Genomic DNA, 71160 nt, shown 5'->3' on the forward strand with positions numbered 1-71160 from the left:
GAAATGACCCTTCAGTGAGAACAGAACCAGAGTGTAGAAAGGCCCCTGTGTTAAGTGGTTGTGGCTGAGGGCTTAGGGAGCTGGGCTGACACCATGGGGATCTTTCTGTGGAGGCTTGATTCTTGCCAGCTAGGCAAGGATGGTGTTTGGTGTTTTCATGGCTGTACTTTCAGTGATGCAGGTTTCTCTCTCCCATTGTTCCATGGGCATCCTACTAGATTGCAAGCTGCCTTCCAACTGCAGTGTGGAGACTGTTTGTGTGTGGGGAGAGACAGTGAGTGTGTTGAGGTAGGTAGGAGCGGATCATTATTATCCCTACTTGAAAGAGGGAGAAGCTAAGGCTGAGAAAGGAGAATTCCAGTCAGTGGCAGCATTGGGAATAGGACCCAAGAGCCCTGATTTTCAGACTATCAATTGGATCTTGAATTTCAGACACTGAATGACCTGAATAAAGTGCTCTCAGATGAGCTCCAGACCAACAACAGTGCACAGTAATTATTCAGCAAGTATTTGAGGAGAACTGCAATGTTAGAGAGAATCATGAACTGCTCAGAGACCATTAATGCAGAGAAGCAGCAAAATTCATCAAACATAGAACTGGTTCTGACTTATTTACTTGGTCTTAAAAGAGAACAACAAGGACCTGAGTCTCCTCCCTGTCGATAACCCCCTGCTCAGCCAATCAGGGTAGAGCCTGAGGACGGGAGGCTGAGGGTTCTCACCAGAGAGCCCAAAGGATGGCCCAGGTCACCGGTGGGGATTACTGCCCCAGCATTATTTCAGCCCCACATTTTTGGGTGGACCTCCCAGTGGGAGCTGCAGAGCACTCCTCCGCAACACACACACACACACACACACCCCTCGCTCCTGGTGTTGGGAAGGGAACAGGAGAAAGGACAAAAGAAGCAAGAGAAGAAGAGAAAGGAGGAAGGGATGGATGGAGGAAAAGGTGAAACAAAAAGGAGAAACCTTAATGTCCCCAGTGATTCTATGGGACAAAATCCCAGGTGCGGAATAAAATTCTGCCTCCTTAAACTCGTGTTTTCCATGCCTAGAATTCAACTGTCACCAGATGGATTAGACCGAACAGGTTTCAGACCTCGAGCAGGCTCTTACCTTCTAAACAGGGACGGCTGTTTTCTTGTAAAATCACAAAAAGGGAAGGAGAAAACTCGAAAGAGGTTCCTCCTGGTGCTCACGTACGTGAACCCGAATACTCTCTCAGTCCTCAAAGAGAGACCTGGAGAAGGAGACTTGCTGCATCTAACCAGCCTTGTAACAGCTCTGGTTTGCTCGCTGGAGACATAACAAACCAGGAAAGAAGGCAAATGTCAGAAAGGGACGCTCAGCTCACAAATAAACACCCTCAGGCTCCTTCTACACTGCGACTGGGCAGTTGACTGACTTTAAATCTAGCTAGCTCAGTTGGTAGAGCATGATGGTCTTTCAGGGTGTGAAAAACCCCAAAACCACTATAATTAAGCTGACCTAAGCCGTGGTTAGATAGTGCTAAATGAAAGGAAAGATTGTTCTGTCAATGTAGCTATTACAGGGATGGAAAACCCCTCCAGTTACTGTAGCAGCTGTCTACTCCACAGTGCTAGAGCAGTGTCACAGCAGCATTTTAAGTATAGCCAGCCTCACGGTGAGACCAGATCTGGCTCTGTGGACACTCAGGCACTAGCAACATACTAATGCCTCCATAGTTGGCAGGATTCAAACCTGTGTGGGGAGACCCCAATGGATTTCTGGTCTATCATCTTAGCCACTCAGCCACAAGTACTTAATGTACAGTTATTTTACTACACCATGATTCTGGTCTCACAGAATTGTTGCTTCAGATTGCTCAGACCAGCTCCCCCGGCACACTCCTGGCTGTGCATTAGTGTAAGTGTGTCCATGGCTGAACAGCAAGAGTTCCTGCCCATTTCCCTTCCAGCTGGAGCATGATGAGAGTGTGTTTGTGGTTAATGACATTGCTATAGGTTGTTGTTCATTCCCCACACTGACAATTCAGACAGTCCCTTTCCTATTCGAATCTCCACCATATCATTCCAACAGCCGGGGTCAGGATTTCTCTGGGGCACTGAAATGTTTCAGGGCGTTGAACTCAGCCTTGCATCCATCCCTGATGTTTCATGGACTAACAGCAGCAGCAGAAAGAAAGAGCTGAGCCAATATCTCACTGTCAGAGGTGAAGGTGGCCACGTCCCCTCTGTCTGACCATCTCCATTGCAGGAGAGAAGGTTTCAATGGAATCGAATGCGCTGGCTCAGACAAGAGACACAGGGAGGTTTTGCTGTTCATGGATCTGTGCAAAGGAAATTGTGTCTCTGTGTGAAATTGAGGAGGGAAATGAAATGTTCACATGCTGGCCCAATGCCCTAACGAATGTGGGTGAAGGAGTCGGGCTGGAAAATGATTTTACAGGAGTTCGTATCAATTTATTGCCCTGATTAAAATCTATGGCTAAAAGGCAGCCACTGTTGTTAGTACTTGAACCTGTGTAGGGACACCCCAGTGGGTATCAAGTCCATTGCCTTAACCAGGGATAGTCGATTATTTTATTAAGATCTAAATTTCTTGGTCAAGATATAGTCAATGTCTAGACAGCAGAGAAAATAATACACCAATGATAATAAGAAGAATTTAGAAATAATTTGCACTATGGGCATAACTATGATGATTGTCTCGTGTTTCACTCTTTATATCTGGCACGACTGCCTTTCCCTTTAGTTTTGTAGTTTACCAAAGATAAAACTAAACATCTCTTCAGATACGAGGGAGTGTTTGTGTTCATTCCTGTTAGCTACACAGGGGTTTCATGTAGCTGCTTTCAATCCTCTGGCTCTGCCCTGATAAGTAACATTTCAGGGTGTCACTGAACTGAAGGAGGGAGATCATTTTTTGACAGATGACGCCGCCTCTTAAAGGTGTTTGTCTGGCTGGCAGCCCTGGTTCCCAGGTCTCTCCTGAGAGAAGAAAGTTTCTGTGCAAAATACTAAAACTTTTAACAGAGAGGAGGGAAAGGCCATGGCCACATGATGGGGCCAGTATGTATGACAACATGGTTCTTTTATGTGGGATGACTCTGAACACTGACTGATCTCCACGACCTTGGATTTGAAGAGATGTTTAGTTGTGCACTTGGGAACCTATAAGGCTGAAGCAATTTTATGGATGGTGACACTACGATTGAAGGGTTATTTAATGTTGTAGAAATTGTTAAAAACACGTAGCTTAAACTGGAACTGCCTGTTATTAAAGGCTGGTTTCCCCACCTCAGTTCCATAAGCTCTGCTAAAAACACCCTGGGTTCTCTCCTGCCTCGGTGGGAACTGGAGGGAATCGTCCCCTGCTGCCCTTGGCTCCAGGCTGGTTTTTCTGGGGAGGGGACGTGGAATTGATTTGTTTGCTGTTGAGAAGGGAGCCAGGCCAGTTCTCAGGGAACGAGAACTCCCAGCATCTTCCCAGCCCAGCCCAGGCTGCTGCCCTGTCCCAGCCTCTGTTCCCCTGGGGGCCCTGCGTGTTTGACTCTAGAGCAGGTCGGGAGCAGCAGCTGAGGCAGAGGACAGCCTGGGCCGGGCAGATAAGAAGGAGTTTAGCAAGCAAAAAAGGTAAAATGGCAGTGGAGTATCACCTTGGACTCGACGGTATTTCTCCATTGGTCTGTCTGCTTTGGGGCAGGGACAATAACACGTCCTGCTGCATTCGTTATTTCAAAGGGCGGTTTAGGATTTTCATTCTCACACACGGTGCACAAAGCAGGACTCAACCTTTGGCTTAAACTAAACAAGCTGCTCACAGATTCTGGCAGCCACAATGAGCATTTGGGTGAGAGCTCAGACCTGCCCCTGTTCCATAGGGAGGGGGTCATCTGTGTGGGGACTGGACCATTGACCTACCCGCTCCTAACTCCTAACTTTCATTAACTCTATTATCACTGCCTGTGAGTGTTATTTAAACCATAAGAAAAACCACACTGGGCTAGACCAAAGGCCCATCTAGCTCTGAATCTTGTTTTCTGACAGTAGCCAATACCAGGTGCCCCAACAACCAGTCAACAAGGCACCACTGGGAGTTGAACCCAGGATCTCCTGTTTACAAAACAGATGCTTAGCCAGCTAAGACATGGTCCCTGTGGGTAGCTAGAACACACTGTCTGCCCACACCTGACTCCCTGCCATCGCCACCAGGGCCTGAGAAGCTTTGGCTTGTGTTTGGATTCTGCAAAGCAGAGGAGCAGTTGAGGTTTTCCTTGCAAGCTGTGTGTGAGGCCTTGTCTACACTACAAGACTATTTCGAATCTACTTAAGTCGAATTTGTGGATTCGACCTTATGAAGTCGAATTTGTGTATCCACACTAAATACACTAATTCGAACTTCTGAGTCCACATTAACGGGGCCGGCGTCAACTTTCGAAGCGGTGCACTGTGGGAAGCTATCCCACAGTTCCCGCAGTCCCCGCTGCCCATTGGAATGCTGCGTAGAGCTCGCAATGCCTGCTGGGGGAAAAAATGTGTCGAGGGCGGTTTTGGGATACTGTCGTCATTGAACCGTCAATCACGCCCTCCCTCCCTGAAAGCGCCGGCGGGAAATCTGATCGCGCCCTTCTCTGGTCGGTTACAGCGCGGACGCCACAGCACTGCGAGCATGGAGCCCGCTGCGATCATCGCTGCACTTATGGCCGTTGTCAACTCCTCGCACCTTATCGTCCACCTCTTCCACAGTCAGCTGCTGAGAAATCAGGCGAGGAGGCTCCGGCAGCGCGGTGAGGAGAGTGGCGCAGGCCTCTCACAAAGCAGGGTATGCCGCGCCGTGGAGATCATGGTGGCAATGGGTCAAGTTCATGGTGTGGAACGGCGATTCTGGGCCCGGGAAACCAGCACGGACTGGTGGGACCGCATAGTGCTGCAGGTCTGGGATGAATCACAGTGGCTGCGAAACTTCAGGATGCGTAAGGGCACTTTCCTTGAACTGTGTGACTTGCTGTCCTCTGCCCTGAAGTGCCAGGACACACGGATGCGAGCAGCCCTGAGTGTGCAGAAGCGAGTGGCCATAGCCCTCTGGAAACTTGCAACGCCAGACAGCTACTGGTCAGTAGCGAACCACTTTGGCGTGGGCAAATCTACCGTGGGGGTTGCTGTGATTCAAGTAGCCCACGCAATCGTTGATCAACTGCTCTCAAAGGTAGTGACTCTCGGAAACGTCCAGGACATCATAGATGGCTTCGCCGCGATGGGATTCCCAAACTGCGGTGGGGCTATAGATGGGACTCACATCCCTATCCTGGCACCAGCCCACCAGGCCAGCGAGTACATTAACCGAAAGGGCTACTTTTCAATGGTGCTGCAAGCACTGGTGGACCATAGGGGACGTTTTACCAACATCTTCGTCGGGTGGGCGGGCAAGGTTCATGACGCGTGTGTGTTCAGGAACTCTGGTCTCTTCAAACGCCTCCAGGCAGGTACTTTCTTCCCGGACCGCAAAATAACGGTTGGGGATGTGCAGATGCCTACAGTGATCCTCGGGGACCCGGCCTACCCGCTAATGCCCTGGCTTATGAAGCCCTATACAGGCGCCTTGGACAGTGAGAAGGAACTCTTCAACTACCGGCTGAGCAAGTGCAGAATGGTCGTGGAGTGTGCTTTCGGACGTCTCAAGGGGAGATGGCGGAGCTTACTGACTCGCTCGGACATCAGCGAAAAGAATATCCCCGTAGTTATTGCTGCTTGCTGTGTGCTCCACAATCTCTGTGAGAGCAAGGGCGAGACCTATTTTGCCGGATGGGAGGTTGAGGCAAATCGCCTGGCTGCTGTTTACGATCAGCCAGACACCCGTGCCGAGAGAATATCCCAGCGGGAAGCGCTGTGCATCCGGGAGGCTTTGAAAGCTAGTTTCCTCGCAGAGCAGGGTAACCTGTGACTGTCCACTTGATTTTAAGAGAGCCTGATCATGGGCCTGTGTCTGTATGTGTCGAGTTATGTAGGTACAGTGTAGGTACAAGTGCTGGCAAGCCACGCTGTCTCTGCATTGAACCATTCATTAGAACAGTACAGCATGCACATTCTGTTATGCTAGTTTTAGTCACTCAGGACAATGGCCCGGTGAGGCCGGTGAGGAGAACCAGCCTTAACCAATCAGAATGAAGTAAACAGGTGTATCAATCATATAGTAATAAGTAACCTGTGTGATGTCAATCATGTAATACTGAGTAACCAGTCTGTAAGAAAGAGAATAAAAGCAGCGGTCTGGGACTATCCTGAGACGCCTCACTGCAGCTTTGTCTCGTCTCTGTTTCCCGATACAACATCTGGTGACCCCGACGTGATCCAGACACAGGACCCCCGACTCATCGGCTGGCTTAGCCTTGGTGCACCACAGCGCAACGCGCTCCCTCGTGAGTATGGGGGGGGGATTTATCCATTGAGCAAAAAGATCATGCAAAAGAGTTATTGAAGCTTATCAAACAGGACGGGTGTACTGCAGTATCGTTACGGCACTTGGAGGAATTGCTCCGAGTGATTGAGTATAAGTGCCCATGGTACTCGAACCGAGGCTCCCTAGATCACTCCGATTAGATAAAGATCGGAGAGGCATTGTTTAGGGAACCTCGAGCCGAGATCCAACATATTCTGTTGTGGCAGCACTGTTCAGCTGCGGTGGGGAGATTACGAAAAGAGGCGTCCCCCTCTGCACCTCCCTTGCTCTCGGTAGAGGCACCTCCCGCCTATCCCCGAGTGCTCCCACCAGCCCCTTTTTTAGCACCAAAAACTTCTACACCAGTGGTGGACACCCTGGGGCAGAAGTCCCTTCATCAGGGTGCTGTCTGTGCCGCCCTTGCGGCGGCGCGGGCGAGCGGGCAGGACCCCTTATTGGAAGAATGGGAGGGAGAAATCCCTTTGATGTTTCCCCTGTCTTATGACCCTCCCAATGAGGCAGGTGAGGTGGTAGCTCGGCACTCCACCCTCCCGTATTCAATTCTTTGGGAGCTTAACAAAGCGGTACGTGAGTCAGGGCTGCGTTCCACTTATGTGCAGGGTATGATAGAAGGGATCGCTAATAGTTATACTATGATCCCGGAGGACTGGAAACATCTATTTCGTATGATCCTTTCCCCTGCACAGTACGTGGTACGGGATAATGAGTTTAGGTTGGCAGCCCTAGCACTCGGTAACGCGCAGAATACTGCTGAGCAAATATATGGGACAGGAGCTTTTGCCACCATGGAGCAACAATCTATATTGCCCATGGAATCTTTTCACCGCACGGCAATGTGCATTCAGAGAGCCTTTCGGCGCGTTCCAGCCTCTGGCAAGCCCCTTCGATCATTCACAAATGTTAAACAACAAGCTACTGAACCTTATCATCATTTCGTTGATCGCCTCAAGGAGGCTGTTCAACGCCAAATTGACAATCCGGACGCTCAGATGGAACTCCTTTTACGCTTAGCGTATGAGCAGTCCAATGCTGACTGTCGGAAAATTCTCCAAACTATCATTCACCGCCCTAATTACACACTCGCTGACATGTTGCAGGCATGTGCCGAAGTGGGCACTCAGACCCACGCTATGGCACTGTTGGCGGGAGCAATCCGTCAAGGTAACAAACCTACAGGTAATTGCTTTAACTGCCAGCGACCTGGACACTTCAAAAAGGAGTGCCGGGCCCCAGGAGGTGGTGCTCATAAGGGCGGAACTAACACCACCGGGGGCCGTCCTTCTAAAAAGTGCCCAAAATGTAATAAAGGATATCATTGGGCTAATCAATGTCGCTCCTCAACCCCAGATAATTCGGGAAACTTTCGACCGGGCCCCCCTTCATCCCCGGTTTAAAGGAGGGAGCTTTGCCTGCCACAGCTGCTCGACCAGCCACAAAAGGCAGTGCTGGTTTGGATCTTATTAATGCAGTAGATATGCAATCCCCTCTTCCTGGTGACTTACTCCTCATGCCTACGCAGCTTTCTGGTCCGCTTCCCCCAGACACATTTGGGTTAATTTTGCCTCGTTCTTCTGCCAGTAGTCAGTCTATTATGATTGTGCCCGGAGTTATCGATTCTGATTACACCGGAGTTATTTATGTTCAAATTTGGAGTCATCTTCCCCTTCAGCTAAAGGCGGGAGATTCTTGGGCTCAACTGCTAATCTTACCTTACACAGCGCCGGCCGGACTCGGCCAAGCGAGTCGTGCCGGCGGATTTGGTTCTACTCGCGTTAATCTGGAGCAAGGTCTCCTTTTTCATCCACAGATTGCTGCAGTATTACAACACATCCGAACCCACAAACCGACCCGTAAGTATATCATCAACGGTAAGGAGCTCTATGGGTTGCTAGACACTGGAGCGGATGTTTCAGTAGTTGCACAAAAGCATTGGGACCCTTCCTGGCCTTCCGAAGTTTCCCCCTCTGTTTGGGGAGTGGGAGGCCCGCAATCTTCCCGACAAAGCACCAATTGGCTCTCAGTATGGGATAGTGAGGAAGGGCGAGAGGTTGCAAAAATTCGTCCGTGCATTTTGCCAATTGACATTAATCTCTGGGGGCGAGACCTATTGTCTCAGCTGGGAGCCTCCCTAGTGGTGCCATGACACGTCAATGCTCCTCACACACTGCCCTCCCACTGGAATGGAAAATCCACGTCTCGCTTGTCTTCAAGGGGTGACCCAACCTTGTGCCGCCCTCTTTCAAGCACCCGAGGCTGGGACGGTACGAATCCTTGAATGGCTTTATCTCGCCCATACCCCGGCAAACACCCTTACTCCCCTTCCCTCCATGCTTGCCTCCCTTATCACCAAGGGACGCCAGCGAGCGTGGGTCCTTTTAGGCATTGATCCCGTTGAAATAGTACTTCCGATCCCCTTGCATTTATGGCAAACTCTTTGTGAAACTAACCCCGAGGTTCAGTGTGCATGCTCAGCCTTTACTGGGGTCTTCTCCTGTCACACTTTGAAGGACCCCCGTTTCAGCATGACGCAGCGATTACCCCTTAACTTTTGCTATTTATTCTCCCCAACCCCGCTGCCAGATGTGCTTACAGTATTTACGGACGGGAGTCCAAACCGTGGGGTTCTCTCTTGGCGTGACCCATCTACTACCCACTGGTGTTCTCTGTTTACCCTACCCCAAAGCTCCGCCCAGCGTGCTGAGCTGGCTGCAGTAATTTTAGCCTTTAATCGTTTTTCTATGCAACCGTTTAATATTATTACTGATAGTTTATATGTCGCCAATGTTGTTTCAAATATTAGTGGTAGCTATGTATCACCAGCGCTAGATAAAAATTTGCTAGCTTTGTTTTTAGCATTGCAACATCTCATTCATTCCCGTACCGATCAGTTTTTTATTGCTCATATTCGAAGCCACCAACCTTTCCCTGGCATGTTGACAGAAGGCAATGCCTAGGCGGATGCCCAACTCAGGGCATTCCCTTGTACTCCTATAGAAAGTCATGCCCTACATCATCAAAATGCCAAGGCATTGGCTAAACAATTTCAGATCCCTCTCTCTGATGCTCGAGGTATTGTTCAACAATGCCCTCAATGTACCCTTAACCCACAGGTTCCTCCCATAGGGGTAAATCCCCGTGGTCTCGGAGCCAATCAACTTTGGCAGATGGATGTCACCCTTTTTCCCCCCTTCTCCCCTTGGAAATACCTGCACGTTGTCATCGACACATTTTCTGGTTACACTTGGGTAACTGCCCAAAAAGGGGAGGCTACCAAACATGTTTGTAATCACTTGATTCGCAGTTTTGCGGTAATGGGCAGCCCCGCTGAGTTGAAAACCGACAATGGCCCTGCTTACTGTTCCTCTGCCATGGCCGCATTTTGTGCCCGGTGGGGCATTCTCCACAAATTCGGCATTCCTTATAATTCCCGGGGTCAGGCCATTGTTGAAAGGGCTAACCGCACCCTAAAGGAGGCCCTTACTAAACAAAAACAAAAAGGAGGAGTGCCCCTATCCTTGCCAGATAAGGAAGAATGGCTGGCTCGTGTCTTGTTTACTCTGAATCATTTGAATTTAACTTTGTTTAATAATCAGATTTTATCTAGAGCCCAGCGCCATTATAGACAGACCGAGCCCCTTCCGGCGCCGAAGGTGATATATCGCAAGTTGCCAGGACCAGAGTGGAGCCTGCCTGTGCCACTCATCACCTGGGGCCGGGGCTACGCAGCAGTGTCAACTGAAACCGGCCCTGTGTGGGTTCCCGCTCGATTTGTGAAGCCGTGGAGAGATGGCCTGGCATCAGGGGCTAAAGAATCCCATTCCGGACTTCAGTCTAACCCTGACGGATAGGGTGGACAAGATTGACAAGGCCCGAAAGCGTGGCACACCTAACACTGCCATAACTTGGGGGCAGGTCAAAGCTTTATCACGGCAGGCTGAACATGTATTAGAGCAAACTAAGGCGGATAAGACTACAGAAAGTTATTTTCTTGCGCTAATAGCCAGCTTAAATGCTATTTACTTATGCTGCATCATTATGGATGTGAAAAGGTTAATGATATGTGTTGCTTTAATATTTCTGATCATCATCATTCAGTTGAAAATCAACTCAAGATAATTAAAAATTTAACAGATCAAATCAGATACAATCCAGACCCCTTCTCGGGATGGTGGGATTGGCTCTCCTCATGGCTTCCTAACACTGGGTGGTTGCATCAGCTTGTCACCTTTGGGGGACTCACTGTACTATTACTCGTGCTGTTTTGCTGTGGCATTCAATGTGTCCCCTCATTTGTTTCTCTCTTCATTAAGGGCTGTCCATGGACTAGCCCGGAGCCCCCCCGAAAGTATTAGTCATTAGTTAACAAAACAAAAGAGAGGGAGATGTAGGTACAGTGTAGGTACAAGTGCTGGCAAGCCACGCTGTCTCTGCATTGAACCATTCATTAGAACAGTACAGCATGCACATTCTGTTATGCTAGTTTTAGTCACTCAGGACAATGGCCCGGTGAGGCCGGTGAGGAGAACCAGCCTTAACCAATCAGAATGAAGTAAACAGGTGTATCAATCATATAGTAATAAGTAACCTGTGTGATGTCAATCATGTAATACTGAGTAACCAGTCTGTAAGAAAGAGAATAAAAGCAGCGGTCTGGGACTATCCTGAGACGCCTCACTGCAGCTTTGTCTCGTCTCTGTTTCCCGATACAACAGAGTTAGATCTGAGCTCACAAACCCGGTTCTCCAACTTTCCCCCACTTCCAAAGCACGTTTTAAAACTACTGAAATGTAACAGTAATTAATAATAAATCTTTCGTTGACTTTGCATTTCTGTTCATGGGTTGAAACATGGAAGCATACTGTGCTGGGTTCGGTGTGCACTGATGTACAGACCGCTTGTCCAATACAGGACGGACAGCCTCCTGCTCCTACATAGGTCTGTGGGGTGGGGGACGGTTTACAGTGGTTGTGCATGTAGGGGTGGGTTTGCAGGAATGGGTGGGTTTGCAGGAAGGGGCGAGGGGTGCCATCTTTGGATAGGGGTTTGCATGACGGCTGTGGACTGTGGGTTTGGGCGTTGGAAGGGGTGAGGGGTGTGGGGGAAGGGTGAGTATCTGTCCCTGGATGAGGGCTCTTTTTGGGGCTCAGGGCAGCGGAGAGGCTCGTGGCTACGGTCGAAGTGCATCGTAAGGGAAGCCTGCCTTTACATTCGGGGATGGCAGGCGCCAGGACCCTGGACAAGCATACACATCAACGAATCACCCGGGGCAGCATACACCACACAGACTGACCCTGGTGACTAGTGACTGCAGTCTGTGTGTGCCCTGCAGTTGACCCTGCCCCCAAGTCTGTACCCTGGTAATGTGGGCTATGCACTGCAATTAAAAATCCCCCCACCCCCTACACACAAAGTCTTCTGACACGAGAAACGTGACGGAAACAGTGAGTAACAGCAAACCGCTTTTAATAATGTTATGCACAGTGGGGGGTTGAAACTTGGATTTGGGACTGGGTGATCCTGTAAGGGAAGAACTTCTACAAATTTAGAGCGCGAGAGGTGTCTTGTACATTAGCGCTCTGCTGCGGTGCAGTGACAGTTCTCACGGCCCCTACCGCCCCTCCTTCTTGTAACTTTGGGTGAGGGGGGGACAGGACTTCTTGGCGTTGGAGGGCGGTTGCAGATGCAGTGCAGGGGGGCTCTCTCCTCCTGCCTGCGGTCCTGCAGAACATCTACAAGGCGCCGGAGCGTGTCCGTTTGCTCCCTCATTAGACCAAGCAGCGTTTGAGTCGCCTGCTGGTCTTCCTGCCGCCACCTATCCTCCCGTTCGATGTGTGTGCGATGCTGCTGACACAGAGTATCCCTCCACTGTCTCTGCTCTGACGCCTCTGCTCTGGAGCAGGCCATCAGTTCCGCGAACATCTCGTCCCTAGTCTTTTTCTTTCGCCGCCTAATCTGAGCCAGCCTCTGCGAGGGGGAAGCCGGGGCAGTCCGGGAAAGAGCCGAAGCTGTGTGATGCGAAAAAGTAAGTGATTACCTTGAACAAATACAGGTTTGCGGACAGTGAACACAGTCAAGTCACTTTAAGAGAGCAAGACTATACAGGGCACCAAGTCTCACGAGATCTCAGAACTAGTTCGAGATTTCGGAGTACGCTCTCATTGGCGGCGCCATTGCACAGGAGAGCGGACAAGCGGGGAGAGACAGCTGAATCCGTCTTGCAGACAGTCCTGGTAAGCCTTACAGTAGATAATGCTTATCAGTTAGTGGATAGCTGTGCTCTCCTGCTAAAGGCAATGTGGAAAGCAGAAAGGATGATCCTTTTGCAGCCCCTCCCGCCAGTGCACGGGAAAGATCAATGTATGCTTGTTCTCTGTGGCCTCTAGCACGTGGCTGTTAGGCGAGGGTCATTGTTATGCAACCTAATTTTAAACCATTAACAATAGTAACAATACACTAATTGCCCTACTTAGATGCAGTATTTCCAGAACGAGATCACCCTGAGGCGGGTCACCCGTGCCCAGAAAGAGAGGATGCTAAGGGAAGCGCTGCACCGACCAGGACCATATGCAGCAATGCTCGTTGAGGCGATGATCCCTCTATATATTCGGATGTCCTGGCAAGGAAGAGTTTGCTTCAACGGAGCGCCCAACAAGGCACCTCTCCCAAGAAACCTCCTGCGGAGGCTTTTCGAGGAACTGTATGACACCTTCGTTGAATTGTCGCTAGAGGATTTTTCTTCAATCCCTCTTTGTGTGGACCTACTGTTCATATAGTTGAATATTTACATTTTTTTATATAGTGTTTCTATTTTTTCTATACATAGTTTATAGAAAATAAATGTTTACACGTCTATAGCACTTACCGCCTGATCCTTCCCCTGATTCTGAGTCCGGGTTAACGGCAGGGGAGGGTTGGCAGGGGATCTCTGTGAGGGTGATGAAGAGATCCTGGCTGTCAGGGAAAGCGGGAGTGGGTTCGCTGTCGCCTGCGCCGTCCTCCAAAGACCCTTCCTCATCTTCCCCATCGGCGAACATCGAGGAGGAACTGTCCCGGTACACTATTCCATCCTCGGAGTCCACCGTCACTGGTGGGGCAGTGGTGGCAGACCCACCTAGAATGGCATGCAGTGCCTCGTAGAAGCGGCATGTCTGGGGCTTGGCTCCGGAGCGTCCGTTTGCCGCTCTGACTTTTTGATACCCTTGTCTTAGGTCCTTGACTTTCACGCGGCACTGCATCGCATCCCGGCTGTATCCTTTGTCTTTCATGGCTTTCGAGACCTTCTCGAAGGTCTTTGCATTCCGCTTGCTGGAGCGCAGCTCCGAGAGCACAGACTCCTCGCCCCACACAGCGATCAGATCCATGACTTCCCGGTCAGTCCATGCTGGGGACCTCTTTCTATTCTGGGATTGCCCGGACTCCTCTGCTGGAGAGCTCTGCATCGTTGCAGGTGCTGCGGAGCTCGCCCTGATGTCCAGCCAGGACGTCAGATTCAAAGTGCCCAGACAGGAAAATGAATTCAAATTTTCCCGGGTCATTTCCTGTGTGGCTGGTCAGAGAATCCAAGCTCGGACTGCTGTCCAGAGCGTCAACAGAGTGGTGCAGTGTGGGATAGCTCCCGGAGCTACTAAGTTTGATTTGCATTCACACCTAGCCTAATTCGAGCTAGCCATGTCGAATTTAGCGTTACTCCACCTGTCGGGGTGGAGTACCAAATTCGAACTAAAGAGCCCTCTAGTTCGAATTAAATGGCTTCCTGGTGTGGACGGTTGAGCGGTTAGTTCGAATTAACGCTGCTAAATTCGAATTAAAGTCCTAGTGTAGACCAGGCCTGAGTGAATCTTTGGCCAGGTCTGCACTAAAAAGTTGTTTCAGCAGAATTATATTGCTCAGGTGTGTGAAAAACACACAACGCTCTCTCGGTCGGCAGCTTGTGGCTGGTGTACACACTGCAATGCCATGTCTGGCGACAAAACTGCCCTGTTTTGCTGACAAAATGAAACGACTTCAATAAGAGGGCTAGAGCTTTTTGCAGCAAACTTAAAGTAACAGAGTAAACGCTGCTGTTCATTATATCACCATAACTGGCCTTCCCCAGTATCCCAAAATGCCCGCCATGAACTCACCTGCCCTGCATTCCTGCTACAGAGCTATGGGCCCCTCCCTTTTCATCGCTCTGGGAAGTTCTGATGGCTGAGCCTGCTGCTCTGTTCCGGCAGCCAGGAGCAAATCATTGCCGTGGATGCTACTCTCTCCTGCCCTGCGAACACAGAGCAGGGTGGTGGGAACTTCCTTACATGGGGGGGGCACCGGCATCTGAATGTGACACCCCCATGACACCCCTTCCCTCGAGGAGGCTCTTACCTTCTAAACAGGGACTTCTGTTTTCTAGTAAAATCACTAAAAGGGAAGGAGAAAACTCAAAAGAGGCTCCTCCTGGCGCTCACGTCCGTGAACCCGAATACTCTCTCAGTCCTCAAAGAGAGACCTGGAGAAGGAGACTTGCTGAAGCAAAGCCACAGGGGTCTCTGAGGTTTCCCTGGCTCCTCGCCCCTGTCCTGCCTGGCTGATGTCATCATCTCTCTGTGAGGTCACCACCTCCCCACCACCTTTGACCAATAGTCTGAGGTCCTGCAAAAGGCCTTTGTGATGTCACTGCCACACCCCTCCCTTGCTGTGCTAATGTCCTGCCCCTGCCCAGGCACTGTGGAGGTTTGAGCTAGTCCCTGTGGATCACCCCACTCAAGGAGCATTCGTTCTAGGAAGCAAGCCGGCTAGACAGGAAAACATCAGACGCTGCTCCCAATGCTACACTTAGTTTTTCAGAAATTAGTTGACTTTATGGCCAGAAGAGACCATTAGAGCATCTAATCTGACCCCCTGCATATCACAGGCCTCCTGTATGACACAATAGCTACTTTTGGGACAAACACATTCCAGAAAGGCATCTAGTCTTCATTAAATGACATCAGGAGATGGAGAATCCACCACTTTCCCTAGAAGACATTTTTCTCCAGCCCTCAGAACATTTGGTGGCTCTTTGCTATTGAACGAGCTCAACCTGTTTAGCTTATCAAAAGAAGATTGAAAGGTGATTTCATTGAAGTGTTGAAGGGCCTTAATGGAGAGAAAAGATTGGGTATGAAAGGGCTCTTTAATCGAGCAGAGAAAGGCATAAGAAGACCCAATGGCTGGAACGTGAAAAGAGACAAATTCATATTACAACTAAGGCACAAATATTCAACAGCGAGGATGATTCACGACAGGAACAAGATCCCAAGGAAAGTGGTGGATTCTAGTTCTAATTCCTTATGAATATTCTGTGTGTGTGTGTGTGTGTGTGCAGGGGAGGAACATGCTCTATGCCCAGAGGACTTTATTCCTCCAGCCTGCAAGGACAGAGGGGATGTCAAGGAGTTGCTCCTTCAATCCCCCCCACAGAAAGGCCCTTCTTAGGAAAGGCAAAATCCTGGAGAGAAAGAGTAACACTGAACAAGACTCCAGAGAGACAGATTTTTATAATCACAGTGAGAAGTTTTTCACCTGACCAGGGACTTGAACCCTGGACCCTCAGATTAAAAGTCTGATGCTCTGCCAACTGAGCTAGCCAGGCTCACATGCAAAAAGCACAAGTTAGTGCAGAGGTGAAGCTAGTCAAGAAAAAGCGAGACAGCTACAATAGGGGAAACCTGCTGCTCTCTCTCTCTTCCCAGCCCTGGCCTGGCTGGGTATTAGTGCTGGTTAAAAAGACGGGAAAATATCGGCATCTACCAGCCTTTCATAGCTGTACAAGACTCAGGCACAATACAGAGGTGCCCATCTGTAAGTGCCAAATGCTTGGATTGGCTAATGCAGCCTGTAGACGTCCAGGGCACTCTGGGATATAGAGCCAAGTGTCCATCACCATCATTCTTTCAAAGGGATAATGATAATGGTAGCAAGGTTCACAACTGACTCAGCAGTTGCATACAAAGGTGCACGTTTGGCAGTTACATTGGCTCAGGTTGGCCACCCCGGTCTAGATGTAGAAGTTACAACATTTAAACTTGAAAGAGGGGCCAATTTCCCCATCATTTCCCACCTTTACATCCAAACACGATGAAGGTAGCAGATAGAGCCAGAGCAGGTTGTCTATGGGACCAAGTATATGCAGAGTATCCTCGACAGAGGTTTGTTCAACCTGTTCTTAAAAACCTCTGAGGACAGAGACACCACAGATGCCTTTGGGAGCCTATTCCAGAGCTTAACTGCACTCAGAGTCTGACATTGGTGAAGTAGGAGGCTGAGAAAAACAACTCTAGCTGTGAGAAAAAAACAGTCTTCCCTGGTGCTTTAAGCAGTGGGTTCTGGTGTTTTAACAACCATGGCCTGGGTTCAATTCCCCCTAAAAACCAGAAGTTTTTCAATGAAAGTCTCCATTCATTTTGCATGTGAAATGGAAAGGCAAAGAGGGCTTCTTGTCCTTATCAACAAGGCAAAGAATGGCTTTTTGCTCACAAAATATTTTTAAAAGGCGCTGACTCGACCTGAAGATCTCATTGCATTTGTATTTACAATGGAATGATTCTCTCTAGGATAGACAGAAATTCTTCAGCTAGACTCAGATTCCACGGGAATACGAGAAGCGATTGTGTCTAACACCTGCCTTTTTTCGGACAACAGTGATGTCCAAGTTTTCCATGGACATTTTCCTTCCAGCACCTCAGGCCCCAGCCAGCAATACAAGAAACTGAAATGCACAGAAAGTTTCTCACCATAGGATTCACTGACCAGGCCGGGGGAAAAGTTTTGCCAGAACACTTGGTTATAATATCCCTCCCTGACCTTAAATGGAAAGCAAGGGGATAACTCTCAGAGCACATAACCACAGCTTATGAGCCTCACATTCTACACTGTCAATGTACCCTTCTCCCTCCCCCTCTATATTGACCAGCCAAGCCTGCCCCCCTCAAGCCAGGCCAAGACTCTTCTGGGTAAGGAGCTTGGAATTTACCCAGCGAGGGGCTCTACATGCACCACTTTTGAAGATGTTTGAATTCCCTCCAACTTCTCTCATACAAATGCTAAATAGTTGGTGGTGTAATGTTACTGGAGAGGTTGAAATTAGGCTATTTTGTCAGATAGAAAACAGTGATTGTGTCAGGAGTGGGATGTGAATGTGCACGTACATATGGAGCCTAGAGCAACAAATGACAGTGTTAGAGGGCTTATTCCTTCACCCTCTCACTTCCCTGGTCCTTCTCGCATGAACAGAGAGCAACAGTACCAGAAGTCCAAAGGTGCAAACAATTCGATGTTTATTGGGGTGAACGTCCAGCAAGCATGATTCCAGTTTCCTTCCTTAGTGTCCCCCTTCCCAGCTCTGACACCACAGAGCCTTGCCTGTGTCCCTGTTTCTGTTCCCATCCCCTGTTCCCATTTCCCCCTGTAGCAAAACATGATCCCAATTCCCCCATCCCCAGTCCCTGTTCCCATTTCCCCCCCTCCCCCCGCCTTCCTGAGTGACTGCAGACTATATAGTAAAACCTGAGTTCTGCTTAGCTATTCCTTAACCAATCATTTTACTGAAATGTAACTAACCAATCCTAACATACTGTAAAATGATTATTTAACCAATTATATTCCACCATGCAAATAAACATACAAAACAATACAGAAGGGAGGATTTCACAACTACTAAGTGATAAAAATACACCTAAATTCTTAAAGTACAGGCCTTTGCAGACAGGCCTGAACATCTGTATCCTAACAGTCCTCGAGGTCAGGCAGCCTCTGGGTAAGGGAGTGGGGACTTAGATTCTTCCACTGGCCAATTCCACCAGGGTAGTTTGCTACAATAGCCAGACCAGATGCCCCCTTTACACTTGTGCTCTGTTGTCATTGCTTCTCTCTCTCCCCTCCCCCCATCTCTGCTGCTCTCCCTCTCAGCACCTGGGCCCACAGCACTTCCTGGCAGCCAGAGACTGCATGTTCTAGGCCTGATCCTGTGGATGTGGCCTCTCTCCTGATTGCTAAGGAAAGGAAACTTTCCAGGAAATGGCCACAGCTTCTGGGAATCCCTGTGTGACTGTGAACAGAATTTGGCTCCTGGCACACAAGGCAACTTAAAAAGCTGAGCACCCAAACAGGGGCTTGAACCCTGGCCCCTCAGATTAAGAGCCTGATGCTCTACCAACTGAGCTACCTGGGCTTGTTGAGAAACATCTTCACCGTTCACCACAAGAGTGAGCAGGCAGGCAAAAGAGGCAAAAAAAGTCCCAGGAACCCTTCCTCTTTTTCTGCACTGCCACTGCCTGTCAGCAGGATTCCTCCTTCTCCTCCCTCCTGTGCCTCAGTGCAACTGAATCTCCGCAACTAGACAGCCGGTCCGTCCGCTGCACCCCAATCCCCCAGCCTGAGCCTCCCTGTCAAAACCCTACACCTGGCTCCAGAGAATTAAGTCTCACGTGTCACTGGGAACTCAACTTCTTGTGCCCAGAGCGTCTCGGCCCCCTCAGCAGATGACCTGAGAAACACAATGTCCGCCTTTTCCAAAGAAGAGCTTAGACTCCCTCATCATGTGGCCTAAAGGATAAGGCATCTCCCTGTGGATCGGATGATTCAGGATTTGAGTCCCCTCGTGGTTGTGCTCACTTTGTGCTGCAAGTCCTGCTCCCTTCAGGGCTGGAACCTCTTCTTGGCTGCTCAGGCCAATGCTCTGGCTTCAGCTAGAGCCCCGGGAAGGAGTTGGGGGGTGGGTGTCACAAAGGCTGGGGCATGAGCCCCAGGTGCTTCCAGTCTCGCCTTTGCCCTTCCTGACTTGCCAAAGAAAATGGGCGGCTGCCCGGGCTAGCGTGTGGAGCAGTTTTCCTCTTCCAAATGTGCCCCTGTCCCTGTTCTAAGGGCTTGGCAACACTTGCAAGTTTGAGCGCATTAAAGCAGCCTTAACTCCTGAGGTGTCCACACTGGCAAGGCACATGGAGCGCCTGGGCTCTGCCGCTGGAGCTCTCCTGGTAATCCACCTCCATGAGAAGCATAAAGCTCACTGCGCCTCGGCTGAAACGCCTGGGCATCACTGCACTGTGATTGGCCTCAGGAAATGTCCCATAATCCCCTGAAGTCAAGTGCCCACTCTGGTCACTGTTTTGAAATCGGCTGCAGGCATGCGGATGTCCCCTTTCAAAGCTCCGTTTCTGACAGCCGGCTGCTTATCTGCTCTAGGACAAAGCAACCATTAGTGTGGAATGCTGCTGTTGTGAGTGTGTATGAGAGGGGGGGGTCTGCTGCTGTCCGAACACACAAGACAGCATGCTGACACAATCTCAGCCCCCCAAACACACTGTCTCACCCCCCCCCATGTACACACAACACACTCCCTGTCACACTCCATCCCCGTCCCCCATTTGAAAAGCACGTTGCAGCCACCTGCACACTGGGATAGCTACCACAGTGCACTGCTCTCTGTGGCATTGCCAGAGCTGCTAATGTGGCCACTCCAGTGCGCTTGCAGCTGTCAGTGTGAACAAACGGCAGCGGTTTCCCTGCTACGGTCTCTGAGGGCTGGTTTCACTCCCAGCGCTCTACATCTGCAAGTGTAGCCAAGCCCTAAATTTGCCAGACCAACCGAACTCAGTAACTGCCCTCCACCACCATGTGCAGTGAGTAGGGGCACCGTGGAGCACACACCACACTTGCTGGCTCAGCCTTGTGCATGCTGGGGTGGCCACCTCCCCGTTGATGAGACCTGGTCCCACCATCTCCATGGAGCTCCAGTCTGCCCTGCTGCCATCCCTGTCTGTGTTGTTTTCTCTAGCAGTTGACTGGAAGGTGAGCACTGGCCGCATGCCATGTAGCCGCGTTGTCTCAAAGGGCGAAAGCAGGAGGAATGGTGCCTTCAAAGCTCACCCAATATTCCATAACATAGTTAAGGAAAATATTTCTCAATGAACTCTCAGTAAAAGATCAGAAACAGCCAGTGTCTGCATCAGTCTACGAGCATTGGTATTTTCTTGAAATTTGTCAGACCAACCTAACTGACACCTAACACACATTTGAACCTCTTTTTTTCACACTGTTGCTCATTCTCAAGGTCTGCTTTGCCTCCAGACATATCCATTCTCTTTCAGAACAGCCTTGCTCTTTCATTGAGGTGTCGGAGTAAACACTTCCCTTCACTCTATTCTCAGACAAACACTAGTATTAACTGTTTGCTACTGATGGGTTTAGAAAGCATTTGTCAAGTGGAAGATGCCATTTCTGGGGGATTGCTCCCAAGATGCAGTACTTTGTGTTCCAACATCTCCCAACTTCCTTGGTGAAAATAACACCAAGGTTTCTTTGCAATATACAAGAAGAAAGGAGTTTTTCACCCCAGATGAGACTTGAACCCACAATCCCTGGCTTAGGAAGCCAATGCCTTATCCATTAGGCCACTGGGGCTCTTAACTGTGTGTGAAAGAGGGATGGAAATTCCCTCTCATAATTGCACATTCCTCACATTCACTCAGAAGCCAAATACCCCATTTAATCGCCTTACAGAAATGACCAACCTAAGAGAAGCCCCACTTCCCTCCCAAAACGACGCCAAGTGGGGGAAGCCAGGACAACAGGGTGGGGCGGCAGGTGGTGGCCAGACTCTCACCGCCAGGGTCTAGTCTAGCTCAGGGTCCAGCTCAACTTCCTCCCCGCGCCACTGGCCCCCAATCCCCTTCCACCACCAGGTCAACCCGGGCACTAGGGCAGGAACGGGGTGAGGCAGCAAGTCAAGCTGAGCAAGGCAGGCAAAAGCGAGTCTTGTCTTCTTGGGCCACTCACAATGACATCCTTTTTGTGTGCAACTGCTGCCAAAACATCCGGGACAGAGAAGCAACAGGCCAAAATACTCTCAAACAGCTGCTAAAGTAGCTCAGTTGGAAAAGCATTACAATGAAAATCTAAAGGTCCCTGGTTCAATCCCAGGCTTTGGCAGGTTCTTTCATCCTCTTTGTGCAGGGGTGGCTTGTTCCCAGGGAGAGCAAAAGCACCTTGACCTAAAGCAAATGCTTGCTCCTGAGCATGGGTTTCTTCCTCTAGTTGGCCCACCTGACCTATAAGGATGTGGGAGCTTCCTTTCCCACATGACTTCTTTGTCAACCCAAAATGGCAAGAACAGAATGAGGGGAGATGGGGCAGGGACTTGGGAGGAAAGCTCCTCTGCAAAGCTGAGTGACAACAGTGCTGGGGAAGGGGCATGTGGAATGTGGCAGGGATTCAGAGGCCCCAGAGGAGGCACTTGATGTTAAGGTGTGAAAGGAAAGATATATGGTAGGAACTGGCTCCCTTCCTCTGGACTGTTTGGTGTTGAGGTGGATTTTAATTGTATCAGCCGGCCTGAGAACCACTGGTCCTGTTTTCTTGACCATGAGAGGAAACGTTTTTACAATGAGCACTACCTGGCGCAGGTCCGTAGTGAGGTTGGCTTAGAGAACATGTTTCTCTGTAATGGAACCAGTGGAGGGTGGGCAGTAGCCTCCTATTCCTCTGACCCGAGCTCACACCAGCCGCAGAGGGGATACACCTTTCTGCGGGGACAGACCAGGAGTCGCATTGACCGGATTTACGTGAAGGAGAGCACGTCGACAGCCCAGTGCAGGGTGGTGCCAACGGACAGTTCCGATCACGCAGCTCTCACCGTGTGCTCAATGTGGGCAATTCCCTGACCCAGGGCACAGGATATTGGAAGCTGAACATCCAGAGCTTGCAAGATAAAGGAGCAGGGGGTGAGGCCTGGCGGTGTTGGCAGAACGGGAAAGCATCAGAGGGTCCTATGGTAACCAGGGGGATTGGTGGGAGTCGGTGACGGAGGAGTTGGCAGCTTTGTTCCGGCGGCTGGGGAAACACCACAACATTAAAGAAACCAACAGTGCCAAGTCCTGCAGCGTCGCCTGTGGGATTTCCACAAGAGCATCCAGGGGGAGCCAGTCAATGTGTGACTGTACGACCGGATCAAGCGACAGCTGCCCGAGTTCCAGGAGATGAGGCTGCAGCTGGCCGATATGAGCAGGAGCACCGAGTGAAGGGAGGGGTGGCCTCCCCTGACATTTTTGCAGCCTGCAGGGAACAAAGACAAAGTAGGGGGATGCGGGGACTCAGGGAAGGCCCAGGGCCATCCTTAGCCATAGGCAGAACAGGCAGCCACCTAGGGCACCACTCTGCCTGGGGGCACCGCTCTGCTGGGAGTCTGGACAGATGGGAAGCAGTGGGAAGCAGTGGAGCACATAAGAGCAGGGCTGCTGGGTCCTAGAGAGAGCCGAATGCAGCACAGTCTGAGGGAGGGGATTGGCTGCTGGGAAGTCTCAGGGAAGGGGAGGGAGGAGGGGTGGGGGAAGGAACTCACCTGTGAGTGTGACTCTTTCCCCTGGCGTGAGGTGAGGCAGGCTCCACCGCTCTGGCAGTATCCTTTGTTGTCCCCCATAATGTCCATTCTCGTCGTCCCCCCCCCCCCCCGCCCCATGGAGCACCCGCCCTTTCTCTCTCCCAGGGCTGGGTTGGGTGAGGTGCTGGGGGCGGGGGGGAAGCTGGCTGGCTGCCTGCTGAGGAATGAAAGAGAAAGTAACTCACTTCCTCGCAGGCAGCCAGGATTGGAATGGTCGCATAGGGCTGGGCTGGGAATTGCCAGATGGCATGTGCGAAAAATCAGGACGCGGGTTGGGGTAGGGTGAGCAGATGTCCCACTTTTATAGGGACAGTCCTAATTTTTGGGACTTTTTCTTATATAGGCTCCTATTCCCCCCCACCACCCATCCTGATTTTTCACACTTGCTGTCTGATCACCCTAGATGGGGGTAATTGGTGCCTATACAAGACAAAGCTCCAAATATCGGGACTGGCCCTATAAAATCAGGACATCTGGATCTGGTCACCCTAGCTGGGGAGCGCCTCTCTCCCCCGGGCTGGCAGTGATGAGCTGCCGTGGTTCCATGGGTGCCCCGTCCCTGAGATCAGAGGCTGGGCTAACTTCACCATGGTCATTGGGCTGGCGGTGGTGCCCATTGGCATGTGATCAGACCTGAGAGTTTGCTGCTGCTGTTGCCACTCTGCACCCCAAGCGGTGGATTTTGGGGTCCTGCAGTTTTCCACCTATCTCCTCTTCTACTGCAGCTGTTGTACCAGCAGGCTGGGGAGTGAACCAAGCATGAAAGCAGTGCTATGTTGCCATTTAGATTGTCATTTAACAAATGTGTTTGCCAAAAATGCTTGCTAACAATCCTGAATTCAATTTCAATTTTTTAAAATCAACATCTTAGCCAAAACCAGAAAATTAAGTTGTTGACAATTATTTGTGACAAGTTTGGTATGGGGGAGGGTATGGGCCAGTTTTCATCAGAGAAACAAAAAATGTTGACTGACTTTCCTATAGCCTGTTACTGCTAAATAGAGCCCTCCAACAACTGTAATATGCTCATCTCCTTACTAGTGTATGGAGAAGAGATTGGCAACCTATGGCACATGTGCCAAAGTCGGCACGTGAGCTGATTTTAAATGGCACACAGCGGCACTCAGCCCGTCACTGCTCTGGGGTTCTGGCTGCTACCCCATTGCCACCTGGGTGTGGGGTTATATCATCCCTATGCTGCCTTGGTGGAAAGTTACAGCAGCAGCACATCAAGAATAGAGGGGTTAGATAAAGTTGTTATGAGAAAGTTGGGAGCTAGCCCGGGGGAGGCAGACGCCAGGTGGCCTGGCTGGGATCGGTTTCAAGGTGATAAACAAGACCATAAATCAGATGAATTGCATGGGAAATGGGAAACCAGTAAGCAAAGGGCCATGCATGTAAAAAGCGTGTGTATCGGACAAAGAACCAATCAGCAGCAATGTGATGTTGGTGTGTCTGACGTTTGCTAATATGGAGAAGCCTATATAATATGATGCATTGTACTCAATAAATGATTCAGCTTGCAATCATATTGGTTGTTGTGCTTTATCCGGCCCGCATGCAACGCAACAAATGGTGACCCCGACATGATGCGATTCGAATAAGTCGGATCGTTCGCCGGGAAGTGAAAAAGCGGGGATTACAGCCGCGGCAAGAGGTACTGCGGTAGAAGCAGCTCCTGGGCATCTGAGAGAGGCGTGTTTGAGCTCACAGGAAAGTGGCTGGGGGTTACAGCCGCGGCAGGAGGTACCGTGGAACAGCAGCTCCTGGGCGTCCGAGAGAGGCGCGTTTGAGCTCACAGGAAAGCGGCTGGCTAAGTATGAGTACTGCTGTATCAGCTGAAGAAAAGACAATACAGAAGTTTTTATTGCACATCATGGACCGACAGGGGGAAAGGATCTCCCCTGATGCACTGACTCACTTATTAAGAAAAGAGGGGGAGCTAGGGAGGCTCCTCCTAACCACCCTTCGGGCCCAGGACGAGGAGGTGCTCCGCTGGAAGCGAGCCCTGGACAGGAAGACGTTGGAGTGCATGGCACAGGCAGAGGCTCGTGCCGTGGCCCCGGAGGTCGTTCGGACCTACAAGCAAGTAAGTTGTTTTGGCAGGAACCTGGAGAAGGTGTCCTACGCTGGCTGGTCTGAGCCTGGGACAATGCCCGGAAAACCGTTATGCTTCTCCGGTATGAGCTGCAACAGCTGGGTGTTCTGACACAGGATGCACAGATTAAAAGAAGTCAAGGAGGGAAGGAAAAAGAACAGAATGAGTTAACCGAAGAAATCTCATTCTTTCTGGCCCCAGTCAAGGACACGGCTCACAGCTAAAACTTGGCGAACAGCCAAGAAAAAGGGCGGCTTGACTGGGCCCAAAAAGCTATGAGAGCTGCAAAACCCTGCCAGGCACTAACGGAATGTGTTAGCTGTCTCTTCTCACAGGTATGGAAGAGCTGCCCAAAGACCTTAGCAGCCCTGCCACTCCTTGGAACCAGGAGACTGACTGCCTGGACCCATGATTCTCACTGCAAAAAGACCCCTCCACATCAGAAGAATTTTCCTACTGATGATTAGCCTATTTTCTTTTCTAGCTCTACTGTGCTTCTGGGCAGCAGGAAAAAAGGACAAGGTGACGTGCTGGTTAACCTCTCCCTTGTTCACTGGCAGCCCCCATTGTGTCATTGGATTCTTTTAAAAGAAGCAAAACCACTACAGGATGATGTCTTGGTAATCTCCCCCGTAGGAGCTGAACCACGACGGTGGTGGAAAAGAAGAAAAAACACTCACATCATTGACATTGCCAAAGTCCAGGAATTCCTGACTAAAAGGGCATTGAGAACTAACCCTGGTGAAAAAACAAAGAATTGTACACTGGCAGGAAGAAATTTGTGGGACTCCTGCTGAGAAATGTGGTATTGATTGGATTTTGGGCTTTAATCTACAGGCTGCGCCCTGTGTTTTGGATAAATCCTTCAGTATGTATTGCCCTTCCTAATTGGATTGTAAATGATATTGCCCTTATTTAGTTTTTTATTGTTGGAGCTCCGCTAACCCAAGTACAGACTGGAGTTGGTGAGTTACATGTTATTTTCGCCATTAGTTTTATGACCCAGAAGCTACTGGCAGAGATGGTATGGGCTATTACTGAGGCTGAGAAGGTATTGCAGTGGGAGCTAGTACGTTTAAAATCCTGAATGACCAGCGGATGGCCATTCGGAGTGATTTTAAGCACCAGGATGGCCCACTGCCCTTACAGATACATCAGGAGTACCATCTGATCTGGGGTTGTAGAGACATACCTGGACACTGTCTGGGTGGAAGTGTGAACATTCGCAGTGCTCCTCCCCAGCATGTGGACCGGTTGGGGGGTGAGGGCTCTCACATACCAAATCCTGCCGGGTCCATGGGGAGGATAAATGTGGAACTAATACCCCCTCATTATTAACCCCAGCTCCCTAGAGCTTAATTGCTTTTGTTTTTAAAGTTTGAGAAGACTCAGCCAAAAGTTTGTTGAGTATTCTCAAAGGGGGAAGTTGTTGGTGTTACCAGGCATAAATCTAGGTAACTCGGGAGGACGGCTTTGGGCCTATGTGACCCAAAGTACCTTTATGTAAAGTGCTTTTGTTAGCCTTACTAGACTTTTGTAATTTCTTGTGTTATGTGCTGATTACTGGCAGCTGTAAGGCTGCTTGATACTAGATGTAGCCAGTATTAAATAAGATAGGTGGAAAGCAGATGCTGTAATTAAAGTTATATGCATGAGAATGTAGCCCCCACGGTGGGAAAGTACAGATAATTGTTCACAGAAGAATATCAGAAGGGTGGGGGCTAGTTAAGAAGCTCACCCTCCTAGTTAAACTGATAGTGGAATAAGTTAGTGTCCATGAAAGGAACGGTTCAGTGAGAAAAAGGATCGGGCCCAGGCGGGCAGGCAACAGACAGAGAGATTGGAAAACAGGTTGGAAACTTTTGAGGGTGTGCGGGAGAAAGAAGTAATTAAGCATAAGCTTGGGAATTTCAAATATTCAGGAGGATATTTGGAATGGTGATTTGGATTGGTAAGTGGCTGTTGGAAGACAAGCAAGTGATTTAAGGGAAAAGCAAGTGATTTTTAAGGGAAAGTGAAAAGTTAACTCTGTGGTTGCTGGAGGGAACAGCAGTTGAATTTTGTAAAGATGCTAAAGAGAAAAGTTTTTGGTGTCTTTGAAATGTTTTTTGAAATAAATTTAGGCGAAGAAATTAGTTTGCAATCGTTTGGCTATGAACAATTTTGTTAAATTAATTAAAGAATGTATACAGTGCTATGTAATTAAAATTGTATTAGGCTTTAAGGGCACTGTAAGTGGTAATATTTTTTTTTAGTGTTTAAATGCAGAAGTTAAAAGTAAAGAGCAAGCCAAAAAGCATTTGTATTAATGTTCCCCTATTTTGCCTAAAATTAATAAGAGTATTAGGATATTTTAAGTAATGATTGATTGCCCAGTAAGGGTAGACCTGTTTTTGTTTTTTAGATAATTAAAGAAAACTAATGCCAGCTGCACAGCATTTAATATACCTTGCATTTACTAACAGAGTAAAAATTAAGTTTTGTGTTTTATGTTTTGTTTTGTGGTGTTTGTTTTGTAGCCAAAATTGTTGTGTTTAATATTTTTATGAGATGGTTTGATTTGAAATTAAGCAGAAGGGTTGGATTAAAATGCAGATACTGGGTTTGTTTAATTTAGAATACAAAGTGTTTGGTTATATAAGAAAAATGTGATATGCTAAAGTTTAATGCATTTTCTTAAGTAAGAGAGAAATTTTATTGGCCAAATCTTTTATTTTAGAATTGTTGTTAAAATTTGCATATCAATAGTTTTGGAAAGCAAGGACATGGTTGTAAGAATTTTGAAGGTATGTATTGTATGAATTTATTTGATTATTTGCATTTTGTATATGCGTTGCTTTAGCAATTGTAGGATAATATGCATAAGCATATGCATGATTATAATCCTTTGTGAAATTGGCTTAATGGCTTTGGTTGGCCCACTTGGGTTATTTTTCTTCTCCATATGGGAATAAGTGCGTTGGGAGTTGTTTTTTGTTTTTTTATTTGCTTGCCCTGTTTTGTATGCCTTTTGCAATGAAGTTTGGAGAGGTTTACTAAAAGTCTCTTTAAGAAAAGAGGGGGAGATGTGCGGTTATATCATCCCTATGCTGCCTTGGTGGAAAGTTACAGCAGCAGCACATCAAGAATAGAGGGGTTAGATAAAGTTGTTATGAGAAAGTTGGGAGCTAGCCCGGGGGAGGCAGACGCCAGGTGGCCTGGCTGGGATCGGTTTCAAGGTGATAAACAAGACCATAAATCAGATGAATTGCATGGGAAATGGGAAACCAGTAAGCAAAGGGCCATGCATGTAAAAAGCGTGTGTATCGGACAAAGAACCAATCAACAGCAATGTGATGTTGGTGTGTCTGACGTTTGCTAATATGGAGAAGCCTATATAATATGATGCATTGTACTCAATAAATGATTCAGCTTGCAGTCATATTGGTTGTTGTGCTTTATCCGGCCTGCATGCAACGCAACATCTGGGGTCCTGGCCGCTGGCCCCACTCAGCACCCGCTGCTGGCCTGGGGACCCCCAAGGAATCCCAGGCTGGCAGCAGGCTGAGCAGGCTGGTGGCTGAGACCCCGGCTGAGCCACTCAACCCGCTGTTGGCTTGGGGTTCCATTCACTCAGCTGGTAGCGGGCTGAGTGGGACTAAATTCAACGAACTAGAAAAACAAGAGCAACTAATGACAAAGTGCAAGAACCTAGAGCAGTGGTCCCCAACCTTTTTCGTCTGGCGGGAGCCAGATGAAGGACCGTGGTGGTGGACGAACATCCACCGAAATGCTGCCGAAATTTGGCGGCATTTCGGCGACGACATCTCTGGATGCTGCTGCTTGTTGGCAGCTAGCGGTGTCATCCAGAGGCGTCGGTGCCAAAATGCCGCCGAATTTTGGCGGCATTTCGGCAGATGCTCGTCCTCCGGCCAGTATGCGGGTGCACTGAGAGGCCCCTGCAGACACCATGGTGCCCGCGGGCACCGCGTTGGGGACCCCTGAGCTAGAGAGCCTTCTGAAGCAAGTATCAGAGGGATAGCCGTGTTAGTCTGGATCTGTAAAAGCAGCAAAGAATCCTGTGGCACCTTATAGACTAACAGACGTTTTGCAGCATGAGCTTTCGTGGGTGAATACCCACTTCTTCAGATGCAAGTGGTGGAAATTTCCAGGGGCAGGTTTATATATGCAAGCAAGAAGCAAGCTAGAGATAACGAGGTTAGTTCAATCAGGGAGGATGAGGCCCTGTTCTAGCAGTTGAGTGAAAACCAAGAGAGGAGAAACTGGTTCTGTAGTTGGCAAGCCATTCACAGTCTTTGTTTAATCCTGAGCTGATGGTGTCAAATTTGCAGATGAACTGGAGCTCAGCAGTTTCTCTTTGAAGTCTGGTCCTGAAGTTTTTTTGCTGCAGGACGGCCACCTTAAGATCTGCTATTGTGTGGCCAGGGAGGTTGAAGTGTTCTCCTACAGGTTTTTGTATATTGCCATTCCTGATATCTGATTTGTGTCCATTTATCCTTTTCCTTAGAGACTGTCCAGTTTGGCCGATGTACATAGCAGAGGGGCATTGCTGGCATATGATGGCATATATTACATTGGTGGACGTGCAGGTGAATGAACCGGTGATGGTGTGGCTGATCTGGTTAGGTCCTGTGATGGTGTCGCTGGTGTAGATATGTGGGCAGAGTTGGCATCGAGGTTTGTTGCATGGATTGGTTCCTGAGCTAGAGTTACTATGGTGCAGGGTGCAGTTACTGGTGAGAATATGCTTCAGGTTGGCAGGTTGTCTGTGGGCGAGGACTGACCTGCCACCCAAGGCCTGTGAAAGTGTGGGATCATTCTCCAAGATGGGTTGTAGATCCCTGATGATGCGCTGGAGGGGTTTTAGCTGGGGACTGTATGTGATGGCCAGTGGAGTCCTGTTGGTTTCTTTCTTGGGTTTGTCTTGCAGTAGGAGGCTTCTGGGTACACGTCTGGCTCTGTTGATCTGTCTCCTTATTTCCTCGTGCGGGTACTGTAGTTTTGAGAATGCTTGGTGGAGATTTTGTAGGTGTTGGTCTCTGTCTGTGGGGTTAGAGCAGATGCGGTTGTACCTCAGTGCTTGGCTGTAGACAATGGATCTTGTGGTGTGCCCGGGATGGAAGCTGGAGGCATGAAGGTAGGCATAGCGGTCGGTAGGTTTTCGGTATAGGGTTGTGTTAATGTGACCATCAATTATTTGCACTGTAGTGTCTAGGAAGTGGACCTCCCGTGTAGATTGGTCCAGGCTGAGGTTGATGGTGGGGTGGAAGCTGTTGAAATCGTGGTGGAATTTTTCCAGAGTCTCTTTCCCATGGGTCCAGATGATGAAGATATCATCAATGTAGCGTATGTAGAGAAGGGGCGTGAGTGGACGGGAGCTGAGGAAGCGTTGTTCCAGGTCAGCCATAAAAATATTGGCATATTGTGGGGCCATGCGGGTGCCCATAGCGGTGCCACTGATCTGGAGATATATATTGTCATCAAATTTGAAATAGTTGTGTCTGAGGATAAAGGCACAGAGCTCAGCAACCAGTTGTGCTGTGGCATCATCAGGGATAATGTTCCTGACAGCTTGTATTCCATCAGCGTGTGGGATGTTGGTGTAGAGAGCCTCTACATCCATGGTGGCCAGGATGGTGTTTTCTGGAAGGTCACCAATGCATTGTAGTTTCCTCAGGAAATCAGTGGTGTCACGGAGATAGCTGGGAGTGCTGGTGGCATAGGGTCTGAGTAGAGAGTCCACATATCCAGACAGTCCTTCAGTGAGAGTTCCAATGCCCGAGATGATGGGGCGTCCAGGATTTCCAGGTTTGTGGATTTTGGGCAGTAGATAGAATAGCCCTGGTCGGGGCTCTAAGGGTATGTTGATTTGTTCCGGTGTTAGTGTAGGGAGTGTCCTGAGTAGATGGTTCAGTTTCTTAGTGTATTCCTCAGTGGGATCTGAGGGAAGTGGCCTGTAGAATTTGGTGTTGGAGAGTTGTCTGGCGGCCTCCTTTTGGTAGTCAGACCTGTTCATGATGACAACAGCACCTCCTTTATCAGCCTCTTTGATTATAATGTCAGGATGGTTTCTGAGGCTGTGGATGGCATTGCGTTCTGCACGACTTAGGTTATGAGGCAAGCGATGTTGTTTTTCCACAATTTCTGCCTGTGCACGTCGGCGGAAACATTCAATGTATAGGTCCAGACTGTCATTTCGACCCTCAGGAGGCGTCCATGTGGAGTTCTTCTTTTTGTGCTGTTGGTGGGAGGGTAACTGTGTATCAGTGCGCTGTTCAGTGTTGTCCTGAAAGTATTCTTTGAGTTGGAGACGGCGAAAGTAGGCTTCCAGATTGCCGCAGAACTGTATCATGTTGGTGGGGGTGGCAGGGCAGAAAGAGAGTCCCCGAGATAGGACAGACGTTTCTTCTGGGCTGAGTGTGTGGTTGGATAGATTGACGATATTGCTGGGTGGGTTAGGGGTACCACGATTGTGGCCCCATGTGGCAGGTAGGAGTTTAGACAGCTTACAGTCCTTTTTCCTTTGTAGAGAGGTGAAGTGAGTGATGTAGATCTCCTGTCTTATTTTAGTGAAGTCCGTTTGTATGGAAGTTTGGTTATTAATGAGAGTCTCCAGGTTGGAGAGCTCTTTTTTGATGTTTTCCTGTTTGCTGTATAGGAGGCTGATCAGGTGGTTCCTCAGTTTCTTTGACAGAGTATGGCATAATCTCTCACGGTGGTCTGTGTAGTATGTAGATAGCAGTGGATTTTTTACCTTTAGTCCATTTGGTATGATGTCCATCCGTTTGCATCACATACAGTCCCCAGCTAAAACCCCTCCAGCGCATCATCAGGGATCTACAACCCATCTTGGAGAATGATCCCACACTTTCACAGGCCTTGGGTGGCAGGCCAGTCCTCGCCCACAGACAACCTGCCAACCTGAAGCATATTCTCACCAGTAACTGCACCCTGCACCATAATAACTCTAGCTCAGGAACCAATCCATGCAACAAACCTCGATGCCAACTCTGCCCACATATCTACACCAGCGACACCATCACAGGACCTAACCAGATCAGCCACACCATCACCGGTTCATTCACCTGCACGTCCACCAATGTAATATATGCCATCATATGCCAGCAATGCCCCTCTGCTATGTACATCGGCCAAACTGGACAGTCTCTAAGGAAAAGGATAAATGGACACAAATCAGATATCAGAAATGGCAATATACAAAAACCTGTAGGAGAACACTTCAACCTCCCTGGCCACACAATAGCAGATCTTAAGGTGGCCGTCCTGCAGCAAAAAAACTTCAGGACCAGACTTCAAAGAGAAACTGCTGAGCTCCAGTTCATCTGCAAATTTGACACCATCAACTCAGGATTAAACAAAGACTGTGAATGGCTTGCCAACTACAGAACCAGTTTCTCCTCTCTTGGTTTTCACTCAACTGCTAGAACAGGGCCTCATCCTCCCTGATTGAACTAACCTCGTTATCTCTAGCTTGCTTCTTGCTTGCATATATAAACCTGCCCCTGGAAATTTCCACCACTTGCATCTTAAGAAGTGGGTATTCACCCACGAAAGCTCATGCTGCAAAACGTCTGTTAGTCTATAAGGTGCCACAGGATTCTTTGCTGCTTTTTCTGAAGCAAGGTGATCATTTTGATTTAAATGTACTTGAACTGTACAAAGAATTGAGTTGTTGCCACATGCAAAATCAATGATGGACATTGTACAGTTTATTCATACCAGCAAACTTGTTGATCTCTATCCTAATGTGTACATTGCCACTCATATTCTACTGACAATTCCTGTAACAGTAGCATCAGGAGAACAGAGTTTCTCAAAACTAAAGCTCATTAAAAACTATCTCCGCTCTACAATGAGTCAGGAACACTTGACTGGTCTTGCTATTCTTGCAATTGAACAAGCCATCACTTTGTCTTTGTCATACGATGACATTATTATTGATTTTGCAGCCAAAAAAGCCAGAAAGATTGCTTTTAATTAAAACAAATCTTTGTTTCAATACCTCTTCATATATATTTCCAATAAAATGTTGACAAATTTGAAAAATGATATTATTTGCATCATTCTGTCAAATCAGAATTTTTTCTATAGGGCTACTTCTTTAGTTCTAGTCCATCAGCATTACAATGCGCTTAATTAACTTAAACTGGTTTTAATAATATACATGTGGCAAGTTTTCCAATACTGTAAGCTTATGTTTGTGTTGCTAGGAGCAAGACAGGCACAGGGGTTAGGGTGACCAGATGTCCCGATTTTATAGAGACAGTCCCAATTTTTGGGGTCTTTTTCTTATATAGGATCCTATTACCCCCCACTCCCTGTCCCGATTTTTCACACTTGCTGTCTGGTCACCCTAACAGGGGCACCAGTTTAATAAGCCTGCCTAGGGCACCATAAATCCTAAGGACGGCCCTGATTGTCAGGGCTCAGGGCTGCATCCTGCCATGCTGAGCCGGTGTCTGTGCTAAGGTTGGAGTCAATCAGCTGATTCTGGGAAGTTCAGGGTCCCCGGGCTCCCAAAGGAGGGTGAAGCAGGTCACCCCTGGAGCAGATTAAAGCTGCAGGGTGACAGTGGGGTTGCTGCCCCTGTGAACAGCTGCTGTAGCACCGCCTGGGCAGGACAGGGAGAGCCAGTTATACCCCCCCCCCAGCCTGTATCGGGGGATGGGAGCACTCACACCCTGGGGACCCTGAGTTGGGACGGAGGGAGGCCCCCGTGCACCAGGGATGCTGTAAGGGCGAACAGGGGCACCCACCCACCCAGCCACCAGAGATCTTCTAGGGGAGAGAGTGGCACCCACACACCCAGAATCTTGTAGGGGGGGACAAGGGCATCCATACTCCGGGATCCTCTGCAGAGGGACGGACACCCACACATCCAGGATTCTGTATGGAGGGCAGAGGTACCCGGACACTAGGGCTCCTGGACAGAGGATGGGGGGCACCGAAACATCCGGGATCTTACATGAGAGGACAGAGGAGCCTGCACCCCGACATGAGACGGGGGCAGGGGAAGCAGGAGCATTATCCAGTTCCAGGCTGTCCCCGTCTGGCCAAGGCACAGAGCTCACAAGCAGAGTTTAAAGCTCCAGCTGCCAAGCAATAAAAGCAAACCAAGCCGGGCCCAATGGCTGGTGCCTGTGATCCCAGCGCCTGGGGAGGCTGAGGCCGGCGGATCGCTTGAGCTCAGGAGTTGGGGGCTGTGCCGATCCGGTGTCCGCACTAAGCTCGGCATCAATATGGTGATTCCAGGGAAGCTTGGGATCCCCAGGTTGCCTAAGGAGGGGTGAACCGGCCCAGGTCGGAAACGGAGCAGGTCAGAACTCCCGTGCTGATCAGTAGTGGGATCGCGCCTGTGAATAGCCCCTGCAGCGTAGCCTGGGCAAGACAGTGAGACACAGTCTCTTTTTATACAGACACCCCCCCGCAGAGCCTGGATGGGGGGATGGGAGCACCCACACGCTGGGGATTCTGACTTGTGGGGAGGGACGCCCCCCTGCCACACGGATCTTGAAAAAAGGAACAGCAACACCCACACACCACAGAGCCTGGATGGGAGCAGGGGAACCACACATGGGAGCTAGTTCATGGGGAGGGGGACACACCCATATGCTCCGTTGCACCATTCTTAATGAGAAGAACGGGGGCATCCACACAACACGGATCCTTAACCGGCGGGGGGACACCCACACACTCCACTATTAACCAGGAGGGACAGGGGCACCAGACACCCCCAGTAGCGTGGAGAACACCCACATCCACCGGATCCCTCATGGGGGGTAAGACAGAGGCACCCAAATACCGGGGATTGTTAAGGGCAGGAGGAACAGGGACTCCCACCTCTGCAGCATGGGGGTGGGTCACCTGCTGGGATCATCTGGGCATATTTCACCTCGTCAGCTCCCTGCCATTGCCTTGGGGGCCCCTTGTTCGCTGCCTCTGGCACCCAGTTTAGCCTCCTTCCTGAGGGCTGAAACGCTTTGATCTATCTAAGGTCTGTGGGATCAATGTGTGTCATGGTGTAATTCTGTGTTATTCGGGGGTCAGACTAGCTGAGCTAATGGCCCCTTCTGCCCTTAAACACCATGAAAACATTTCCCTGGTTTCTCCTTGCGCCTGACAGACACCACGGTGAGGGGCCCAATAGAAGATCCTGGGCACAGCGCTCTGGCTCTTACGTTACTTGGGGACGTCAGCGCTTTCCTAGCAAAGCTGCTGCTAAAGCACTGGATTTGGGGAACGGTTCGGCTCCGGTTCAGAGATCTGCCTGCGGGGTGTGAACCTGCCACGAGGAGCGGGAAACGCAACCAGCAACGGGAGGCGTTGGCTGAGCTCCGGGCTGCCCCCGTGTGGCCAACGCTTAGAACTGAGCAGCGGAGTTTAAAGCTGGCGCTGGGAGGGACCTGAACACGCGGGGCATGAAGGCTCCTGCGTGTAACGCTTTTTGGGTGGGCAGCTGAGCGTAGCTGATTGCCGGAGTTCAGGGCTGCACCCCGGGGTGCTGAGCAGGTGTCTGTGCTCAGGTTGGCCTTGCTATGATGGTTTTTGGGAAGTTTGGGGTTGCCAGTCCCCCTAGAGAGAGGGGAGCCAGGTCAGCCCAGGAAAGGAGGCTGGCAAAACTCTGGTACCAATTGGGCAGTGGGACTGCCCCTGTGAAGAGCTGCTGCAGCCCCACCAGGGAGAGCCGGTCTCTCTTTATGCAGCCCCCCCCCCCCCGTTCCTCAGGACGAGGGTTGTGCTCAAAGATCTGTGCCCCGTGTTTTCACCTCCATGTGAAGCGCACACTGCAAATAACCCTCAGCGCATCAGCTCAGCTCCAGGCTCCACTTCCACCGGCTCAGAGTGCAGAGCTCCCAGGCTGAGCCTGAAATTGGCAGCGGGAGACTCTGTAACCAGCCGGGCCCCGTGGCTGGTGCCTGTGATCCCAGCTCCTGGGGAGGCTGAGGCCGGCAGATCGCTTGAGCTCAGGATTTCTGGCCTCATCAAGGGGCTGTGCCAATCGGGTGTCCGCACTAAGTTTGGCATCAATATGGTGATCCCGGGGAAGCTTGGGGTCCCCAGGTTGCCTAAGAAGGGGTGAACCAGCCCAGGTCAGAAACAGAGCAGGTCAAAACTCCCATGCCGATCGGGAGTGGGATCACACCTGTGAATAGCCCTTGCAGCGTAGCTTGGGCAAGACAGTGAGACACAGTCTCTTTTTAGACACCCGCCCCCCCCCCCCGCAGAGCCTGCAGAGGGGGATGGGAGCACCCACACGCTGGGGATTCTGACTTGGGGGGAGGGACACACCCAAGCAACACGGATCTTGAAAAGGGGAAGAGAGACACCCATAGATCCCAGATGAGGGCAGGCAGGGGAAACCACACACTGGAGCTAGTTCATGGGTTGGGGGACAGAGACACCCACCAGAGATCCTGGATGGGAGCACCCACACATGGGTGGCAAGTCTGTAAAAATTTTGGTGGTGCCCAGAAGCCGCTCCCCAACTCCGTCCCCCCAAACTCCGCCCCCACCTGCCTAAGGCTCTGGGAGGGGGCTCGGCAGGGGAGGTCTGGGGTGCAGATCCTGGGCTGGGGATTAGGGTGCAGGAGAGGTGCAGGGTGCAGGCTTTGGGATGGAGTTTGGGTGCTGGGTGCAGGCTCTGGGCTGGGGCAGGAGGTGGGTGTGCAGGAGGGGGTGAAGGGTGCAGGCTTTGGGATGGAGTTTGGGGTTGGGAAGGGGTGTGTGGGAAGGGGGAGGGGGTGCACCTTCTGGGGAGGGAGTTTGGGGATAGGAGGGAGTGCAGGGTGAGGGCTGTGGGTCTAAGGATGAGGGGTTCATGCTGCGGGGGGGCTCAGGGCTGGGGCTGAGGATTAGGGTGCAGGGGGATGAGGGCTCTGGCTGGGGCTGAGGATAAGGGTGCGGGGGGAGGAGCGCTTCATGTTGCACGGGGCGGCTCAGGGCTGGGGCAGAGGATTAAGGTGCGAGGGGATGAGGGTTCTGGCTGTGGCTGGGGGATGAAGGGTTCATGATGCGGGGGGCGCTCAGGGCTGGGGCTGAGGATTAGGGTGCGGGGGGATGAGGGCTCAGGGCTGGGGCTGAGGATTAGGGTGCGGGGGGATGAGGGCTCTGGCTGGGGCTGAGGATTAGGGTGCGGGGGGATGAGGGCTCAGGGCTGGGGCAGAGGATTAGGGTGCGGGGGGATGAGTGCTCAGGGCTGGGGCTGAGGATTAGGGTGCGGGGGGATGAGGGCTCAGGGCTGGGGCTGAGGATCAGGGTGCAGGGGGATGAGGGCTCAGGGCTGGGGCTGAGGATTAGGGTGCGGGGGGATGAGGGCTCAGGGCTGGGGCTGAGGATTAGGGTGCGGGGGGATGAGGGCTCAGGGCTGGGGCTGAGGATCAGGGTGCGGGAGGATGAGGGCTCTGGCTGGGGATGAGGATTAGGGTGCGGGGGGATGAGGGCTCTGGCTGGGGCTGAGGATTAGGGTGCGGGCGGATGAGGGCTCTGGCTGGGGCTGAGGATTAGGGTGCGGGCGGATGAGGGCTCTGGCTGGGGCTGAGGATTAGGGTGCGGGGGATGAGGGCTCTGGCTGGGGCTGAGGATTAGGGTGCAGGCGGATGAGGGCTCTGTCTGGGGCTGAGGATTAGGGTGTGGGGGGATGAGGGCTCAGGGCTGGGGCTGAGGATTAGGGTGCAGGGGGATGAGGGCTCTGGCTGGGGCTGAGGATTAGGGTGCGGGGGGTGAGGGCTCTGGCTGGGTCTGAGGATTAGGATGCGGGGGGATGAGGGCTCTGGCTGGGGTTGAGGATTAGGGTGCGGGGGATGAGGGCTCTGGCTGGGGATGAGGGTTTGGGGCATTGGGGACGCTCAGGGCTAGGGCAGAAGGGCAGGGTAAGGGCAGCCTGCATTGCCATTAGTGGAGGGCAGGCGCTAGGACCCTGAGGCAGCAGACAGCAGTTCTGCCGAGAGCCCTCCGGCAGCACAGAGCAGGCAGGGGAGAGGCGCGCGCTGCTTTCTGCCAGGCAGGGACAGGGCGCGGCGGAGTGGGGGGACACGCGGGGGGGCAGGCGGGGGCTGGGACCTGCTCCAGGCAGGGATGTGGCGGCGGGGGGAGACCTGTGGGGGCCGGGGCCCGATCCAGGCAGGGCCGGGGGAGAGACCCAGCTCCAAATATTGCTGGAGCAGGGCACCCGGCCCTGAATATTCCTGGAGCCCGGGCACCGCAAATGTATATAACCTGCCACCTATGCCCCCACATGATGGGGATCTTGAACTGGGTGGAGGGAAGCACCATGTACCAGAGGTTCTGAAGGGGGAACAGGAACACCCACACACCAGGTATTTTGCAGCAAGAGCTACGGTCTTGATTTACACAAGACAGTGATGGGGAATTAACCACGTCCCTTGCGGAGCTTGTTCCACTAGATAATTAGCCTCATTGTCAGGGCTGGCTTTAGGGAGTGCGGGGCCCAGTTCGAACAGTTTCGATGGGGCCCCGGCAGGGACGACTAAAACAAAAAAACACTTAAAAAAAACCCTTTCATTTCTTCCATGTATTATTTACTTTCCATGACTATATAAATAACAACAAAATTATCTATTACATACATTGCATCATATAGTAATTAGCTGATTTGCACTTTCATATTAGGAAAATAATTTCTTTTCATAGTTGTACAACTGATTTTCTTCACTAATGTTTATTTTATTAACATTTATAAAATATTTCCTTTTTAATATAAAATTGCCCCCTCCTTCCCGCCCCCCCCCAGCGCCGCCCGGCCCCGTGGAAACAAACCCTCCTTCCCCAGCTCCGCCCCATCGAAACAAGGTTCGGGGGGGGGAGAAAGAAACAGCACACATGGGGTGACCAGATCACAGCAGTAAAATACGACCTGCCCCCCTCCCTGCTCAGCCCCACCATCACACCCCTCTTCACCCCCTAGCCCCCTACTGGCTTGCTGCATCCCTCCTAGTCAGTCCCCCCACACCACTTGCCTCCTTTCACCTTCTCCCTCCCCTGCCAGAAACCCCCATGCCCACCCCTAGAACTCCTGCTGGCTCACTGCTCGCCTCTTTGCCCACTCACCCCCTCGCCCTCCCCCCAAGTATAACGCCTCATTCAAAGACCCAGGGGTCACTATATTACTGCACACCGCAGTCAATCAATGCAGTTGTAGATAAATCTCTGCATTATGCATTTCTGTATAACTTTTATATGACTTTGTATTGAACCTTGGTAATATGTTATAGTGGGCCTCTAAGGGTATGGCTACACTTGAGAGTTGCAGCGCTGGGAGTTACAGCGCTGGTCGTACAGCTGTGTAGGGAAAGCACTGGGTGTGTGGCCACACTGACAGCTACCAGCGCTGCAGTGTGGCCACATTTGCAGCATTTGCAGCGCTGTTGGGAGTGATGCATTATGGGCAGCTATCCCAGCGTTCAAGTGACAGCAACGTGCTTTTCAAAAGAGGGGGGGGTGGGGTGGAGTGTGACAGGGACCGGGAGAGAGAGAGAGAGAGAGTGGATTTTTGGAGCCGACACTGTGTGTCAGATTTTGCAAGGCAGGGAGCTGAACATTTCCTCGACCACTCATTCAATATTAACTGCAAACAGCCTGCAGACCAGATAAACAGCTGCTCCAATGGACTCCCTTTCTCCGCCCCGCCCCCGCTGTTTCTCTCCTCAAGCAAACACTCATCCCCCTGCCTGCCTCATTCACAGCAAGGTAGTGGGTTATCTCAGTTGATTGTTCATAGTCAGTTACAGATTGATCACGGCAAACAGGAGCTGTGTTTGTTTTTTAGATAAGCAGCTCCCGGAGCCCCGAGTTCACAACAAAACAAAGAGAGGCATCATAGCAAAACAAAGAGAGTAATTTAGTTAAAAGCATTCTGGGATATCTTCTAATACCCTGGAGGCCAATAACAGCGCTTTAGCTTAAACTGGAACTGCCTGTTATTAAAGGCTGGTTTCACCACGTCAATTCCATAAGCTCTGCTGGAAACGCCCTGGGTTCTCTCCTGCCTCGGTGGGAACTGGAGGGAATCGTCCCCTGCTGCCCTTGGCTCCAGGCTGGTTTTTCTGGGGAGGGGACGTGGAATTGATTTGTTTGCTGTTGAGAAGGGAGCCAGGCCAGTTCTCAGGGAACGAGAACTCCCAGCATCTTCCCAGCCCAGCCCAGGCTGCTGCCCTGTCCCAGCCTCTGTTCCCCTGGGGGCCCTGCGTGTTTGACTCTAGAGCAGGCCGGGAGCAGCAGCTGAGGCAGAGGACAGCCTGGGCCGGGCAGATAAGAAGGAGTTTAGCCAGCAAAAAAGGTAAAATGGCAGGGGAGTATTACCTTGGACTCAACGGCATTTCTCCATTGGTTTGTCTGCTTGGGGGCAGGGACAATAACACATCCTGCTGCATTCGTTATTTCAAAGGGCAGTTTAGGATTTTCATTCTCACACAGGACTCAAACTTTGCCGTAAACTAAACGAGCCGCTCACAGATTCTGGCAGCCACAATGAGCATTTTGGTGAGAGCTCAGACCTGCCCCTGTCCCAGAGGGAGACAGGGGTCATCTGTGTGGGGACTGGACCACTGACCTATCAGCTCTTAACTCCCAAACTTTCAGTAACTCTATTATCAGTGCCTGTGAGTGTAATTTAAACCATAAGGAAAACCACACTGGGCTAGACCAAAGGACCATCTAGCTCCGAATCTTGTCTTCTGACAGTAGCCAATAGCAGGTGCCCCAACAACCAGTCAACAAGGCACCACTGGGAGTTGAACCCAGGATCTCCAGTTTACAAAACAGATGCTTTAGCCAGCTAAGCCATGGTGCCTGTAGGTGGCAAAAATACAGTGTCTGCCTACACCTGACTCCCTGCCATCGCCACCAGGGCCTGACAAGCTTTGCTTGTGTTTGGATTTTGCAAAGCAGAGGAGCAGGTGACGTTTTCCTTGCAAGTTGTGTGTGAGTGAATCTTTGGCCAGGTCTGCACTACAAAGTTATTTCAGCAGAATTATATTGCTCAGGTGTGTGAAAAACACACAACGCTCCCTCGGTCGGCAGCTAGTGGCTGGTGCACACACTGCAATGCCACATCTGGTGACAAAACTGCCCTGTTTTGGTAACAAAATAAAATGACTTCGATGAGAGATCTAGAGCTTTTTGCAGCAAACTTAAAGTGACAGAGTAGACGCTGCTGTTCATTATATCACCATAACTGGCCTCCTCCAGTATCCCAGAATGCCTGCTGTGAACTCGCCTGCCCTGCATTCCTGCTACAGAGCCATGGGCCCCTCCCCTTTCATCGCTCTGGGAAGTTCTGACAGCTGAGCCTGCTGCTCTGCTCCGGCAGCCAGGAGCAAATCACTGCCGTGGGATCCTGCTCTCTCCCGCACTACGAACACAGAGCAGGTGGCGGGAACTTCCTTACAGTGTAGGGGGCCACCGGCATCCGAACTGTGACACACCCAGGACATCCCTTCCCTCAAGGAGGCTCTTACCTTCTAAACAGGGACGGCTGTTTTCTAGTAAAATCACTAAAAGGGAAGGAGAAAACTCGGAAGAGGTTCCTCCTGGCGCTCACGCACGTGAACCTGAATACGCTCTCAATCCTCAAAGAGAGACCTGGAGGAGGAGACTTGCTGAAGCAAAGCCACAGGGGTCTCTGAGGTTTCCCTGACCCCTCGCCCCTGTCCTGCCTGGCTGATGTCAGCATCTCTCTGTGAGGTCACCACCTCCCCACCACCTTTGACCAATAGTCTGAGGTCCTGAAAAAGGCCTTTGTGATGTCACTGCCACACCCCTCCCTCGCTGTGCAAATGTCCTGCCCCTGCCCAGGCACTTTGGAGGTTTGAGCTACTCCCTGTGAATCACCCCACTCAAGGAGCGTTCATTCTAGGAAGCAAGCCAGCTAGACAGGAAAACATCAGATGCTGCTCCCAATGCTACACTCAGTTTTTCAGAAATTAGTCGACTTTATGGCCAGAAGAGACCATTAGAGCATCTAATCTGACCCCCTGCATATCACAGGCCTCCTGTATGACACAAGAGCTTCTTTTGGAGCAAACACATTCCAGAAAGGCATCTAGTCTTCATTAGATGACATCAGGAGATGGCGAATCCACCACTTTCCTTGGTAGCTTGTTCCTGTGGTGAATCCATCCTCACTGTTGAATATTTGTGCTTTTTTTTGTAATATGAATTTGTCTCTTTTCACCTTCCAGCCATTGGGTCTTGTTATGCCTTTCTCTGCTCGATTAAAGAGCCCTTTAATACCCAATCTTTTCTCTCCATTAAGGCCCTTCAACGCTTCAATGAAGTCACCTTTCAATCTTCTTTTGATCAGCTAAACAGGTTGAGCTCATTCAATAGCTCACTAGAAGGCATTTTTATCCAGCCCTCAGAACATTTGGTGGCTCTTTGCTGCCCCAGCTCCAATTTCACAACATCTTTTTCAAATGAGGACACCAAAACTGGAGGCAGTATTCCAGTATCAGTCTTACTGATGCCCTGTCACCTCCTGTGATGTTATTGACATAATCTGTAACTGTATAGATCACTGTTGCGACCACTGTTCTATATTTGCAGCCAATATGGTAGAAAGGTTGTCATGTAAGGAGTGTATGGAGAGGTTCTGATTGGCTGATTATAATGATGCTATCTCTAGATGTGTATCATTTTTGTAGTTGATGTTATGAATATTGGCTCTATGCTGCCCGTATTTAAAACTTGTGCTCTGCTTCTGGGGAACACCCCAGACAAGTTGGTGTCAGTTCTGTCTAGCCTGCTTGATGGCTCATTAAAGACCATTGGCTATAAAATCGACCCATTGAGAGAAGGCAGATATGCCTTGTGACTCAGCAAGGTATGCAGGGACCTGCCTATGCACAGAACTTTAAGGTTTTTCTATGCCACGTGCTAGATAGAGTGTCCTTGGGACAAAGACCACATGGCAAGAGACTATAAAAGGCTGATGCCTCGCCTCCATCTTGTCTTCAGTCCTGCTTCATACCTCTGGAGGGACTTTGCTACAAACTGAAGCTCTCTACAAAGGACTGAATGACCCCTTATTTTTTCTCTGGCCTCGCAAGAATGAATTGAATTTTGTGACTTTCTGGAAAGTGCAGAGAGATTAAATGTGGGGAATTTAGTCTCTGTGTTTGTGAGCTGATGTTTTCCTCTCACAGGTCAGTGCCTGCATTGAAATACCAAGAGGGATCTAAGGGCTGGTGTACGCTGGGCACTGAACTGGCAGAGTGATGTCTCTCAGGGTGTGAAACCCCCACCCCCCAACCCATAGAGTTAAGGTGACCTAAGCCCTGGTTAGATAGTGCTAAATAAAAGGAAGCTATTTACATCTGTCAATGTAGCTATTACAGGGATGGGAAAACACCTCCAGTCACTGTCTACTCCAAAGTGCTATAGCAGTGGCACAGCAGCCTTTTAAGTGTAGACAGAGTGAAAGTAGATCTGGCTCCAGTTTGCACTCTGGATGCTCAGGCACTAAGACTAGAGTAATAATAACAACAACAGTGTAGTACTTGCATAGTTGGCAGGATTTGAACCTGTGCAGGAAAACCCCAATGGACTTCTAGTCCATTGCCTTAACCACTAGGCCACAACTACTTGATATACAGCTACTCCAGTACATAATGATTCTGTTCTCACTGAATTGTCACTTCAAATGGCTCAGACCAGCTTCCCCAGCACACTCATGGCTGTGTCCTTGGGTGAACAGCGAAAATTCCTGCCCATTTCCCTTCCAGCTGGAGCAGGATAAGAGTGTGTTTGTGTGAATGACATTGCTGTAGATTGTTGTCCATTCCCCACACTGACAATTCAGACAGTCCCTTTCCCATTCAAATCTCCAGCACATCGTTCCAATAGCCGGGGGCAGGATTTCTCTGGGGCACTGAAATTTTTTCAGGGGGCTGGTGCATGAACTCAGCCTTGCATTCCACCCTTGATGTTTCATGGACTAACAGCAGCAGCAGAAAGAAAGAGCCGAGCCAATACCTCCCTGGCAGGGATGCAGGTGCCATGGTCCCGCTGTCTGACCATCGCCATTGCAGGACAGAAGGGTTCACTGGAATCGAATGCCCTGGCTCAGACAAGAGACACAGGGAGGTTTTGCTGTTCATGGATCTGTGCAAAGGAAATTGTGTCTCTGTGTGAAATTGAGGCGGGAAATGAAACGTCCACATGGTGGCCCAATGCTCTAGGGAATGTGGGTGAAGGACTCGGGCTGAGAAATGATTTAACAGGGGTTTGTATTTATTGCCCTGATTAAAATCTATGGCTAAAAGGCAGCCATTGTTGTTAGTACTTGTACCGGTGTTGGGACACCCCAGTGGGTGTCAAGTCCATTGTCTTCACCAGGGGCAGTCGATTATTTTATCAAGGTACAAATTTCTTGGCCAAGGTATAATCAAGGTCTAGACTCCAGAGAAAATAATACACTGCTGATAAGAAGAAGTACATAAGAAGATTTTGCAGCCACCATGGGCATAACTATGATGTGTCGTGTTTCACTCTCCTTTCCCTTTGGTGCCACCTCCTTTCCCTTTGGCCTTGTAGTTGACCAAGGGCAAAGCTAAACATCTCCTCAGATAGCAGGGAGTGTTTATGTCCATTCCTGCGAGCTACACAGGGGTTTGATGTTGCTGCTTTCAATCCTCCGGCTCTGCCGGGATAAGGAACAATTCAGGCTGACACTGAACTGAAGGAGGAAGATCAGTTTTTGACAGGGAGAGGGACGCCTCCTCTTAAAGGTGTTTGTCTGGCTGGCAGTCCTGGTTCCCAGGTCTCGCCCGTGGGGCTCCAGCAGTTTTGGGACCAGGTCACTCCCTTGGCCCCACCTGCTGCCCCCAGGCGCTCCCTGCCAGGGACCCCAGCAGTGCAGCGGAGCTGAGCAGCATCTGCCTGCTCGCTCCAGTGGCTGCCGGCCCCTCCCCATGGCAGGGCAGGGTGGGGCTGGGCCTCCATGCGCTGCCCCCGCCCCGAGCCCCTGCAGCCAATGGGATGCTGCGGGGGTGATGCCTGGGGGCAGCAGAACGTGGAGGCCCCTCAGCCTGCTCTGCCTTGGAGACCCAGGTAAGCGCCGCACCCCTGACTCCCTCCCAGAGCCTGCACCCCCACCCCTCCTCCTGTTCCCCCTACCCCCTGCCCCAGCCCAGAGCCTGCACCGCCACCCCCTCCCCACATACCCCCTCCTCCCCGCAAACTCCCCCCCAGAGCCTGCACCCCTCTCTACACAAACCCTCCCGCCCACCCCAATCTCCCTCCCAGAGCCTGCACCCCCACCCCTCCTCCTGTTCCCCCTACTTCTTGTCCCAGCCCAGAGCCTGCACCCAGCACCCAAACTCCCAGAACCGTACAAGGAATTTTTGTGCCCGAGGCAAGGGCCGGCTCCAGGTTCTTTGGCTGCGGGACCTTGAGTCCCTGTCGGAGGGAAGGACCCACTGCCGAATTGCCGCCGCCGCTTCATTCATGGTTCGGTGGCAATTCGGCAGCGGATCCCTGAGTCCCTCTCGGAGAGAAGGACCCACTGACAAATTGCCGCCGAAGCACCGCTGATCATGGTAGAGCTGTGCCCCTCCACTTTCTGTACCCGAGGCAAGTGCCTCACTCGCCTCGCCCAAGTTACGGTGCTGCAAACTCCATCCCAGAGCCTGCACCCCAGAACCCCTCCCCCACCCAAACTCCCTCCCAGAGACCAGCCTCTCACCCCTTCTGCACCCAACCCTCCCCCCAGAGCCTGCACCCCTCCTGCACCCCAGTCCCCAGCCCAAGGCCTGTACCCTAGACCTCCTGCCCCCACCCAAACTCCCTCCCAGAGCCTTAAGCAGGTGAGAGGCGGAGTTTTGGGGGTGGGTTCTGGGCAGTATGAGTGACATTATTGGCCCACTGGGAGGACTGGAGGACTGGCACTGGCCCTAAGGTAAATTGAGGTTGAGACCCTGCTTTAAGGGATTGGAGCAATGCTGGAGAGACTGACGGGCAGGGAGCTGGGGAGCTGTGTGTGCTCCAAGGAGAGTTGTTGTTGTGCTCTGGTGACACAGAGCGGGGGTGGGGAGTTTGTAAGCTGTGGTGTTTGTATAGAGAGAAAGTTTACTAACCCCCAGGTTAAAAACTGTTCCTGCTCTGGGCTCTCCCTGACACTCTCTGTTGAGAGTATAGATCAGTGGATGAATGTTTCCCTGCAGGGTAATGGCTTCCTAGTTCCAATCCAAGTGATTCCCTTTAAAAACTTTTTCAAATGAAAATCGATTTCCAGACCCATCTCCAGTATGTTCAGGAGTTCGCTGAATGGGGGCAAGGGGCTTGAAATGAATTTAAACACTCAGCATTTTCCTGTGCAAATGATTAAAGACCTAGCAGAGCTGTCCAGCAGCTGAAATCAGTTCCAGTCCTCGGCGTCTCTAAGAGGGACACGGTAGCTGAGGCATGTGGGACATCTCTGTGGTGAGGAGAGGTGAAAAAATGCTGGATTCAATGAAAGCTGAGACCATAGGAGGGGAAGGTGAACGGCGGCACCACACAGGGTCATAACACTCAGACACGGGGCTTCACTGTCACCTCCCCTGTGTTTTCCATCATTTCTATCCTAAGGAACACACCCTCCCCCTCCCCCACACACTGTCACACACAACCTTCTCCCCTTGAGCCCCATCCCACCCCTACCCCTCTCCCCCACACACGCTATGGGACACAGCCTCTCGGTGACTCACCCAGATGGGGGCTTGTCTCTGCATCTTCCCAACAGGGGAGCAGAGAGCCGAAAGGGCCACAGGAGACCAATGGAGCTAGGCAGGGATAGAAAAGACTTCTCTTCCCTTCCCAAGAGTCCCGTTAATCTCACCCATGGGACGTTCCAGCACCGGGTGGGCTCAAAGCACCAACCTTCCCCTGAGCAACGGAAGGGGGAACCAGCTCTATCACATGGAAGGAGGCTCCCAACCTCTGCTGCTGCCATCCTGCAGCCTTTAATATGGATTTGTTTTAGCTAATGCAACCCCCCCACTCCGCTAATCCATCCATGAAACATGGAGACAAGCTCCTGAAAACAGGGTCCAAGGGTGCAAGGGGGTTAGTGCCCAGGACTTACAGAACAGTGGTGAGTGGAGTCATGCTGAGGTTGTGAGTTCAAACCTCACCTACAGCACTAGTTTCCTTTAAGCAAATGGCTTCTGCCAATCATTTTGCCCTGCAGAAAATACAGTTGCAGCTCAGAAGACACCGAGGTCCCCTTGCTTTACAGAGAGCAGGGCAGATTCCACAGATCTACCAGGCTCTGCTCTCCACCAGCCGTCTGTATCAGGAGGGGTCAGGCAGAGCCCAGAGCACTGCCCCCGACTCCCCCTCAGTCTTTGCTCCCCAAACCACCTGTGTGCTCACCCTCTTCGCTGTGAGACTCAAACCCTGCCTGGCTTTCTGTATGTTGGGTTTTTGTGGTCTGTCGTGTTGATGTGCATGTGGGTGCTGTGTGATTTTTGTGGATGCCATATAGTTTTGTGTGTGTGTGTGTGTGTGTGTGTGTGTGTGTGTGTGTGTGTGTGTGTGTGTGAGACTTTTGCATGCAGATTGGTTTTTTGCTAAGTATTCTTTTGGTATGTGGTTTTTGTGCTTTCCTGTTGTGGGCTTTTGCTGTATTTTTTGGTGTGGATTTGTTCTATGTTTTGTGTGGCTTTCCCTTATGTGTATATGGCTCTGTGTGCTGGGTGGGTTTGGTTTTTGTTTATGTCTGTGTGGGCCTGTGCAGTCTGTGATGTTCTCATTCTCTCTAGTTGTCTCTCTGTTTGTATCTTCATGTGTAAATTCACTGGAACTTTTCAAACTCTCCACAGCTTTGCCAATTTTCACCAGGATTTTTTCTCCATTAACAAATTCTCACTTGTTCCCTACCAGTTGGTGACCATTGCCCCAGGGGCCTGTCAGTCTCAGGGTCCTGATTTCCCATTGACCCTTCCCCCTTCTAATGGGACTTGGAACTAGCCAACCAAAAACCCCACTCAGTTTTAGTAAAGGGCCAACAGTCCCTTACACAAGCTGGGCCTGTGAGGGAGGGAGAGCTCAGTGGTTTGAGTATTGGCCTGCTAAACCCAGGTGTGTGAGCTCTGTCCTTGAGAAGGCCATTTAGGGATCTGGGACAAAAATCTGTCTGTGGATTGGCCCTGCTTTGAGCAGGGGGTTGGACTAGATGACGTCCTGAGGTCCCTTCCAACCCTGGTATTCTATGATAGGGTCACCAATGTTCAGAGAAACTAGCACGAGCTGGTCCCATGGTGTAATGGTTGGCATGCTGAAATCTGAGTTCAAATCTCAGTGGGACCTTGTGGTAAATCCCTGGAGATCCAAATGCTTTCCTATCTCCAGCTGTCTAAGAATGAGTTGTTTACCTTGTGCTGAGTGATTCATACCCACTGGAGCCAGGTCTTTGGTTGGAATGGGGTCTAGAAGTGGCTGTGGTTTGACTGGGTGTTTGGGATTTCTGATGCCCACAAGTTTGGCCCTTGTGCTTTCTACCACACTTTTCCTCTTGCCCACATGGCACTTGAAGAAAGGAGTGTCAGGGCCAGGTTTCATAGTCAGGGAAAGGCAGGAGGGAGGAAGAGTCCCAGGCTGGAGCCCAGCACCTCTCCTCCTCTGGGCACCTAGGACAGAGGCGGCTGGTGCTGACAGCTCCAAGGGAAGGCTTAAAAGCCACAGAGCAACCAAGGGTAGGGCAAGAGGAGGGGAGAACCATGCCTATGCGTGGCCAGCAGCAGCCACAGAGACACCTGGCCAGGCTGCTCCCTGGCATGCCGAACCCCCACTGAAAACCACCCACAGCCAGCTGCTGATGCTCTGTGGCCAACATGAGAAGATGGTAGGAAAGCAGGGCCAGCCCCCCTGGTGGGGCCTCTTACCATTCCCACTCAAGGTGCTCAGTTTTGCAGTGGGGCAGGAGATTTTACCCCAAGAGGCTTTTCCCCAGCTGGCGAGAAGCGGCGAAATACCCAGGCTCCCAAGGCGCTATGTAGCAAACCCCCTCAAGCACAGGGACAGGCGCACATTTGGAAGAGGGAAACTGCTCCACACGCTAGCCCCGGCAGCCGCCCATTTTCTTTGGCAAGTCAGGAAGGGCAAAGGTGAGACTGGAAGCACCTGGGGCTCATGCCCCAGCCTTTGTGACACCCAACCCTCAACTCCTTCCCAGGGCTCTAGCTGAAGCCAGAGCATTGGCCTGAGCAGCCAAGAAGAGGTTCCAGCCCTGAAGGGAGCAGGACTTTCAGCACAAAGGTAAAACTGCACAAGCACAACCACGAAGGGACTCGAATCCTCAATCGCCTGATCCGAAGTCAGATGCCTTATCCATTAGGCCATGTGGTCACATAGAAAAAGGCTCTCCAGGCACTTCTTTGGAAAAGGCAGACACTGATGCATCCGACGAAGTGGGGATTCACCCACGAAAGCTCATGCTCCAATACGTCTGTTAGTCTATAAGGTGCCACACGACTCTTTGCTGCTTTTGCAGACACTGTGTTTCTCAGGTCAGCTACTGAGGGGGCCGAGACTCTCTGGGCACAAGAAGTCGAGTTCCCAGCGAGATGTGAGACTTAATTGTCTGGAGCCAGGTGCAGGACTTTGGCAGGGAGGCTCAGGCATGGGGGATTGAGGTGCAGCAGACGGACCGGCTGTCTAGGTGGGGAGATTTAGTCTCACTAAGGAGGAGGAGGAGGAGGAATCCTGCTGACAGGCAGTGGCCAGGGCCGGTGCAACCACTAGGCGAACTAGTCGGCCTCCTAGGGTGCCAAGTGGTTGGGGGCACCAAAAATTGCACTCAGGGGAGGCAGTGGAGTGGAGGTGAGCTGGGACAGGGGGCTGGGGGGGTGCGGGGGGAGGGCTGCCTGCAGAAAGTAGTGGGAGCGGGGGCGTGCAGGGGAACCGCTCCCTGTCCCAGCTCACCTCTGCTCCGCCTTCTCCCCTGAGCATGCCACCCCCACTCTAATTCTCCTCCCCTCCCAGGCTTGCCGCACTAAACAGCTGATTGGCACCGCAAGCCTGGGAGGCGGGAGAAGTGGAGCGGCACCGGCGTGCTCAGGGGAGAAGGCGGAGTGGAGGTGAGCTGGGGTGGGGAGCTGCTGCAGGGGGGGGCTGCCCGGCTCTTCCCCATGGCCCCCGCCCCTGCACTCACTGCATGGTAAGTGGAGTGACCCAGCTCCAGCCTGGTCCACTGCCCTGGCTCCCAGCCACCCCCCAGCGAGTGCTGTGGGGTGGTTCCCCCCTCCCCCCAAGCTTGGGAGCCAGGGGAGTAGAGCAGGCTGGGGCTCCAGGCCTGCATGGGGGGAAGCAGAGGGGGGCTGGTCCCAGGCCTCCGTGAGGGATGGGGGGCTGGCTACTTACTGCGGGAAGTGGAGTGACCCGGCCCCAGCCTGCTCTGCTCCCCTGGCTCCCAGGCTTGTGTTGGTGTTGGCTGGATTTGTGCGGGTGTTTGTGTATATTAGCAATTGTGTGTGTGTGTGTGGCTGGATTCATGCATATGTTTTCATATGTTTGCAATTGTGTGTGTGTGCATGCTCTGCTGCCCTCTGCCAACGCGACAACCATTTCTCCATATGTCACAGCCCCCATACCATCGACCCCGATGGTGATTTCCCCATCTTACAAGGGCTGGCTGGCCTGACCCTTCTCCCCTCTACGGAGTGTGGCAGGGGCTGCAGCTCACCCCCAGTGCCAAGATGTGGGGTGCTGGACTCCAATGCACCTGGAGAGCAGCTCAGGTGAGGCAGGGCAGGGCATGTGGTGTTAGTTCTGTGTTGCCTGATGCTGGGCCATTGCAGAATCCCCAGCCACGCCACACAGCGCACCCCGAGAGGGGGCAGGGGGCCAAGCAGATGATCCAGCATGAGGGGATCATTCTCATTGGTAGCTGTCCAGTGGCAGTGAGTTCCACAGGCCTTGGCACATGCTGTGTGGGGCAGGAGGTCCTTGTATTTGGAGCAGTGGGAGTGAACTGCGTGCAGTTGTGTCTCTGAGCACGATTGTGAATATTATGGTGTGTGTGGGGGGGGTGATTGTGACTGTGGTTGCGGGGGTGATTGTTTCTTTGGGGGTTGGGCTAGCATGTCCCTCTGAGTGTATTGTGTGTGAGTGTTCTTGGGATTGTGTGAGTCCCTTTGTGTGTGTGTGTCAGTCACAGTCAGTCACTTGCTGCAGAATACAAAATCCTGCAAAGCCATTTCCTACTGGTTAGCCCAGCAACACACTGATACAAACAGTGTCACACACACACACACACACACGCACACACAGCAGGGCTCAGCCCCACCAGCAGGGGGCAGCGGGGACACACACGTCTCCCCTGGGCCAGCTTGGACAATTTCCCATCACGACCCGGCACAGTGCTGGTGCCCCCACATGGGGGTGGGCAGCGACCAGGTATGGGGGGCAGATGTGCTGGATCTGTAAAAGCAGCAAAGAGTCCTGTGGCTCCTTATAGACTAACAGATGTATTGGAGCATGAGCTTTCGTGGGTGAATCCCCACTTTGTCGGATGGATTCAGAAGGAAGCACTTTGGGAAAATCAATCAAGGCCCTTAGCAGAGCTGGGACACAGACCCAGTGACTCCTGCACCATCCTGGGAGGGGAGTGGGGTCTAGTGGTCAGAGCAGGGAGGGGGCTGGGCACCAGGACCCCTGGGTTCTATCCCTGGCTCTGGAAGTGGAAGGGATTTAGAGTAGGGGAACTGGGATCCAGGATTCCTGGGTTCCATTGCTGGGGATTTCATACTTTCCCGCTATTGGAAAGTGCTGGGAGAATCCCCCAGCCAAAGCTGCTCTGACAGTGCTAAGCAGCATCTGACCATTCAAGGGCGGAGCGCACTGCCCAGGAGGAGGAGTGTTTGGCTCTGGGGTTTCACTTCAGCCCAGACTAGAGAGAGGGGCCCAGCCATGGAGTTTGTCTCAAGAAGTCCAAGTCTCCAATTTGTTAAGGGCTTTTTGAATTCCAATCCTGTGCTCCAAAGTGCTTGGTGTCAGTTGCAAATTTTAGAAGCCTGCTCTCCACTCCATTTTCCAAATCAGTAATGAAAATATTGAATAGTACCGGACCCCGGATTGATCCCTGCCGGACCCACTAGGTGCACCCTCTCCGTTGGACAGCCAGACATGTAGACGGGCTCTTGAAGTCTGGGCTTTCAACCAGCTCTGCCCCCACATGACACTGATTGCGTCTAGACCGCATTTCCCTCGTTTGCTTGTGAGAATGTCCAACGGGACTGTGTCAAAAGCCTCAGTAACACCGAGATAGATCCCATCTACTGTTTACCCACCTCCACTAGGCCCAGAACCCTGCCAAAGAAGGAAAGAGGATTGGTTTGGAATGATTTGTTCTTGACAAATCCATACTCGCTAGTCCTAAGAACCAAAGTATCCTGTAGGTGCTGCTGACAAACTGATTGTTTAAGAATGTATTCCAGGATCTCTCCAGCTGTGGAAGTGAGGCTAGCTAGTCTGTAAGTCCCAGGGGTCACTTTGTTCCCCTTTTAAAGATAGGTCCTGTCTTGTTCATGAATGGGAAGATGTTCTTTTTCAGGGATCTCAGACAAGAACTGGGGCATAACGCCTGGATTTTTAAGGCCACAAAAATGGAGGCAGGAACCACTTCTCTGCTGCTGGCAAAGAACCCCAGGTACCTAAGAGACAGGGACTCACATCCCTGAATGGGCTTTAGAAAAGGCAGTGGTTAAAAACTTTGGCCCTGACCATTTCTTGTTTCAACAGACTAGACATCTGAGCAAACTTTAGAATTCCTTGGTGCTAAACACCGTGAAACTCCCCTTTCTCCTTCACAGAGGGTTTTAACGCCGCTTATCTCACTCAGGCTCATGACTGCCCAGAGTTCAAGAATTGTCCCTGTTCCCATTGGACAGTTGGGGAGAAACCTGAGGTGCAGAGAAGGGAAGTGACCTTCCCAAGGGCCTACACAGCAAGGCGGTGGCAGAGCCAGAAAGAGAAGCCACCAGTCCTGACTCCTGTTCCAACTGACAACAAACCGCCAGAGGCAGGGATAGTGCCCAGGAATCGAGATGGTGGGGAAATTTCATTGAAACCATTTCTGTCAGAAAATCCTTTTCATACTAAACCAGTTTGTTTCTCAAAATCAAAACAAGTGGGATGAAAGTTCTTTGCAAAAATATTTTGTTGCAAAGCAAAAGCATCTCCTGTTTGTCACAGTGTGTTAAATTGTCTCGTCACACACAAAGAGGAGACACCAAGATCACAAACATTAGATAAGATGCTTCAGTCTGAGCTAAGTCGTTGCTGCTCTTAACAATTTCAAAATAAAAAAATACAAATAAAATAGACTATTTCAGCTATTCTATGATGTCATAATCTGCTCTGAGTAAACATGATAGGACACCTCATATTATGCACTACCCCTAGTGACACTATTCTATGGATCCCATCCTCCACCCACTGTGAGATAGGTAGGAGCAGATCATTATTATCCCTACTTGAAAGAAGGAGAAGCTAAGGCTGAGAAAGGAGAATTGACTTGTCTTAGGTCACACAGCCGGCCAGTGGCAGAGTTGGGAATAGGACCCAAGAGCCCTGATTTTCAAACTAACCATCAGATCTTGAATTTCAGACACTGAATGACCTGAGTAAAGTGCTCTCAGATGAGCTCCAGACCAACAACAGTGCACAGTAATTATTCAGCAAGTATTTGAGGAGAACTGCAATGTTAGAGAGAATCATCAATTGCTCTGAGACCATTAATGCAGAGAAGCAGCAAAAATTCATCAAACATAGAACTGGTTATGACTTATTTCCTTGGTCTTAAAAGAGAACAACAAGGACCCGAGTCTCCTCCCTGTCAATAACCCCCTGCTCAGCCAATCAGGGTAGAGACTGAGGACAAGAGGCTGAGGTTTGTCACCAGAGAGCCCAAAAGATGGCCCAGGTCACCGGTGGGGATCACTGCCCGAGCACTATTTCAGCCCCACATTTTTGGGTGGACCTCCCACAGTGGGAGCTGCCGAGCACTCCCCCGCAACACACACACACACACACACAGACACACACACACACAGATACACACACACCCCTCTCTCCTGGTGTTGGGAGGGGAACAGGAGAAAGGACAAAAGAAACAAGAGAGGAAGAGATAGGAGGGAGGGATGGATGAACGAAAAGGTGAAACAAAAAGGACAAACCCTAATGTCCCCACTGATTCTATGGGACAAAATCCCAGGTGCGGAATAAAATTCTGCCTCCTTAAGCTCGTGTTTTCCATGCCTAGAATTCAACTGTCACCAGATGGATCAGACTGAACAGGTTTCAAACCTCGAGGAGGCTCTTACCTTCTAAACAGGGACGGCTGGTCTCTAGTAAAATCAGGAAAAGGGAAGGAGAAAACTCGAAAGAGGCTCCCCCTGGCGCTCATGTCTGTGAACCCGAATACTCTCTCAGTCCTCAGAGAGAGACCTGGAGAAGGAGACTTGCTGAAGCAAAGCCACAGGGGTCTCTGAGGTTTCCCTGGCCCCTTGCCCCTATCCTGCCTGGCTGATGTCAGCATCTCTCTGTGAGGTCACCACCTCCCCACCACCTTTGACCAATAGTCTGAGGTCCTGCAAAAAGCCTTTGTGATGTCCCTGCCACACCCCTCCCTTGCTGTGCCAATGTCCTGCCCCTGGCCAGGCACTTTGGAGGTTTGAGCTACTCCCTGTGGATCACCCCACTCAAGGAGCGTTCGTTCTAGGAAGCAAGCCGGCTAGACAGGGAAACATCAGATGCTGCTCCCAATGCTACACTCAGTTTTTCAGAAATTAGTCGACTTTATGGCCAGAAGAGACCATTAGAGCATCTAATCTGACCCCCTGCATATCACAGGCCTCCTGTATGACACAAGAGCTACTTTTGGGGTAAACACATTCCAGAGAGGCATCTAGTCTTCATTAAATGACATCAGGAGATGGAGAATCCACCACTTTCCTTGGTAGCTTGTTCCTGTGGTGAATCATCCTCGCTGTTGAATATTTGTGTCTTATTTGTAATATGAATTTGTCTCTTTTCACCTTCCAGCCACTGGGTCTTGTTATGCCTTTCTCTGCTGGATTAAAGAGCCTTTTAATACCCCATCTTTTCTCTCCATTAAGGCCCTTCAACACTTCAATGAAGTCACCTTTCAATCTTCTTTTGATAAGCTAAACAGGTTGAGCTCTTTCAATAGCTCACTAGAAGGCATTTTTCTCCAGCCCTCAGAACTTTTGCCCCCCACCTCCCCGGTGGCCCTGCCCCTGGGCGCGGGGCTTTCTTAGGTGTGGGGCCCGGTTCGGGGTAATTGGTGGAATTGGCCTAAAGCTGGCCCTGTTCGGGGTCGGGGGTGTGTGTGTAAGGCTTTCCCAGCTGTCCTGCTAAGGTGACTCACTACAGGAAGCTCCTGGCATGGAACAGGGGAGCTGAAAGGTCAGTCCCAGGAGGTTCTGGAGGCCAGGAGGTTTCCCCCAGTGACAGCGTCCCCTGGGCAGTGTCACACTGATGAGGGCTCTGCCTGGGTTTGGGTCAGAGCTGTTCCAGAGCACTGAGCCTGTGTCAGCCCCTCAGCATGTGACCTGCAGGCTCCACTCTGGCAAAGCTCCCTGTCCCTGGGCTTTGGCATCACTAGCCCCTGCTTAGTGACTAGGGGTCAGTTTAGGGGAGTGATTCCCAAAATGTGGGGCATGCCTCCTAGGGGGGCACAGAGGAATGTTCAGGGTTGAGCCAGCCCCCATGGAGGGCAGGGAGGGAGCACCACTCAGCCCCACTCTGTCCCAGCTCTTCGCTCACCCTACCCTCAGCCTGAGCCCCCGGCCCAGCCGCGACCCCCTTACCTGTGTCTGCACCCCTCTCCCCAGCAAGCCACAGCCCCACTCCCAGCCCTGGTTCTCGACCGCAGCTTCTGGGGGGCCACAGCCATGGCTAAGAGGGCACAGTGTGAAATGTTTGGGGACCACTGGTTTAGGGTGACATCCTCAATTGCTTCTATGCAGTCCAATAAAAGCTATTCCTCACCCACCGACCCCTCCATCAGGACGGACTAGGTATGTTCTGCTCCCCTTCACTCATGCAGGAAGGAGAATAACATTTCATTCCACTCAATGCTAAAGTGATTTGTAACCCACCACCAGCCAAAACTGGTCATTTTGGGAAAGCGGCCCCATCATGCTGCATAGCTAGGCAGAGTAGGTGTGTCTATGCAAACACGGTCTGTTCCTGAAGTCTTTCCCCCAGCTCCTCACTAGATGTGAGGGGGGAGCTCATTCAGCCCCTGCTTCCGCTTAGTATGTAAAAACTCCATGTTGTCCCTATCTCTGCTGGCCTTAGATTTCTGCTCCTGTCCCTTTTCTAGCAGCTTAGATGATGTGGCCGAGTGGTTAAGAAGATGGGCTACTAATCCATTGTGCTTTGCACGCATGGGTTCAAATCATGTTCTCATCGGCTGCGTTTAGTTTTCACCTCTCCTTTATAGACAACCATCTCCCCCTTTGGTACAATGACAGATCAAACAATGTTGCTTCTTGCAAACAAAAACCTTCTCAGAAACTCAGACCCCCCCCTTGCTTTAAATTAAATGTCTAAATCTCAGATTTCTAAAAAAAAAATTCTCTAGTGCTGTATTTCTTAGTTTTTATCTCAAAAGGTAACATCCTCATCATCTCCCCCAAACACCCTGGAACCTGCCCAAATTATTAAAATACCCCCATCCTGAGCAAGGCCACAACCGTGAACCAGAGCTAGTGTCTAGGCCAAGGTGTTCTGAAGGAGGCAACTCAAACATTTTCTCCCTGCTTCCCTTGGCAAGGTCTGACTGAGAAAACAAAATTCCCCAAACTGAAAATTTTCTGCTGAAACACCCATACTAGTCTGTTTGGGGACTTTGATTTGAATGTATTATTATTATTATTCTCTTCTGATTTATCTCAGTTCAGTGTTTGTCCTCCAGATGTGTTTACAGGTATTGAGTTGTGGGGGAGAGAGAGGCCAATTCATAATGTCTCTACCCCCCCTTTCATAGTTTCTTCCAACTTGCTAGGAAGCTCCTTTGCTACGATGTGAGTCACGCAGTGTCCATTGTCGCTGTGCTATCTCGGAGAAGCCTGCATTGTACACGGTTCCTAGGATAGTCCTTGGGAGTGTGGATCCCTTCAATAGGCCAGCAGCGAGTCTGGCTCCTCCATTGTCGCACCTGAAAGGCTGGTGGGGGGCATTTCCTAACCTCATAACATATCTCAGTAACACACACAGAGCAAAACTTCATAACTTCCCAACCAATGTGAGCACACACAATCCAACAAAATATTAATGTTCAACAGAGCAAGACTTTTTAAATGATACCTCACCAGGCAGACTTTGTACAAACCATCTCATCATTATGTGAGAGTGGTGAATATGGGGCTTGCAGGGTGCTGCTTTGAGCACAGCATGCCACACCTGGGCTTACATTGCAATGGAGATGTACCCTTAGAGTCCATCTCTCCTGGGATAAAGATGGCAGCACGGCTGGCCTGGGTCATCTGACTTGGGCTCATGGAGCTAAAGCTGTGGGGCTAAAAACTGTGGTGCAGATATTTGTGTTCACACTGAAGCCTGAGTTCAGAAACCCTCACCCCTCGTGGGGTCTCAGAGGTTGGGCTCAAGCCCATTTGTCTGCATTGTAATTTTATAGTCTTGCAGCCCAACTCCCATAAGCCTGAGTCAGCTGACCTGGGATTTGAGACAGGTCCCCTGGGTGTTTTAATCACAGTGTAGACATAATGTTAGGCTGCGTCTCCAGTACAATGAAACACCCAGGGCTGGCCCATGTCATATTAATCAGGATCTTGCAGCTTGGTCTGGATAAAGTTGCAGTGTCTGTGTCTCAGCTCAGGCTCAGTCCCCTGCTCTAGAAGCCCAGAAGGTTGGGAGGGAGTTTATCAAGTGGAAATGGTAAAACTGCAGTGAAGTACCGGTATTACCTTGGACTTATGGCATTTCTCCATTGGTCTGTCTGCTCTTAACTCCCAAACTTTCTGTAACTCTGTTATCAGTGCCTGTGAGTGTACTTTAAACCATAGGAATAGCCACACTGGGATAGATCATTGGTCCACCTAGCTCTGAATCTTGTTTTCTGACAGTAGCCAATGCCAGGTGCACCAAAAACCGCTCCCCAAGGCACCACTGGGAGTTGAACCCAGGATCTCCTGTTTACGAAACAGGTGCTTTAACCAGCTAAGCCATGGTGCCTGCTCTTATTTAAATCATCCTGTCTGCCCACACCTGACTGTCTGCCAACCCCCACTGGGCCATGACAAGTGTTGCTTGTAGTTTGGATTGTGTAAAGCAGAGGAGCAGGGGAAGGTTTACTCCCAAGGTGTGTGTGTGATTCTTTGGACTGGTCTACACTACAAAATTAGGTCAGTGTAACTACATTACTAGGGGTGTAAAAAAATTACACTCCCCCAAGCAATGCAATTCTATCAACCCAGCCCCGGTGCAGATAGCGCTGTGTCAACAGGAGGGCTTCTCCCATCAACAGAGTTTGGGGAGGGGCTTGGTTAGTGAAGACCCAGAGACTAGGTGGCCCATGGCTCTTGCATTTTGGGGAGGCTGGGCATGAGCGCTGGAAGCTCCCTAAGAGCTAGTCCGCCTCTTGCTTGCTCCTCTCCTCCCCTGCGGCCTCCTTGCCTGATGCTTGTGCCTCTACACCCTCTGTCCCAAGGTCTCCCCACCACCCACACCTCTCTGCCCCTCCCCTGAGACCTGCCCTGCTCACCACCCACACCTCTTTGCCCCTCCCCTGAGACCCACCCTGCCCAGCGCTCACACCTCTCTGCACCCTCCCCTGAGACCTGCCCTGCCCACCACCCACACCTCTCTGCCCCTCCCCTGAGACCTGCCCTGCCCACCACCCACACCTCTCTGCCCCTGCCCACCACCCACACCTCTCTGCCCCTCCCCTGAGACCCACCCTGCCCAGCGCTCACACCTCTCTGCCCCTCCCCTGAGACCCACCCTGCCCAGCGCTCACACCTCTCTGCCCCCTCCCCTGAGACCTGCCCTGCTCACCACCCACAGCTCTCTGCCCCTCCCCTGCCCAGCCCAGCCCACCGCTTGCACCTCTCTGCCCCTCCCCTGAGACCCGCCCTGACCACCACCCAAACCTCTCTGCGCCTCCCCTGAGACCCGCCCTGCCCAGCGCTCACACCTCTCTGCCCCTCCCCTGAGACCCACCCTGCCCACCACCCACACCTCTCTGCCCCTCCCCTGAGACCCGCCCTGCCCAGCGCTCACACCTCTCTGCCCCTCCCCTGAGACCCACCCTGCCCACCACCCACACCTCTTTGTCCTCTCCTGTGACACCCATCCTGCCTGCCACCCACACATCTCTGTCCCCTCCCCTGCCCAGCCCAGCCCACCGCTTGCACCTCTCTTCTTCCCCCCTGAGACCCGCTGTGCCCACCTCTTTCTTCATGCTGCGTTGTTATTCCATGAAACATCAGGGATGGAATAAAAAGTTGAGTTTACTCCAGGGTGAGGAAAGAAAGGAGCCACCAACCCCCTGGCAAATTTCAGTACCCCAGAGAAAACCTGCCTCCTGCTATCGCAATCACTGATGTACTGGGGATATGGCGGGAAAGGGACTGTCTGAATTAAGGCAGGATTAATCAAGACAGGAAAGGGACAACAATCCTCAGCAACATCATTAACCACAAACATATTCTCATCATACTCCAGCCAGAAGGGAAATGGGCAGGAATTCTTGCTGTTCAGCCATGGACACACGCACAGCAGTGAGTGTGGTGTGGAAGCTGGTCTGGTTAAACAATTGGAAATGATCACTCAGTGAGATCAGAACTAGAGTGTAGTGAGAAAACTGCATAAAGCAAGTAGTTGTGGCTGAGTGATTAAGGTGATAGACTAGAAATCCATTGGCGGCTCCCTGCTCGGGGTTGAGTCCTGCCAACTATGGAGGAACGTGCGGTTCTTTAAATTTAACAATTTAGTTTCAGTGGCTGAGCATCCTTGGTGTCAACAGGAGCTAGGTCTTGTCTCACTCTCACGCTGTGTCTACACAACAGAGTTATGCGGCTTTACTTAAAGCATTTTAATTAAACTGCTGTTGCGTATCCACACTATGCGGCTTGTGTCACCAGAGCACATCCACGCTAGCAACTCTTGGATCGCCACAGAGAGCAGTGCACTGTGGGTAGCTATCCCACTGTGCAACTGGCTGCAGGGTGCTTTGGGAAGGGTTTGCAATGTCTCATAGGCTGGTACAGCCTCACATCCTACTACATTGACAGCCGCTTTTCACCTGAAATGTGTGTGATGGGGCAGAGACTGTGTGTGTGGGGAGAGGGAGTGTGTGTGTTAGAGAAGAGTGAGCGTGTCGGCGTGCTGTCTCTAAGTTCAAACAGCTGCTGGAAGCGACCAGTCCTGAGGCAGGGGGAGGGGGACAGCACCGATATCAGCCCCCGCTTCCCTCACTGGCTCGACACAGCACAGCAGTCTCTGTCACACACACATACATGCTGCTACCTGCCTGGCTCGGTGTCAGGGGTGCTGGCTCATGGGGGTTTAGAGGGCCATGGCCCCACTACTTTTTACAAGCCGTAAGGATGAACGACAGAAGGGTGGACAGAGTGGAGTCTTGGGGGGAAGAGGGGTTCTGTGGGGGTGGCCTTTGGGGAGGAGTAGGACGAGGCATCAGGTAGAAGGGGTGGTGTGGGGTTGGGGGCCTCAGGGAGAAGGGGTGGAGTGAGTGTGGGGCCTTAGGGAAGGGGTGCCATGGTGGCACCACAGTTCTGATGCCAGTGCCCCCCCTCCACACTGTAAGGAAGCTTCCGCCGCCTGCTCTGTGTTCGCAGGGCAGGAGAGAGCAGCATCCATGGCAGTGATTTGCTCCTGGCTGCCAGAGCAGAGCAGCAGGCTCAGCTGTGAGAACTTCCCGGAGCTATGAAAGGGGAGGGGCCCATGGCTCTGTAGCAGGAATGCAGGGCAGGCGAGTTCACGGCAAGCATTGTGGAATACTAGAGGAGGCCAGTTATGGTGATATAATGAACAGCAGCGTCTACACTGACAATTTGTCACTTTAAGTTTGCTGCAAAAAGCTCTAGGCTTCTCGTCGAGGTGATTTTATTTTGTCAGCAAAACAGGGCAGTTTTGTCGCCAGACGTGGCATTGCAGTGTGTACACCAGCCACAAGCTGCCAACTGAGGGAGCATCATGTGTTTTTCACACACCTGAGCAATATAATTCTGCTGAAATAACTGTGTAGTGCAGACCTGGACAAAGATTCACACACACACACAGCTTGTAAGGGAAACCTCACCTGCTCCTCTGCTTTGAAGAATCCAAACACAAGCAAAGCTTGTCAGGCCCCGGTGGAGATGGCAGGGAGTCAGGTTTGGGCAGACATGACACCTTAATCATAGGCAGGCACCATGGTTTAGCTGGTTAAAGCACCTGTTTTGTAAACAAGAGATCCAGGGTTCAACTCCCAGTGGTGCCTTATTGACTGGTTGTTGGAGCACCTGGTATTGGCTACTGTCAGAAGACAAAACAAGGAGCTAGAGGGACCTTTGGTCTAGCACAGGGTGGCTGTTTTTATGGTTTAAATTACACTCACAGGCACTGATAACAGAGTTACTGAAAGTTTGGGAGTTAGGAGCTGGTACATGAGTGTTCTAAGCCCCTCGCAGATGACCTTCTCCCTCTGGGACGGGGCAGGTCTGAGCTCTCACACCAAATGGCTCATTGGGGCTGCCAGAATCTGTGAGCAGCTCATTTAGTTTCCACCAAGGGTTGAGTCCTGCTTTGTGCACCGTGTATGAGAATGAAAATCCTAAACCACCCTTTGAAATAACAAATGCAGCAGGATATGATTCTGTCACTGCCCCAAAGCAGACAGACCAATGGAGAAATGCCAGTGAGTCCAGGCTAATACTCCACTGTGGTTTTACCTTTTTCGCTTGCTAAACTCCCTCCCAACCTTGTGGGGTCCCAGAGCCTGGTATTGAGCCTGAGCCGAGATGTCTACACTGCAAATTTACCACCCCACGGCCCTAGCCCGGAGCCTGCACTGGCACGGGGCAGCCGTGGGTGTTTCATTGTAGTGTGGACATAGCCTAGCATTATGTCTACACTGCCATTAACACACATTAAGTCACTATTCTCAAACCCTGGGTCAGTTGATTCAGGCTTGTGGGGCTTGTGCTGCAGGGTTATAAAATTACAGCGTAGACACTTGGGCTTGAGCCCAGCCTCCAAGACCCCACGAGGGGTGAGGGTCTCCAAGCCTGGGCTCCAGTCTGAGCCCCAGGACCCCAAATCAGATCATCCAGGCCAGCCGGGCCACAGGGATTTTGTCACAGTATAGATGCCCTCTCAGGGTATGTCTACACTGCAATGTAAGCCCAGGGTTAGCAGAAGTCATGTCAGCAGCCCCAACACATAAACTTAAACCACGAGGGAAAGTCCCACCCCCAAATAAGCTGGGCAGTGTCCTTCTCCCTACGGTTCGTAAGTCCGGCAACCAAAAGTCCTTTAACATGAGCCCCCCCCTACCCTGCACCCCACTCACAGCTGTTGTCCTTAGTCAGTGCAAGCCCAGAGGTGCCTCTGTAGAGTTCACCTGCCATCCTGGGTGGAAAAGGGGGAAAATAAGAAGACACCGTACTCACTATGTTGTCTAGGGACTCACTCATCCCTCCACAGCCACCCTGTCCTAACGTTGGTCTAACACCTACATGTTAGTATTGGGACCCAAGCCCCAGCCCACTTGGCTTTGGAACCCCTGTCCCCTGCCTAGCAAGTGCTATTGAATTGAGGGTGAGTCCCTCCATCGGGGTCTGCCAAGCACAGTTCTGCTGCCCTCAAGTCACACAACAAGGATAACAACCCTTTATTTCTCCTGCCCCTGTAACATGGAGACTGGGAATCCAACACCAGCCAAAAGTGATCATTTCGGTAAGCAACCCAACCTATTTCCAACATACTGTAAAATCCACATGCAGACTCATACACAAAACCTTGCAAGAAAATCTTCCTGAGGGGGTCTGAAGCACCTGCTGCTGGAGGGAAGGAGGGAGCCGTGGGTTGGAATTGAGGACCAGCGTGAGGAGGGGCGGCCTGTGGGTTGGGATTGAGGGGGACCGGGAGTAGGAGGAGGCTGTGGGTTGGGACAGAGGAGAAGGGTGAAGAGGAGTAGGCTCTGGTTGGGAGTGAGGAGCAGTGAGCATAGGAGGGACTGAGGGTTGGGACTGAGGGGCACTGGGAAAAGAGGGGACATGGGTTTAGGCTGAAGAGCATCCTCGTTTGGGGATCCAGCAGGACAGGGGAAGGCAGCAGGTGATTCTAATTCCTTAGGGATATTCTGTGTGTGTGTGTGTGTGTGTGTGCAGGGGAGGAACATGCTCTATGCCCAGAGGCCTTTATTCCTCCAGGCTGCAAGGACAGAGGGGATGTCAGGAAGTTGCCCCTTCAAACCCACACACACAAAGGCCCTTCTGAGGAAAGGGAAAATCCTGCAGAGAAAAAGTAACATCAAAGACGACATGAGAAAGACAGGTTAAGATCTTGGTGAGTAGTTTATCACCTGACCAGGGACTTGAATCCTGGACCCCCAGTTTAAGAGTCTGATGCTCTGCCAACTGAGCTAGCCAGACTCACAGAGCAAAACAGCAAGTTGGTGCAGAGGAGAAACTAGTCAAGAAAACAAGAGTGGGAAACAATAGGGGAAACCTGCTGCTCTCTCTGGCCTGGTCAACACTACGAGTTTATATCAAACTTAGCAGCATTAAATCGCATTAACCCTGCACCTGTCCACACAACCAAGCCCTTTATATCGATATAAAGGGCTCTTTATACCGGTATCTGTACTCCTCCCCGACGAGGGGAGTAGCGCTCGGTATTGCCATGTCCGATTAGGGTTAGTGTGGCTGCAATTCAATAGTATTGGCCTCCGGGTGCCATCCCACAGTGCACCATTGTGACTGCTCTGGACAGCAATCTGAACTCGGATGCACTGGCCAGGTTGACAGGAAAAGCCTCGCGAACTTTTGAATTTCATTTCCTGTTTGCCCAGCGTGGAGCGCCGATCAGCACAGGTGACCATGCAGTCCCAGAATCAAAAAAGAGCTCCAGCATGGACCGTACGGGAGATACTGAAGCTGATCTCTCTATGGGGAGATGAATCTGTTCTACCAGAACTCCGTTCCAATAGACGAAATGCCAAAACATTTGAAAAAAATCTCCAAGGCCATGATAGACAGAGGCCACAACAGGGACTAGACACAGTGCTGAAACTTAAGGAGCTGAGACAAGCGTACCAGAGAGCCAAAGAATTAAATGGACGTTCATGTTGGGAGGGGCGACTGACGTCTGTAGCTATCCCACAGATCCCGCACTCTCCGAAAACCATTTGAATTATTGGCTGCGTTCCCAAAGCCTGAAGGCTCAAAAACATTGTCGCGGGTGGTTCAGGGTATATGTCGTCGCCCCCCCCCTTCCCCCGTGAAAGCAATGTCACCGTATGTCTACTGGATGCTGCTGGCAGACGTGGTGCTGCAGCGATACTCAGCAGCATTTCCTTCCCTTCCCTTCCCTTGCGGACGGCAGACGGTACAGTAGGACTGGTATCCGTCATCGTCGTCCCGTGAGTGCTCCTGGCTGGCCTCAGTGAGGTCAGCCGGGGGTGCCTGGGCAAAAATGGGAATGACTCCCAGGTCATTCTCTTCTTTAAGCTTTGTCTAATGGAGATTCAGTCCTGCCTGGAATATCATAGCAGTTGGAGGCTGCCCTCCCCTCCCACCTTTGAGCTCTACTTGCAAAGGCAATAAAGTCAGTGTTGTTTCAAATTCCTGCGTTCTTTATTACTTCATCACACAAATGGGGGGATAACTGCCACGGTAGCCCAGGAGGGGTGGAGGAGGAGGGAAGCAACGGGTGGGGTTGTTTCAGGGGCACCCCCTAGAATGGCATACAGCCCATCATTTCTGCGGAATGTCCGGGGCTCTGACCCGGAGCGGCCGTTTGCCTCTCTGGTTCTTTAGTAGGCTTGCCTGATAGTTTAGACAGGACTGACTCTCCCTTTAGACAAAACTTAAAGAAGGGAATGACCTGGGGAGTCATTCCCATTTTTGTCCATGCGCCCCCGGCCGACCTCACCAAGGCCAGCCAGGAGCACCCATGACAGCAGCAAACGGTACAGTATAACTGGCAACTGTCATTGTCAACTTGCAAAGCAGCAGACGGGACGGTATGGCTGGTAGCCATCTTTGCTAATTTGCAAAAGGCAAGAGGATGCTGCTGTATAGCGCTGCAGTATCGCGTCTGTCAGCACCATCCAGTAGAGATATGGTGACAGTGAAAAAAGGCTGAACGGGCTCCATGGTTGCCGTGCTATGGCGTCTGCCCAGGCAATCCAGGGAAAAGGGCGCAAAATGATTGTCTGCCGTAGCTTTCACGGAGGGAGGATTGACTGACGACATTTACCCAGAATCACCCACGACACTGTTTTTGCCCCATCAGGCATTGGGATCTCAACCCAGAATTCCAATGGGCGGGAGAGACTGCGGGAACTATGGGATAGCTATGGGATAGCTACCCACAGTGCAACGCTCCAGAAATCGACGCTAGCCTCAGTACATGGACGCACACCGCCGAATTAATGTGCTTAGTGGGGCCGCATGCACTCGTCTTTATACAATCTGTTTCCAAAAACTGGTTTCTGTAAAATTGGAATAATGCCGTAGTGTAGACATACCCTGTGGTTAACAACTTTGGTGGCTAATTGAAAGGCTGATTGTTCAAACCCAAGTGAAGATGGAGGTGTTCTTTTTTTTAGTGATGAGAATCCAGTACATTTTAACAGGCAGAAAATCTCCTCAATGCTACTTTAGCCTCATTGGGCAAGCATAAGTAGCACTTTTCGCCCAATGCATTGGTGGTATAGTGGTGAGAATACCTGCTTTCCAAGCAGTTGATCTGGGTTTAATTCCCAGCCAATGCAGAGATATGATGTTTTCTCCCCTAGGAATTGGTTTAATTTCAGTCACATTGTATCAGTTTATCAATGAAATGAGAGAATCAATGTCCTGCAGGTCATTGAACACACAGTGGAGGAAGAAAGGGGTGGGATTATACAATGAGCTGTTGGAGTTATCCTGGTATTACAATGTTTGGTTTATTTTTATTTTTTTTAATTCTTTACTTCCCTCTCCCTTTTAGACTCAGAGCCTTTAAGGTCAGAAGGGAACAATGTGATCATCTAGTCCGACCTGCTGCACCTTGCAGGCCAAAAGACCCCACCCATCCACTCCTGTAATAGACCCGGGAGGGGAGGCAGCTCTGTGTACTACCCTTTGCTCTCTTTGCAAACGGACGCCATCAGACTGAGCCACGAGGCGTGCTGCAGGATAGCCCCTCCCCACCAAAAAGCAATGCCGTGACCCGGATTCAAACCGAGGCTGCTGCGGCCACGGCACAGAGTACTAACCACTATACAATCACGGCCAGGTGGTGGGGGCACAGGCAGCAGCCCAGTGGAAAATGCTCAGCTCTGCGCTCTCGCGGCAGCCACCTACCTCGCCGGCGGCCACAGGTCTTTCTCAAGTCTCCCCATTACAGTCACAGGTCAAATGCTGAGCAAAGGAAAAAAGACAGGAAGCCAATCCCATGCCTGTCCCTTTTTCTGTCTTCCTCCACCCCTGGACCAAGTCCCTCCCCGTTTGTCTGGGCCATTGTCCTCATGCCCCTGGCCAGCCTATTTCCCTTTGCCGCTCTGAAACATGCCCCCACGTGCAGGCCCCAAAGCTGGGCCCGGGAGAGGCTTTGGCTAGGGCGGGCATGTCCTTGCGAGGTAATTGTCTCTCTGGAGGTGAAAGTCATCAGTGCAGGGTGTGAAGGGAAGTGGCCATAGAAGGAGAATGCAAGGCATGTGGTGGGCAGGCCAGGGAAATCAAACCCCAGTCTCCTGTGTAACAGGCAGGGATACTCACCACTATACTAATGAGGAAAGGGGCACAATGAGTTGCCCCAGCTCCCACAGACCAGCTATGGTCAGCGTACACCTACACCGTCGCATGGGCCCCAGCAGGCAACAATAATGCAAGACTCATGGGCCACCTGTTCTCTGGGTCTTCACTAACCAAGCCCCTCCCCAAGCTATGTAGATGGGAGAAGCCCTCCTGTTGACACAGCGCTATCTACACCGGGGTTAGGTTGATAGAACTGCTTTGCTTGGGGGGGTGTACATTTTTTTACACCCCTGAATAATGTAGTTACACTGACCTAATTTTGCAGCATAGACCTGTGCAAAGAATCACACACCCACCTTAGGAGTAAAACTTCTCCTCTGCTTTACAGAATCCAAACACGAGCAAAGCTTGTCAGGGCCCAGTGGGGATTGGCAGACAGTCAGGTGTGGGCAGACATGATGGTTTAGCTAGCAGCAGGCACCATGGCTTAGCTGTTTAAAGCAGTTGTTTAGTAAACAAGAGTTCCTGGGTTCAGCTCCCAGTGTTGCTTTGGAGAGTGGCTTTTGGGGCACCTGGCATTGGCTACTATCAGAAAACAAGATTCAGAGCTAGATGGACTATTGCTCTGGGCCCAGTGTGGCTGTTTTAAATAACACTCACAGGCACTGATAATAGAGTAACTGAAAATTTGGGAGTTAGGAGCTGGTAGGTCAGTGGTCCACTCCCCTCAACGATGATCCCCTCCCTCTGGTACAGGGGCAGGTCTGAGCTCTCACACCAAATGCTTCTGTGTGGCTGCCAGAATCTGTAGGCAGCTCATTTAGTTTATGCTGAGGGTTGAGACCTACTTTGTGCCCAGTGTCTGAGAATGAAAATCCTAAACCGCCCTTTGAAATAACAAAAGCAGCAGGACGTGTTATTGTCCCTGCCCCAAAGCAGACAGACCAATGGAGAAATGCCATTGAGTCCAGGGTAATACTTCTCTGCGGTTTTACCATTTCCACTCGCTAAACTCCCTCCCAACCTCCTGGGCTCCTAGAGCAGGGGACTGAGCCTGAGCCCAGACATGGACACTGCAACTTTACTCCAGACCAAGCTGCATGACCCTGATTAATATGACACGGGCCAGCCATGAGTGTTTCATTGCATTGGAGATGTAGCCTAATGTCTACACTGTGATTAAAACACCCAGGGCACCTGTCTCAAAGCCCAGGTCAGCTGACTCAGGGTTATGGGGCTGGGGCTGCAAGACTATAAAATTACAGTGCAGACATATGGGCTTGAGCCCAACCTCTGAGATCTCAAAAGGGGCGAGGGTTTCTGAACCCAGGCTTCAGTGTGAATAATTTTAATTATTTGGGAAGGTCCCATGGTGTTTGGGGGAGATGATGGGGATGTTACCTTTTGAGATAAAAACTAAGAAATACAGGACTAGAGAATTCTTTTTAAGAAATCTGGGATTTAGACATTTAATTTAAAGCAAGGGGATTCTGAGTTTCTGAGAAGGTTTTTGTTTGCAAGAAGCAACATTGTTGGGTCTGTGGAGGCCAAGAATTAATTAATAAAGGTTTGAAGGGATCTTAATGTATGTTAGCTAATTAGCAGAGGTTAAGCTGTTACCCTGTATCTGGTGCAGAGTGAATTGTGTGAAAAGTCGTTACGACCTTGTGAATTGCAGTCTTGTTTTCTGTTCTGGTATTGCAGACAAATAAGATAACGAATAGGCTTATGTATAAACAAATGCAAATGTTTACTTTTACTGTCTCCAGGTTTGCTAGCCACTGTCTGTTAAGAAGATATAAAAATTATTATGATTGTTTACTAATTGAGAGAGATCTGTCCAGGACAAGGGGCAACCCAGTTCCTGACACTCTCTCCCTCTTGTGTTCACTAGAGTATTATAATAAAGTATTTGTTTTTGCTGCACCCAAACATAAAAGCGAGAACTGAGTTTTTCTTCGACAGGTCTGTCATTGTACCAAAGGGGGAGATGGCTATCTATCAAGGGGTAGTGAAGACTAAAAGCACCCAATGCAAAGGGCATTAGAATCCATGGAGACAGAGAACAACAGATTAGCAGCCCATCACCTTAACCACTCAGCCACCTCATCTGAACTGTTAGGAAAGGAACAGGAGGTGAAAACTAAGGTCAGCAAAGATAGGGCCAATAAGGAGTTTTTAAACTCTAAGTGGAAGCAGAGGCTGAATGAGCTCCCCCCCACCCCCCGATCACATCTAGTGAGGAGCTGGGGGAAAGACTTCAGGAACAGACCGTGTTTGCACAGACACACCTACTCTGCCTAGCTATGCAGCATGATGGGGCCACTTTCCCAAAATGACCAGTTTTGGCTGGTGATGGGTTACAAATCACTTTAGGATTGAATGGAATGAAATGTTATTATCCTTCCTGCATGAGTGAAGGGCAGCAGAATATACCTAGTCGGTCCTGATGGAGGGGTGGGTGGGTGAGGAACAGCTTTTATTGGACTTCATAGAAGCAATTGAGGATGTCACCCTAAACCAGTGGTCCCCAAATTTTTCACACTGTGCCCTCTTATCCATGGCTGTGGCCCCTCGGAAGCTGCGGTTGAAAACCAGGGCTGGGAGTGGGGCTGTGGCTTGCTGGGGGAGGGGTGCAGACACAGGTAAGGGGGTCGCGGCTGGGCCGGGGGCTCAGGCTCAGGCTGAGGGTAGGGTGGGTGAAGAGCTGGGACAGAGTGGGGCTGAGTGGTGCTCCCTCCTTGCCCTCCATGGGGGCTGGCTCAACCCTGAGGTGCCCCCATGAACATTCCTCTGTGCCCCCCTAGGAGGCATGCCCCACATTTTGGGAATCACTCCCCTAAACTGACCCCTAGTCACTAAGCAGGGGCTGGTGATTCCAAAGCCCAGGGACAGGGAGCTTTGCCAGAGTGGAGCCTGCAGGTCACATGCTGAGGGGCTGACACAGGCTCAGTGCTTTGGAACAGCTCTGAACCAAACCCAGGCAGAGTCCTCATCAGTGTGACACTGCCCAGGGGACGCTGTCACTGGGGGAAACCTCCTGGCCTCCAGCACCTCCTGGGACTGACCTTGGACCTTACAGCCCCCCTGTTCCATGCCAGGAGCTTCCTGTAGTGAGTCACCGTAGCAGGGCACCTGGGAAAGCCTTACACCCCCCCACCCACGCAAGGGAGTCCTGCACCCCCAACTTCCACAGTCACCAGTGACTCTCAGCCAGCGTTGTAAAACAGAAGCTTTATTAGTGGTCTGGAATCCAGCCTGGGAAAGTTCTGTGTTAGCACAGGAAGCAGGAAGATTCAGTAACGTCCATCTTGGGGAGACCCCGGACTCAGAGCCTGGGCTCTCCCATCGAGTCCCCAAACCAGCAGACTCCTTGCTCCCAACAGCCCAACACAGCCAGGCCCTTTGCCCCTCTTCTGTCCTTTGTTCTGTTTCCCTGGCAACCTGCTCACCTGGCCTCCAGCTCTTTCTTTGTTCTCTGAAGGACGTAAATCCACACCGTGTAGAGGTCAAGCAGAGGAGTTTATTACACACAGCGCGCTGGCGGAGTATCACCTGGCTTATTAGGCTCAGAGGCACTGTCAGTCAATTGATTACAACAGAATATATAGATTTTCCATGGGCGGGGGAAAGTGACGGGATAGGCAGCTCCGCACCCCAGCTTAGGTTTTGCAGCAAGACAAGATAGCACAGTAGCCAATGGTTAACAGGTTACATAATGTCTCCGCTCATGGTCTCAAGTTAGCAAGTTAACATTTAATGAATACTTTGATAAAATGTTATTAATATAAAATATGTATGTTGAATTCTGATTTGGGGTCCACAGGAATGGAGCAACTCCTTTGATTGTCCAACAGGTACAATCCTAGGGGTTAAAGCAAAGAAACGGTGAAAGTATATGGCAATAAAGATTGTTTTTTGTGTGTCTAAAGGCAAGGCATTGATTCCTGGGAAGGGAGGTGGAAGGATGCCATATCTTATACTGACATGTGCCAACTTCTCATAAACTCAAGGTTGGATCTGTGGGAAGAACATCTCCCTACAGAAGAGACTAACACAATAGGAAAAGTTTCAGAGTAGCAGCCGTGTTAGTCTGTATCTGCAAAAAGAACAGGAGTACTTGTGGCACCTTAAAGACTAACAAATTTATTTTAGCATGAGCTTTCGTGAGCTACAGCTCACTTCTTCGGATGCAATAGGAAAAGGGATTCTTTGTTCAATCTGCAACTTTGAATAAGACACAATTATTTAGT

At 50.9% G+C, this 71160-nt stretch overlaps 5 non-coding genes across 5 annotated transcripts; all 5 read right to left on the reverse strand.

Annotated features, from left to right (window-relative positions):
- Window positions 1-15978: 15978 nt before the first annotated feature.
- Window positions 15979-16051, reverse strand: TRNAK-UUU. The gene has a single exon. It is a non-coding gene; the product is annotated as a tRNA-Lys (tRNA).
- Window positions 16052-18555: 2504 nt separating this feature from the next.
- On the reverse strand, window positions 18556-18628 carry TRNAK-CUU. The gene has a single exon. It is a non-coding gene; the product is annotated as a tRNA-Lys (tRNA).
- A 2155-nt stretch (window positions 18629-20783) lies between these two features.
- Window positions 20784-20856, reverse strand: TRNAR-CCU. The gene has a single exon. It is a non-coding gene; the product is annotated as a tRNA-Arg (tRNA).
- Window positions 20857-40684: 19828 nt separating this feature from the next.
- Window positions 40685-40758, reverse strand: TRNAT-UGU. Its single transcript has one exon. It is a non-coding gene; the product is annotated as a tRNA-Thr (tRNA).
- Window positions 40759-58098: 17340 nt separating this feature from the next.
- TRNAT-CGU lies at window positions 58099-58172 on the reverse strand. Its single transcript has one exon. It is a non-coding gene; the product is annotated as a tRNA-Thr (tRNA).
- Window positions 58173-71160: the final 12988 nt, after the last annotated feature.

The sequence above is a fragment of the Mauremys mutica genome, chromosome 22, assembly GCF_020497125.1.
Source record: "Mauremys mutica isolate MM-2020 ecotype Southern chromosome 22, ASM2049712v1, whole genome shotgun sequence".
NCBI classification, from domain to species: Eukaryota; Metazoa; Chordata; order Testudines; family Geoemydidae; genus Mauremys; species Mauremys mutica.